Raw genomic sequence first — 67,334 nt, 5'->3', positions numbered from 1 at the left:
ATGTTCCTCCTTGAGAGCCACTGAGCCCACGACAAACGCAGGGACGGCGCCAGGCTCAAACCCCGGGTCTGAGCGGCCCGCGGACGGGGGCCCGGGAACGCTCCCAGGCGCTGCTTAAATGCGCTGGTGCCTGTGCTTAGCTGATTGGAGGAGCCACGGGCGATGCGTGGACAGTGCAGCGCCTCTGCCGTCCAGCTGATGGACTCAGTGTTCCGTGTTGTTTCTCCTTACTGGTGCAGCCCCCGTGAACAAAACTAATCATTCCATGTGTTAAAAGAGAACCTTAACCAGCATAACGCACAGCTCCACTCCAGGTGCGTGTGAGTTACATTCTCAAGCAATACCCTGACCTACGGGCCGTGATAACGGTGACAACTCCACCAGGAGCCAGTGATAACGGTGACAACCCCGCCAGGAGCCCGGCGAGCGCCTTGTGCTCCGCCGTTGCTAATGCGGGTGCTGTTTCACGGTGATTCGTGCATACACGTGTGCGTAAGTGTACATGCGTCTGCATATATGCAGAGTTTTTTCAACCCGACTCAGTATCTGGCCACTGACCCAACCCTAAAGAAAATGAATATTTTACTAAGTTGAACATTTCTTGGGCTGAGATAAAAATCTCGAGACAAGTCCTGGTTAAGGACCAGCAGGGAAGACCCGGGTGCTCACAGGAACCGCGTTCCTCAGCGGCAGGCATCCGGGAGAGGCGGCACTGGTTAACCAGGGCCTCTCGGATACCCCGGCCTCCTTGCCTCGTGTGCCCTTTGGCCGCGGTGTTCCCAGCAGGCCATGCTGTCAGGCAGTCTTTCTGGTTTGAGACAGAAATCATTCTCCCCCCCTGGTACTGAGTTGTCACCTGAGACCATCACTTTGAAACCAAGTCACCCAACGTGGCTGGGGTTCCACATCGCCAACCTCAGGAAGCAGCTTGCTCTCGTCTGCTTGGAAGGAGCGCTCGAGGCACGTGTTGGGTCCCGGGAGCCATAAACCAGGGTCTCCTGGAGCCACAGCCATTTAACATGCACATGCGTGTGGCCCCTCCTTCCCAGACCGGTGCCCCCTGGTCCTCTGTACCCCGGTGCTCCCGAGATTGCAGAACCTCTATTCTGACTCAAAGCTGTAAAGACACACGCCTTCGCGGCAACAGGAGTCGTAGGTCAGGGTATTGTGTAAAGGAATTCGAGCTTCAGAAGGCTCATTGGACAGAAGGGCCTGCTAAGGTTTCCCGGGAATCCTGTGTCTCCGGATCTAGAAGCAGCTTCGGCCTGAGCCTCCACGGCAGCGCCAGGCTTGTGGGAGCCATGGTGACCGAGGTTCGTTTTAAGTAACAACACGGAAACGTAGGCGATCTATTGAGGGGGCCTACGGGGTCAGCTGGACTGACGCCTGACCCGCTGGGAAGAATTCAGGAATCCATTACTGAAAGTCACAAGCACAGTGTGTGTTGCTTACACAAGGCTCTGCAGCTGTTCCCCCCCATGCAAGTCTTGCACCTGTTCATCGAGACCTGTGTCCCCAATATGGTGGCCACTCACACACGGGGCTCTTTAAATCTGAGCTAATTAGAATGAAATAAGATTGTAAAATTCAGTTCCACAGTTCACTGGCCACCCTCCACCAGCTCAGCAGCCACGTGCGGCTCCTGTGCGGGGCGGGGCGGGGCAGGGCGGACGCGGGCCATTCGCGGCACCGTAGGCAGTACTTTCAGCCTCCGCACAGCGCGAGGCTCATGCCGTCGGCGACCTCGCGTCAGCCACCTGCTGGCTCTCCTGCCCTCTGACGCAGTGGGTCCCACACGGTGTTTTGTTGAGGAACAAGACAGAGCAAACAGCGCAAACCTCACTTCTAGGTCACGTGCTGATTTGCTTTACGTAAACCTGGCCCGAGAACAAGCCGCTGAGCTCGCGGAAGCGATGGAATTGCGCAAATTGAAAAGCAGGGTTTCAGGTGTAATAGCAGGATGGTGTACGGCCGTGGTCGGCAAACTGCGGCTCGCGAGCCACATGCGGCTCTTTGGCCCCTTGAGTGTGGCCCTTCCACAAAATACCACGGCCTGGGCGAGTCCATTTTGAAGAAATGGTGTTAGAAGAAGTTTAAGTTTAAAAAATTTGGCTCTCCAAAGAAATTTCAATGGTTGTACTGTTGATATTTGGCTCTGTTGACTAATGAGTTTGCCGACCACTGGTGTACGGGAAGGAAAAACAGCCGGTCGATTTTCATACTGGAGATTAGTTTGCTTCACTTTAGTTTTAGAGGCGAATTGAATCCTTGGTTTGGCATTAGGGAAGAGTCACTTCCATTGTGGTCTTACATCTTATTACTCGCCCCCCCCCCACACGTACACACGCGCACACGTGTACACACGTGCACACACATGTACACACGTGCACAGACATGCACACACGGCTTTGAGAACGCTAGCCTTTGTGTGGCCCTGGTGCTGGACTGTTTGCTGAGTCACACACTTGCAGCCCGCGGCCTGGAAGTTTAGCACAAGCAGCCTAGGAACCCGGGACACAAGCCCCCGTGCAAGGCGCTTGGCAGACCCAGCTCGACTCGGGAGTGACATTGTCCAGGTCCCTTCTCTCCCACCCACTCCCCAAGCCGGCCTTGCCTTTGTGTGATTGGTTCCAAGGGAAAATCTCTTGTCTGAATCCCTTGGCTTAGCCCTGGTCACCGAATAAACTCTTTCTTTATGAGAATTGCCTAATGTAAGTGAAGGAACTTGATAACCATCACTGAGCGTCTAACAAGCGAGCGTATGTAAGGCTAGACGCTCGCTGTTGGTGTTTTCCACTTAAATCGCATGCGCAGAGGAAAGATAGCGGTTGTTTTTGAGAGGGAATCAAGCTATGAAAATGTGCTCAGATGGAGGAGAGCAGCTGAGGCCAGTTCCACACCCTGCAGGCGGCTGATTGCGAGGAATATCCTGAGGTTACCCTAATGATGGCCCGAAGCGTGTCCAGACCCCCAGAGGCAGAGGGCCAAGAGTGCATGGGGGGAGGGGAGGGTTTTGTGTTTTTGTTTTGTTTTGTTTTAAACCCTTTTCACCCACATTCTCTGAGGAACTCGCTGTCCATGTCACTTTTCGGGGATGGGGACTTTTGGCCTCGGCCTGGGTCTGGGGGAGAGATGGGAAGCAGTACTCAGACTCGGGGAGCAGTGCCTGCGACAGGCACTGTTTTCTATGAAGAAACCTGAACTTGAAACGGCCTTAAACGTCAGGGTGGCCACCGGCACTGAGACAGAGCGCAGGTTCCGTCTCAGACTTGTCTGGATTCTCCCCCGAGTCGGAGTGTTTCCTTCGCCCTCCCCTCCTGCAGCATCGCTCTTGCCTTTGGGAGTGGAGCTCGCAGCGGCTTGGGGACTGGTCTGCATGCGAGGATTCTGCCTCGGCTGGTGTCCTGGGAAACGGCTGGGTTTACTTCACCAACGTCCGCGCGCCCTGGTGTCTGGGGACCGGCCCCGCTGGCCGCCGCCCCGGCTGCGTTCAAGGAGGCCCACTGGCCCCTCCTGGCGTATTTCTGTTTGGTCTGCAGGGTGCGGCGCCGGAGGACTTCAGCAACCTCCCGCCCGAACAGAGAAGGAAAAAGCTCCAACAGAAGGTCGACGAGTTAAATAAAGAAATTCAGAAGGAGATGGATCAAAGGTAGAGTGGATCGATATGGGATATGGGTCATTAAGAAATCCGAGTTCAGTTTGGAAAGACGGGACGTCCCAGCCTGGATTTTAATAGAAGTGCTGGCTTCAGGCACTTGTTGCCCGGCCTAGGGCTGCTTTGTTACAAACTGGGGAATGCTTTTATCGTAGGTTTTATTCTGAGTTTGGGGAACAAGCTACGTAGGATTATCTCTTTCATCGTGAATGAGTGCATAGGTGAGCTTTTTTATACAAACGAGGATGAGAAGAGTGGCCTGACCCCACCCTCTCCCTGCCCCCACATCCTAGCTTTGGGTCCAAAATGTCCGTGTCTTCCTACTTCACGGTAAGTCACGGTTAGCCTTCGCATCTTTGCAGAGAGCGCACTGCCGGTGTCTGGAAGACAAATCACAGTGTGTCTTAGGCACACCCCAGCCCTAGGGGCGTCAGTGTGTCCTTGCTCTGGGGAGGCGCTGCTCCGGGCCCCCACTGTAGCGGCTCCCCATTTTCCGGTGGGAAGAAACAGACAGAAAGCAATAAGCATAATTATGTAATGTTGGGAAGGGCACGTGCTGTGAAGGAAAAGGAAGGAGAGCCGGTCAGGGGCTGGCGGTGCAGCGGGCCGAGGGCTCCAATGGGGATGGGGCCTGGGCGGGGGGCGGGGGTGGGGAGCAGGCGGTTCCGGAAGCCCATGGGGCCAGCAGGATACGGGCTGAGGTGCGAGGAAGCGGGCAGGGCGGTGGTGAGGGCCGTGGAAATGCTCTTCCTGCTAGTTCTGTATTTTCAGCTAAGCGGTTTCCCGTGGCTCAGAATAGTTTGGTTTGTTCATCTTGTATCATTGGCTTAGATTTCTCATTGCTCTAATCTTCTAAGCACTCAAGCCCCACTGAGAGCTCCCTAAGCCAGAGTCCACGTTCCCGAGCTCTTCTGTGCTGGACAGAGCCCGAGCCGAGCCGAGCATGCGCAGGCTGCAGTGTGGGGCTCCCAGACGCGGTCTCAGGAAGGTGTGGGGCCCATAGAATGCGGCTTCGAGGCCCTGTGACCCACCTGCCATGGATACCCACTGTGGGTTCCATTCATTCCTTTTTATTTTTTTATTTTTATTGATTTCAGAGACGAAGGGAGAGGGAGAGAGAGATAGAAACTCCATGATGAGAGAGAACCATCATGGATCAGCTGCCTCCTGCAGGCCCCACACTGGGGATCAAGCCCACAACCTGGGCATGTGCCCTGACCGGGAATCGAACCGTGACCGGACATTTTGGACCCAAAGCTAGGATGTGTCGACGCTCAGCCACTGAGCCATGCCGGCCGGGCTGGGTTCCATGTCTTAATAGTTGAAATAGTGTGTAATAACATTTCCAAAGCGGTTCGCTGGGCTTCTTGGTGATGTGAACATTTTGCAGCCCGCAGCACCCCAGAGGCCGGCGGCAGCTTCCGTTTGCAGGAGCATTCGCGGTGGAAATGTTTGGGTTTTGTTTGGATGGATTTATAGGTCTTACTCGCTGCAGACAAGGGGGGAGCCCGTCCCGAGAAGGCCGCTGGAGTGTTAATGTCGGTCTCTGGATGATACGGACCCGGGGAGCAGGGTTCCTAAGGAGAAGTTTCAGGAGTGCTGACCCCGATATTCCCTTCCCACCCACACTCCCAGCCCATCTCCCAGTCACGTGGTTTCCAGGGTGATGGGAGAACGTGACTGGCTGGTGGCATCAGCCTCCCCCTCCGTCTGCTCCCTTTTTCCAGAGAGGCCATCACCAAGATGAAAGACGTGTACCTGAAGAACCCGCAGATGGGAGACCCAGCCAGTTTGGACCACAAGTTAACAGAAGTCATCCAAAATATAGACAAGCTGCGGCTCGAGGCCCAGAAGTTTGAGGTATGAAGAAGCTGTTGGGAGGGTGGGTGGGAGGTAATCAACCAAAGACCTTGCATGCATATATGCATAACCCAGGGTCACAGACAATGGGGTGCTGAAGGCCTGGGGGGGGGGGGCTGGAGGGGCTCAATGGGGGGAAAGGGGACATCCGTAATACTTGCAACAATAAAGAATTATTAAAAAATAAGAAAGAAAGAAGGAAAGAAAGAAGGAAGGAAGGAAGGAAGGAAAGAAGAAAGAAAGAAAGAAAGAAAGAAAGGAAGAAAGAAAGAAAGAAAGAAAGAGAAAGACACCTTAAAAAAAAAAAAAAAAGACAGAAGAAGCTGTTGCCGGGAAAAGGGAAGCAGAAGGGATGGGTGTCGTGAGCTGCCTGCGGGTACAGATGCCAGCATTTCCTCGCGGGGACACGCCCCTGGGAATGCCGGGTGTCGTGAGCTGTGGCAAAGGGAATGCACTGCCCCCCCGCCCCCCTCCTCCCGCCGAGCGAGCGCTCTGCTTCCCAGCACTTCCCGTTACCCTGTGTCCCTTTACTGGCACATTGGAAGGAGAGTTGTTTGGATACTGTGTCGTTCTTCATGACGTGGTTTAGTTTGTTCTGCATCTCCCGCTGCCAGAGTCTCTGGGAATGGACCCGCCGTCGTCCCGGAAAATCAGGAGGACGATGGATTGAGATGCTGCTGTTCCTTCAGAGGACCCAGCACCCAAGGGTTCTAGACGTGAAAACCCGCGGGAAGTAGAAATGAGCAGGAAAAACTGGCCTCTGAAACATCGCAGTGCATGTCTTAGCGGGAGAGGAGCCCTCTCTGGGGACAAAGCCTTCTTTTTTTCCTCCCCCAAATTAAAGACCTCAGAGCATGGAAACATTAGAACGGATCCTTCCAATCGAATCGGTTCTGCCTGTCAGTGAGGGGTCAGATGTGGGTTTTTGTTGTTTCTAGAACCTGTCAATCAGCGGTGGGTGTTTGCGTGTTTAGAACCTGGAATTGTCCATTTCTGGCCATTTGTATTCTTTTGCCTCTTGAACGGGGAACTAGTTCAAACGTCGCTGAAGGTGACTGTCCACTCTGACGTCCTGTGGACACGCTTCTTCGCTGTGAAAAAAGGGCACTCCTGAAAAACAGCGGGAAAGGGAAGTGAGGCTTTCAAACTGAGTCAGTGCTCCAGCGTGGCAGTTCCTCATGTTTCCCAGTGTGACCTCAGGGTCACAGAGCTTTGGGAACAGAAGGAACTAGAAGTGACTTATCCCAAGTCACACAGCTGTTCACAGCCCCGGGCTTGGACAGGGTCCAGGCCCCCTGCCCCTCGGGGGCAGCTGCCTGAATGTGTTCTTTCCACTTCCGCTCCTTGGGAAGGGACGGAGCCGCGGCCTTCGCGTCCATTATGCAGGGGCCCTGCCCCCGTCCCTCTCCATCAGCCTCTGCCCAGAGCCGCCGAGCCGGACTTCCAGGCTCCGGGGTGGCCTCAGCCGGTCTCTCGTGGCTCTTGTTCCAGGCCTGGCTGGCGGAGGTGGAAGGCAGGCTCCCGGCCCGAGGCGAGCAGCGCAGGCAGAGCGGACTGTACGACGCCCAGCCCGCCCCGGCCGTCAACAACTGCGCGCAGGCCCGGGAGAGGTACAGTATCCGCGCCGCCCTGCCCTCGGGCGGGCGCAGCTTCGCTCCGGCTTCTCCATCCTGGACGGAGCCTCGGCGCAGATCCCAGCGCCTCTGTGATGAGGGCCTGTGTTCTCCCCCAAGGCCTCTGGCTCCCCGGGGGACCGTTTAAGATGGTCTCAGTTGCCAGCTCCGAGCCGCACCGCGGGCAGGCGGGCGGGTGGGCGGGCGGGCGGGCGGCGTCCTCCGGCTCGGTCGCTATAGTTGCTGTGTGCTTTCTTTCTTGAGCAGCCCCGATGGCAGTTACACGGAGGAGCAGAGCCAGGAGAGCGAGGTGAAGGTGCTGGCCACGGACTTCGACGACGAGTTTGACGACGAGGAGCCGCTGCCCGCCATCGGGACGTGTAAAGCGCTCTACACCTTCGACGGTAACACTCGCGGCCCGAGTTCCCCACTGCCCCCGAGCTGTCTGCACCTGCCCTGCCTGTGGCTGCCTTTCTGCTAAGCCCCAGCCCTTCCTCTCACTCCCTCTGTTCTGCGGAGAGTGTTGTCTCCCTCGGGTTGCTGGCTGTGTATTTTGCCTTTTGGTCCCTGTAACTGAGCAGCCTTCATGGCGCTTACCGTAATTGCAGCAGAGAGCAAGGAGTCATGTTTATCTCCTGCATCCGTCCAACATTTACAGAGCTCCTGTGCTGAGAAGACTCCCCAGGGGGTGGGATGCAGGCAGCGCGTGGTGGCGTCCACCCCGGAGAACAAAGCAGAGTTGTGTCTAGGAGGCAGCTTCAGCATCCGGGAGGGGCACAGACGGGGGAGGCACGGGGGACCAGGCCTGGGAGGGCAGCTTCAGCATCCGGGAGGGGCACAGATCGGGGAGGCACGGGGGACCAGGCCTGGGAGGGCAGCTTCAGCATCCAGGAGGGGCACAGATCGGGGAGGCACGGGGGACCAGGCCTGGGAGGCAGCTTCAGCATCCAGGAGGGGCACAGATCGGGGAGGCATGGGGGACCAGGCCTGGGAGGCAGCTTCAGCATCCGGGAGGGGCACAGATGGGAGGCACAGAGGACCAGGTCTAGGAGGGCAGCTTCAGCATCCGGGAGGGGCACAGACGGGGGACCAGGTCTAGGAGGCAGCTTCAGCATCCGGGAGGGGCACAGACGGGGGAGGCACGGCGGACCAGGCCTGGGAGGCAGCTTCAGCATCCGGGAGGGGCACAGATGGGAGGCACAGAGGACCAGGTCTAGGAGGGCAGCTTCAGCATCCGGGAGGGGCACAGACGGGGGACCAGGTCTAGGAGGCAGCTTCAGCATCCGGGAGGGGCACAGACGGGGGAGGCACGGCGGACCAGACCTGGGAGGGCAGCTTCAGCATCCGGGAGGGGCACAGACGGGGGACCAGGCCTGGGAGGGCAGCTTCAGCATCCGGGAAGGGCACAGATGGTGGGGTGCAGGAACGGGGGACCACGGCACTTCCTCACGGGAGTTTAGAGAACTCTGGGCTGCAGGGCATCAGGGGCGTGGGGGCCGTGTGGCTGAGCCCAGGTGTCAGGTGGTCAGAGAGGAATGTAAGACCAGAGGTAGGCAGTGCCCATGGGGTGGGGGAGAGCAAAGGACACATTTGGATTTTAGGCGGCAAACATTGAGGACGCATTGAGAGGATTTGGGTGAGACCTTGCCCGACCGAGCTGGACCTGGGACGTTTGTCACCACCGCATGGGGCAGGGCTGGGCATGTGTGGAGGGGCAATGAGAACAGGGTGGTGCCTGGAAAGGGGAGCCGGCTGTCGGGCACTGGGGAACGGGAACAGTGTCTGCAGACTGTGAGGAGGAGGCTCAGGAGGGCGGAGTGCAGCTAAGTCGGGGAAGCCCTGGCTAAGAGAATTTTCATTGTGACAAGACAAGAAAGCGAAGGACCAGGTTAGTTGTTCCCAGTTTCTCTTCGTGTCACCACCCCCCACACCCCTATTGACCGCCCTAAGCAAGGCGCCCTCCCGAGTGCTGGTGGCCGGTCGCGGATTAGCTCAGCGAGCGGCCTCGGGAGCCTCGATTGAGGAACGGACGCAGGGATGCCGCAGTTAACACGCTGCTCGGACTCCTGGCTGATGCAAGTGGGAGCCAAGGAGGAAATCAAAGATGAGGCATGAGGGACGAGGGAGGTGCGCTGAAGTCGGGGAGGGGGGGGGTCCGGGAAGAGGGAGCAGCCGTGAACCAGGTCCGCCCGTCGTGTTCGGATTTCAGGACACTAGGTGCAGATGTGCTGGGCCGAAGAGGGAGCCTTCGCTCAGGACAGCCGGACTGGGGAAGGGGGGGCCGGTGATGAAGCCCCGGGAGTACTCCCACCCGAGAGGGAGGGAGAGGACGGAAGGTTTCCCCTGGGAAAGTCCCTGCGGCCCTGGCTCTCCCCCCCTTGTTGGAAGGGGCAGGGCCAGGCATCGGCGGACCCGCCCCTGCCTTCACTGCACCTGTCTCCTGGCCGGTCTCCTGTTTGCCCAGAAGCCTCACATATTCTGATCTTGTTTTCAGGTCAGAATGAAGGAACCATTTCCGTAGTTGAAGGAGAAACGCTGTACGTCATAGAGGAAGACAAAGGGGACGGGTGGACCCGCATTCGGAGAAATGAAGACGAAGAGGGCTACGTCCCCACTTCATACGTCGAAGTCTATTTGGACAAAAATGCCAAAGGTGCTAAGACTTATATTTAATACAGCTTTTTAAAAACCGTTTAAAAGCAATTGGAGTTGTTTCTCCCCACAACGGCGACTGTTCCAGGCAGTTCTTCAAAGGCCTGGCCGAGAGCCCGCCCGCAGAGCCTGGCCCCGCCCGCAGGGCGTGGGGACCGCTCCGGATCCCTTGGCTAGTTTTGACTAGTATCGAGTTTCGCTTGCTGATGGCATTTTATGTGGAAAGCTGCCAACTGCCAGTTTACAGCTGTGTCATTGGAAGTCGGGTAAACACGTCTCCTTCCGGCAGCATCTGTAGATAACAACAAAAAAGTTGCCTTCTAGCTTCTAATCAATATTTCCCCCGTTTCAAAGGCCACCCCCCACCCCCCGGGGCGCAGCAGACTCAGCCGTCTCATTTGTATCTAGTGTCTGCCACCAATGGAACTACCGTAGAAGGCTACATTCTGTAACTTAGTAAATTGAACTATGCTAGTTTGGTACATTTTACAGCCATTCACATAAAAGCTCCGCCTTGAATAAAAAAGCAAATAGAAGATTCATTTATTGGTATCCAAAGTGTGTAATTTTACCTAAACCTGGCTAAGGTCACTGTTAGATCATCAAGATTATCCTATTATGTCCAAACAAGCAGTTGAAATCTGGAAAAGTCTGGTCAATTTACCCAGTTGTGTTTTGTTTATTTGTTAATCCTCACCTGAGGATATTTTTTTCCATTGCTTTTCAGAAAAAATGGAAGGGAGGGAGGGAGGGAGAGAGAGAGAGGGAGAGAGATGGACTGGTTGCACACACCCCAACCAGGGGTGGGGAGGGAACCTACAACCCAGGTACATGCCCTTGACCAGGAATCGAACCTGAGACCCTTCGGTGTGTGGGCCGACACTAACCAGCAAGCAACACCGGCCAGGGCCCCCGTTGATTTTTACACGCGACTGTCGATGTCCCCTCGGAAGTTGACAGAGCCGGTCAGCTTTGCGAGTGCCCTTTAGGGGAATTTCTGTAAAAACAGCACTTCGCTCTGCTCTGGCCTGTCGGAGGGGGTGTGGCGAGTGGAGCTGTTGGTCAGCTGACCCTCCCCTGGTGGGGCTGTGTCCACACAGACCCCAGCACCTCACTTTTCAAAGGGGGGATTAAAAGAGTTGTTTTAGGGTGGCTAGCTGGCCTCATCTCGTTAACTGTAGCCAGAATCAAATACAACGTTTCACCGTCTTCCAAGGAAACTGGGTCACATGGGGATTTGCATTTCGAAGTTGGCAGGACGGGTGGTGAGACTGTCACGTGCACAGGCGGTGCCAAGCCCCGAGTTCGCGCCCATTTCCAGGATCCACCCCGCGATCACGGAGGACAGCTGCCAAGTGGCTCAGAAAGAAGGTGTTAGTCCAGGTTCTCCTTTCGTGTGGCTTTGGAAATGATTCGTGTCCTTCCTACCTTTAAATGGGCAATGAGCTCCTTGCCTAGACACAGGGCTCCTTTAAAAAGCTCAAGTCAACTGGGAGCTGATTTTTAAAGCCACAGCAGCGCCCTGGGTGGGAGTCCAGGACCCGGCGGGAGGTGTGGGTGCTTGCTGCCGACTCCAGCAGAAAGGTCGCCGCCATTGCTCTCAAGGGCCACCAAGGTGGCATTTAGTAGCCTTTAGGTAATGACAGCCTGATTTTTAAAAATGCCTTTTATTCTTAAATACACAGTCCCGGGAGCTAGGGGGTCTCGTCACCCAGAGTCTCCCAGGGGTCACATGGGACACAATTGGAATACAGTCTCAAAGGCAGAAAACCGATGGGTCAGCCTGATTTTTTTAAACAGAATTTTGCGATTCAGATTTCTTCAGAATGATTATACCGATCACGGCACGCAGCCGGAGCCCAGCCCTCTCGGGGACTCGGTTCTCCTCCCTGTTAAGCAGGAAGCGAGAAAACCAGCCGCCCCTTAGACCAGGGCTGTGGCTCCAGGAGCAGCAGGAGGTCACAGCTGAGGGCCTGTACCCTCATTTCCAGCCGATGAGCTACTGGAGAAAGCAAACTCAACATTGAAAAAGTCTTAAACGGGGCAAGACCACATTAGCCTTCAGAAGCGGCCCTGGAAAGCATGGCATCCGTGAAGTTTTCCCTTTGTTTGTTTTGTTTTGTTAGTTTTTCCTTTAGTGGTATGCAAATCGGGTTCAGAAAACAGCCCCGTTGGTTTTCGGGAGGAGCCGTTTGGGTGCATAAATTACTGTTATTAAGTTGTACCCTCCGTCCCAGTAGCCCAGGAATGGATGTGATATCGACTCAATAGTGATCCTTTGTCATTTCAGTTCACTGAAACAGTTCCCACAGGATCAGGAATGTCCCTTTCCGCCCAGAGTTTACTTTGTTTTCTTCCCTGGTTATCTCTTCAAACACTAGCAGCCAAGTCTCGGCTTGTTTGATCACGCCTTCTCCGCTCCCCTTAGCCCTTCTGCTACCCACGTGTGTGCAGAAGCCATTCCCTCCCTGTTCACAGCCCCGGCCCGCCTCCCCCGGCACCGCCCGCCCCGGGGCCGCCCTTCTGTCTGCACGCTCGCCCTGTGCATGTGCGGCGTCTACGATGTGACCCTTTAAAAACTGCCAAAATATTTAGACGAGAGTAACTCCCGGTTGGCCCCTGGGCTGTGACCATCGGCTCTTACGGTTTTGTTTTCGAAACTGCTTTCTGTGAAGTACGTCCATGAGCCCGCCCCCAACACGTGTACACACGCAACTTAAAAACTGCGAGGATGACTCGAATGCATCGTGTTAACGTTTTGCTCTTTTAATCTGTTTGTTTTATTGGTGATTCCGCTGCCTACTGACCTTTTTGTTTTTGTAACCGCTGGGGAAGCCGGAGGACTTTGTCGGTAGCTAGGGCCCTGCCGGCTGCTCCGCTCTGGTTTATTGTAGACGCTGGGTTCTGAGTAAGTTCTGTTTGAATGTGGCCCACGTGACCGTTTCTCTCTCTCCTCGCCCTGAAAGAAAAGAACCTGTCTGGCTCCTCTCAGCTGTACCCCGTCCCGCCTCTCTAATAAACGGATTCTCCTCCGTGTTGCCCAGTGGTTTGTGCCTTTCTGAGACAATGACTGTGCATCGCCAGCCGTTAACGCCTCGTCCCCGGTCCTGGGGAATGTCCCAGCCAAATGCTTCCTAAACATTCTGCCCTTGGCCCCTTCCACCCTGCGTGCACCCGAGGGCTGAGTCTGTCTCTGGTTTCTCTGCTCCCCCTGGAGATGAAGAACTTTCACTGTTTATGATAAACATCCGAGATACGCCTCCTCTTCACCAGAAACAGTGCACTGGATGCTGAAGGCCGGGGCACCGCGGTCTGAGACCCGGGCCTCACTTCCTGGCTTCATTCTGGGAGGCCAGGCACCTTCCTCCTCTCAAAACTGAGCTTGTTGGAAAGATGAGCTGGGTGTGTGGGTGCCGCCACCCTCCGGGCGGGCTTCTCTGGAGGAAAGCGTGGAGACCAAACCGTGAAAGTTCCTTATCTGTGGTGTCGGGTGGTAACCAATCTCGCTCTAAGGTTGCCCTCCCCCGCCCCCCCCCCCCACGCCGGGCGGTGCAGCGTGCCCGCCCCTGACCTCGGGCCCCCCTCCAACAGCTTTTCTTTCTGTTTGTGTTGTAGATTCCTAAGGTGGCTGAGGAGCCAGAGCCAGAGCCTTCCCAGGAGAAACCCTTCGGGCCGCTTGTCTCCACAGGCCGGGCTGTGAGCGTGCGCTCGGCGGGGCCGCGGAGTGGCTGGTCTTCGGGCCAAAGGGACACCCACGCCTGCAGCTGCTTGCCTCTGCTTTCTTTTCTTTTCACAGCATGCTCCAGTGGCCCGCTCCGCCCAGGCCCGCCCGGCCACCTCTTAGGTCAGGGCTGTCCCCATCCCAGTCCCCACCCCAAGCAGGACCACGGAAAGCGGCTGGACACGGCTCCCTCCGCCCCCACTCCGACCCTGGCCTCAGTCCTCCCGGCTGCTCCGGCCCGTCCACGGTTCACACTGTGCCTTTTGTGAAAACCTTGCCACTGGTCTCCCAGGGAGACCGACAGAATCTGGACAAGAGGGTCGGACCCGCCAGGTGGACTGCGCGTCCGGTGTCCGTGACGTGGTCCCGCGTTCCCGTTAGACAAGACTCACCTTGGCCCAAGTCCATTGAGCATTCGGTGGGCCTTTTCTGGCGACAGGTCCTCGCCCCATGCTGAGCGTTGGCTCTTGCAACACTTCACAGCCCGAGAGTGACAGTGGCGGGCACTAGGGCATATACACACATACATACATGTATATGCATGTGTGTGCACATGCATGCACACATTTTTGTTTGGGGCCCTGCCTTCAGTGGGTCCACACTGGAAGTCGAATTCCAGTCCTTGGCCCCACCCTGCTGTCCTGCCTGTGTCCACCTTGGCGGGGGGCGGCTGTCTCCCCGAGAACTGCAGCTGTGGCACGTGGTGACCGAGGAGCGCCCCCCACACTCTGCATGAACTCGCTGCTAAGTGAAAGCTCCCCTTCTCTTGGATTCCAAGATCTTCGTCTCGAGGATCTTAGTGCTTCCGTCACCAGAGGCCCTGTGCGCTGTCCTTCGAGGGGCCCTGCGGCTCAGCTTGCGCGTCCGTCATGGGCTCTGGGCCACGCGGACACGGAGCTCCCTGCCTTTGCTTCCCGCTGCCTTCCTTCGGCGCCACTCAGCCCGGGGAGGCGGGGCTGCTCTGTCGGTGCAGCGCGGCCGGGAGCCCTGTGAAGCAGGGGTGGCGGCGGGTCCCTCCTGTTTGGCGCTGGGCAGTGCGGCGTCACCTCGCACATCCTCAGTTCTCAGCGTTGATGAGTCCAAGACAAGGAAGTCTCCTAGGAGCCGGAGGGCAGGGGTTGGGTGGGGGGGCAGGTCCGAAGGGGTGGGCCCACGGCCAGTAGGAAGATGGCTCCTCTCGGCAAACCCGGGGTGACCGCACACCACCCTCTCGGGGCAGCTCATCAACCCCGGTGACTAGAACTCTGAGCCAGCGAGTGCCGGGGGAGCAGGGGAAGAGGAGGTGGCTCCAGGTGTCGGGTGAGCGAGTGACCAGCCTGGGCCCTCGCTCTTTCTTCCTGGAAGTGGGGCTAGGCCCGGTCAAACCCCTGCCCGGACCCTGCAGAGGCAGCAGCCCAGTGCAGCAAAAGACAGCCCCGGAGGGGGCGGGCTCAGCAGGTGACGCTGAAGCCAGAGGTGAGAGGAGTTAGAACCCCCCGCATCCCTGCAAACCTACAGGTGCCTGGTTAACCGGGGCAGGCGGCCCAGGGCTGCTCCGGGACGGGTGACCTGGTCTCCAGGATCCGCAGAGTGTCACCAAGTCCGCGGGCCACTCTCCAGTGCTCACGGATGTGACGGCTCATAAAATCTGGTCCCAGAGCCTCTAGTGCATGTGCATCGCGTCTTCTAATGGGTCAGGACAGTCACTGTGCAGCCCCGGGGGAGGTGGAAGCCGCAGCAACCCGTCCTGCTCACGTCTGTGCCGCCCCGTATAGAACATGCTCGTGTCCCTGTGTCCCTGCCCCTCTCTCTCCCTTCCGCACCCCTGCACCCCACAGCGTGGACGAGCGCTTTCAGTGGTGACCCCGGTGCCTGCCCCTCGGCGCTCCGCTCTGCGTGCCCAGCCGGCTGTTCAGGAAGGAAGTGATCAGCCGCCAGCCCGGCGCTGTCATTTCCTCGGGCCTCCCCCCGTGTTACGAAGGAGCCCCCCACCTCGCGCAGGAGCTGGGCCTCCCCACGTGCTGCCGCCTTCCTCGGACCGCTGCCTGTCAGTCCACCAGCGTCAGAATATCGTGTTGTGAGCAGGGTGCATCGTTAAAGAGCCTGCCCCGGAAAGGGCTTGAAACAGAGGGACGTGTCCTTGCCCCGCTTTCCCTCGCAGGACGGGAACCACGGAGAGGCCGGCCCACGTGGGGGTTTCGTCTGGGCCTGGGAGCTCTTAGGCTGCCAGCGGCGACAGACGCCGGGCTGGTCTCGCCGGCGGAGCACGGAGGCCTTGCCTGCCTTTGGCAGCAGCTGTCCTCACAGGAAGTGTACCGAACAGAGAGCGGGACGTGGTCGATGCTAAGTGCTTTTCCAGAAACGTGGGGTGCGACTTCATGGCTCCGCCTCCTGTGCTTCTGCCATCAAAACCGTCTTTGTACAAAGTGACCCGAGGCTGTGTCACCCGACGGGGCGCACCTGGCCACGGCTGGTTTGTGCGGCGCTGACCCTGACCCTGACCGTGGAGGCACCGCGGCGTGGCCACGGCCATTGCCAAGGTTCTGGAGAGGGGATCACACCGAATAAAGCCCCACGGGAAGGCTCCCACGGACCTGCACCTCCCTGTTAACCCTCGGTGTTAAATAAACTCTCCTCGGCGCGGTGTTGGAGTGCTTTACTGCACGGTGGGGACGCGCCACCGAAGCAGGCAGAGTCCCTGGGGCTGGGGATGGTCCGCACCTCTCACCCCATCATTCACTGGGGACCCGGACCAGTCAGTCCCGTCCCCCCCCCCCCCCCCCCCCGGCTGTCTGCTGGGGGCGGGGCTTGTGGGCTAGCTCTCCCAGCCCCACCCGCCGGGAAGCTGTCCGACCGGACCGGGAGGTGGAATTCAGGTGGACTCAGTCCAGGGGTTTGGGGGAAGCGTGTGATGGCCAGGAAATGTTTCTTTGCAAATCCAGCTGCCGCACGTCGAGGGGTTCAGGGCCCTGTTGTGGGGGCCGGGGCGTTTCATCAGCGTCGGTGCACGAGCGCTCAAGCCCACCTCTGGGCAGCTTGGCCGGGATCCCCTGGTTTCCCTGAAGCGTGGGGCCTCCAGCCTGCCCCCCGTGGGCGCTGGGAGCCCTGCTTCCGTAGCCAGCATTGACCTCTCACCCCGGGCCCTTGGGAGAGACTGACCTCTATTTCCCAAGGTCCTTGGAGCAGCCGGTGGGAGCAGAGCCGTCTTGCTAAGTCAAGCTGGGCTCACGGCTGAGGGGCCTTGGCCTCCTCCCACAGGGGGTGTGACCCTCTAGAGCGAGAGCTTCCCCAGCCCCTCGGAGAAGGTGCTGCCATCGGGCCGGAGCCTCCCACGGCCCGGCCCGGCGTGGTTCCAGTGGGAGGGGCCCGGTGACGGTATCGCCGGAGGCCTGCTGTCTGCTTGTCCGCACAATGTCTCGGGAGAATGTGCCGGCGTTCCCTGGGGGCTTTGTCCTACGTGGGGAATAGTCCTCTCTGTCAGGTGAAGTGGGGAATAGTCCTCTCTGTCAGGTGAAGTGGGGAATAGTCCTCTCTGTCAGGTGAAGGGTCCCGTGGGGCCCTCCCACTCTCCGGGCCTCGGTTGTGGGTGAGGACACCACGGCCTTGGGAGCTGCCGTGGGAACAGGAGGCCGTCGGGAAAGCGGGCGGCCGGCTCGGCAGCAGCTGGCAAACAGTAGCTCTGATTTGGCGTCCGTGTCGCCGATACCACACACGGGTCTCTGGTCTGAAATGCTGTGCCTGCCCATCTTCTTTTTTGTGATTTTTTTTTTTTTTAACGAATTGATTTCAGAGAGGAAGGGAGAGGGAGGGAGAGATGGAAACGTCAATGCTGAGAGCGAATGATTGATCAGCTGCCTCCTGCACGCATGCCCCGCACCGGGGATGGGGCCCGCCACCCAGGCGTGTGTCCTGACTGGGAATCGAACCGTGACCTCTTGGCTCCTAGGACACTGAGCCACGCCGCCTGGGCTGCACGTGTCCATCTTTATGCCCCACTTGGTTCAAGCCTTTAGGGGTTGGCGCCTCTCCCTGCTTCTGGTGACTCACTCTGCCCGGCTGGGGTTGGACACAGGTGGGGCCGCGCGGAGCCAGAGCAGACGATTGGTTTCTGGTTGACGCAGAGGTTCCGGACCCGGCGGCGGGTCAGGCTCCTCAGGGAGGTCGGGAAGCTCCCCGCACCGGGCCACACCCGGCCCCTCCTTCCCCACCCGCCACACCGGCCCTGCTGCTGGGCACACGGGGGCGGGGGCGCCCTCTAGTGGGAGAGGAATCCGTGCCAGGAGAGAACTGGGTCCCCCACTGGGTGACAAGGAAGGACATGGAAGTGGGCAGAGGCAGAGGGTTCAAGGGGGTCCCCCCGTTTTGTGTTAGAGCAAAGGGGTCTCTGGAATTGTGAAATCCATGGACAGCCCGGAGACAGAAGGACGCGGAGAAGGGAACCAGGTGATCAGCTGCTGCAGAGACGGAGGTGCGGCCTGAGGGCGGGAGGGCAGGGGAGGTGGGGTGGCGTGAACGGCAGGCCTCGCTCTGGGGGTTCTCGTCCCACATATCCAGCCCTGCCTCCACCCGCCTTGCCTAGCGGGGGCCTCTCCTCCTCTCTGGCCGCGGCTCAACTTTCCTGAGACGGGGAGGCGGTGAGTCGTGCTGCCCAACCTCCGGCCCGGGGCTTCAGTGTCAGGCGCCGCCCTGCGGTTTCACCTGTCCCTGTGCCGCTGGTGCAGTGAGCGACTTCACCTCCAGGGCCTCCGCTGGGCACAAGAGGTCCTGAGAAGCAGGAACTGAGGAAGGCCCGTGTGCCTCTGTCCTCAGAGCCCAGGGGCCAAACGCCTGGGGAGGAAACTCGGATTTGCTCCTCCCCTCCTGCTCCTCTGTCCTCCCCCCTCCTTTCCCCCCCCCTCCTCGGGTGGCCCCCAGAAGCAGAGACGGGGGAGATTGTCTGGGTCCCGCAGCAGCTGCCCCCAGCGTGCCTGTCCTCGCCCCGCACAGGCCCAGTTCCGGCTCCAAACACCCTCATCTGGCAGGTGTCAAACCCTCACCGTCCCGGCCACTTTCCTGAACACACTGTGTGAAACGCTTCCGGCTCCTTCCCCACCGGCTTGTCTGGTCTCAGCACCACACAGCCCTCAGGGCTGGAGCCAGGGGCTCCTGGGGCTCCCGGGGCTCCGGGCGCAGCGGCGCCTGCAGGAGAACGTGTCTGCGGAACTCGAGCCGGAGGAGCGGGAAGGAGGAAGCAGGAAGGCCCGCGTGGGGCTGCACCCGGCAGGTGTATTTCTGGGCAGGTTTGTGAGCAGAAGCGCAGCAGGTGGAAAGGCAGGTACCGAGCAGCCAGCCAGGATCCCTGGCTGCAGGGGCACTGCTGAAGGGAGCCCCCCGCCACCCCCACCCCGCCCCAGGGGACAGGATGGAGGCACAGCGGTGGGAGAAGGACCGGAGGCACGGCCCGCGCTTCCTGTCCCGCGGTCAGTGTGCTGAGCAACCGCAGGCTCCGGTGTCCTGTCCGGGCTCCGGCCGCTGAGTCTGGCTGAGCCACTGGAGAGCGGGGTATTTTAAGCAAAAACAGTAGGTGACATTTTAAGGCCAGTTTGGTGCCTGGTTCTTCCTGTAGAATAAGCAAATGTCTCCAACCCCCAAAACCACTCAGGCCTCCAGACAAAACGTTTCCATTCTCATCCTCCACGTTCAGCAAGAAAAGCCGAACCCAACACACGCACGTGGATCCCACACGCACGCTCAGGTGTGGGCAGAGCACGTGGATCCCACACGCACGCTCAGGTGTGGGCAGAGCACGTGGATCCCACGCGCACGCTCAGGTGTGGGCAGAGCCGAAGATATGGCTCAGGCACCCACTGTGGGAAAACGAAGGCGAGCTGAGGGGTGAAGGGCGCGAGGCCAGGCGTGACCCGCGGCGGGAAGGCACCCGTGTGCTCCGAGGGCTGGCTTCTCAGGACCCGGCGGGGTGCATACCGGGCGGCACCGCCACCCATTTCATTCCTGGTGTGAGCGTTCTGCACATGCCCGACAGCATCTCAAGTTTAAAGGAACAGACAAGCACCCCAAGGCCTTCTCTTCCCCCGATCCCCCAAATACACCCACGGGGACTAGACTCAGCATTGCTCACTGTCCGGAGCTCCCCGTGCGGACGCCAGGCCAGGAAAGGTGCCCGGGCAGGGGGCCCTCCGGGGCCGGGAGGGGGTGGCACCCAGTCTGTGGCGTGGTGCCAGGAGGGGCCCAGCCTGCGGATGTGCTGGCCTGTCCCCGCCCTCGGCCCCGCGGGCCCACGCCTTGGAGCCAGGCTGGTTCCGGGAAAGACGGGCGCTGCCTTCTCGCTCCTGCAGCCTCTGCCATCAGCCAGACAAAACCCCTCCTGCGTCCCGTGTCCGTGTCCCGTGTCTGTCACGTCAGTCACCGGGGATGCCCGCCCCTCCCCACCCCCACAGCGGGCTTCAGGCTTCCCTCCCGTGATGGAGACGCAGCGAGGGCTGTGGGGAACACGGGTGATTTATTACGCATCTCACACACAGACTACACGGCACAGACGTGGGCCAGCTTCCAGCCCGCACCGCGGAAGCTCCGTGTCACGCACAGGGCAACACGAGCCGTGGCCCTGTGGGGGAGTCCCCGGGGTGCAGGAGCAGCAATCAGAACACTGGGGTAAACGCCCAGAAACCCAACGGGGGCTGCTCTGCGATCGCCGGGGGAAGGCCCCAGGTTCCGGGAGAACGAGGTCGCAGGCCTGAGCTGCAGGACTCTGCCCGCTGGGATTTCCGCCACATCTGCTGCTTCGGAGACTGAAGTCCACAGTATTCGGGGGCTCTGGTCCCAGGACCCGCCTCCCCCCACTTCACTTTGGCCCGACAAGGTGAGCATCGGGCCCAGCTGCTTCCTCCATGGAAGTGTGCTTGGAGGTGCGGGGCGCAGTGCCTCACTCAGCATCGGGGACGCTCCTGTGACAGCTGCCGGGGCCACACCTCCGGCCGGGCCTGCGCGCTGGGCGGGTGCGGGAGGGAGCTTTTCTCTCCCGGCCGCCCCCAGGGAGCTGCATGAGCAGCAAATGACAGCAGCAGCGAGAGCATCTGTTTCCCCACCGGTTCCTGGGGGCGAGTCCAGCCACTGCGGGCCGCTCACAGCACAGGGCGGGGGCCAGCGGCCTCGGACACACCCCCTCCTGAGTGAGTCCCCAACCAGAGAGCAGCCCAGCATTCAGGAGCCTCTCTGACGGCGGGGAGGTGCGGGGTGAGGCGGACATTCGGCTCCGCTCTGCCGCGGGCCTCGGGGGCTGGACCAGGCGCCCGTGGGAAATGCCCACGAAGCCACAGCCTCTCCGACCCTCTGTCCCAAAGCCACGCTGCTGAGAGCTCGGAACAAAAGCTGGGCCTCCGCTGGCGGAGGCGGGTTGGGGACCCAATGACAGGAACGTGTGGGCAGGTCCGGGACGAAGACCCGCTGACCGTGGTGTGGACCAGCCCGAGGGGGTGGACTCCCCATCCCAGCGTCTCACTGGGACCTAACAACTCTGCCTCTAACACACCTGGGCTCGGCAGCGCCGGCCTCTCCCCCAGGGCAAACTCGCCCTCCGCAGGGAGGAGGGCACAGGCAGGCCCCATCCAGGGTCCTCCAAGCGCCTCCTGGAAGGTGTGCTCAGGGGCCCAGGCTCAGGGACATGAGAGGGTCTCTGGAGGAGGAGGAGGGGCTCACAGAGCAGCCCGGAGGTCACAGGGCCCGGGTCTCGGCTTCGATCTTCTGCTCCCCGTGCAGGCTGTCCGGGTCCGGCAGCTGGGCCACGCTCTGCCGGATGGCGATCTCAGGGCCGCCGCCGTACAGGCTGTGCAGGTAGGCCCAGGTCTCCTCGGAGATCTGCCCGTAGTCGGCGCCTGCGGGGCCCAGGAGGCGCCTGTCAGCGCGGTCATGGAACCGCAGTCCCGGCAGTGGGGGCTCCGGGAGGGCCAGGGCCCCAGGGGCGGGAGGGCGACCACGGGCTTATGTGCAAAGCGGTCGAGTGGAAACCTCGGGGGTTTCTAGCACAACATCCGTTCTCGGCGGACCCGGGGCACCTGCCTGGCCGTGGCCCCGTCTCCAGGGGTGGGGCCCGCAGGAAGGGCAGGCAGGGAGGCCAGCAGAGGGCCATGGAGGTGGGGCGGGGCCTCGAGGACCCACAGGGAGGCTGGAGCCTCCGCCCATCTGCTGGCCCGGGCCTGGACTGGGGTGGCCGCCTGGCCTGATGCAGGTGCAGGGCTGGGGGAAGGATGGGCCTGATAGCCCGCGGGCAGCGGGGGAGCGGGGCTGCCGCCGAGACTCACCCGGCTTCAGCTGGATGTGGCCGCTGCCTTTCACCTGCGCGATCCTGCTGTTGTCAATGGGGCCGGGGGGCTCTGAGGAGACACGGCTCGGGCTCAGCGCCGCTGCCCAGCGGGAAGAACCCAGTGCCCACCTCCACCGTGACTCTCCCCAGACAGGTAAGAGCGAGCCTCAAGGTGTGCCTCCACCCCTGGGACCCCCAGAAGCCATCCTGGCCCGGGGTCCAGTGTGAGTCGTCACAGGTGAGGACTAGGGGCACCAGATGCTCACCCACAGGCGGCTGAGAGGCCCCGGCCCGCACAGGGACTTCCCGGGACTCTCGCACTAGCTCCTGACCCAGCATTATGTTAAGTGAATCATATGAAGCGAAGGGCCTTATAAATCTCCAATGGGCCCTTGGCAGAAAAGAGGCTCCCCACCCCTGATTTAGGGTAACAGAATCCCGAAAGGAAAGGGCGGGCAGGAGGGAGCAGCAGCCTCCTCGGGGCATCAGCCGGAGAGGCGGGAGGGAAGGGGCAGAGCAGGGCAGCTGGGGGGCAGGACAGCTGTGGGAGCCCCCGCCTTCTCTGCTCACTCGGGAGGGGAGGGGGCACCTAAGACCTGCCAGGCCAGCGCAGCCTAGGGGGCCCCCTCCGTCCCCGGGACACGCCCATCCCCGCAGGTCCGCAGCCCAGGCCCCGCCCGGCGGTGTGCGAGTCCTGCCGGACTCACCGTTGTCCTTCCCCTTGACGAAGGCCTCCCACTCGCGGAACCACTGCATGCTGATGCAGTAGATGACACCGGGCGACTCCTCGGCCTGGAACGCCTTGTTCAGCTGGGAGGGGAGGGCGCAGGGGCGGAGGGCGGTCAGCACGGACACCCCAACACCTGCCCAGCCCGCTGCACTCCCACACACACTAGATACTCGGGCGGGAGACGTAAACTCCCAGATGTCCGAGGGAAATGGACGTCCCCGCGACCCGCTGCTAACACCTGGTGAATCTCTCTGGTGAAGTGACGCTTTGGAGAACCTCAGTTACCACACGGCCCAGGCTGTTTGCCGCCGAACAGAACTGGCTCACTCGTGACCTATTCCGACCCTGTCCTGTTTCCATGGCCACAGGCAAGGAGTCCTGCCGTGTCTTTTGCCCAGCCCTCCACGGCTGCCTGACAGAGGTCCCCGAGCCCCCTGTTCTGACAGCCCCCGCAACAAAGACCCATCCAGCCCGGCCAACATGGCCTGGGGTTGAGCGTCAGCCTAGGAACCAGGAGGTCACAGTTCAATGCCCGGTCAGGGCACATGCCCGGGTTGTGGGCTCGATCCCCAGTAGGGGGCGTGTAGGAGGCAGTTGATCAATGATTCTCTCTCATCATTGATGCTTCTCTCTCTCTCCCTTCCTCTCTGAAATCAATAAACATATATTAAGAGAGAGAGAGAGGAAACCATCCAGCCCCAAACAGCAGCCCCTCGTTCCTTTACCAGCTGCTTCACAGTACACCAGGCAGATGGGCCTCAACTTACACCCAATGCCCCTGCCAGTAAGGCCCTCGGTGTGGGCCAGGCCTTGGCCACTATGATCCCCAACAGAGCACAGCCTCCACGCAGGGCCCCTGGCTTGTCCTCAAGTCCCCACATGACCCAGCGGAGGTGGAGGCCGGCTATCCCCCGCCCCCGCCCTGCCCCTGCATGCACCTTAATGAAGGTGTCGATCTCCATCCGCCTGCGCTTGGCCAGCGCCTCGATCTCCACCTGGCAGATGGAGCACACGTACAGGTGGTTCACCGCAGGCCCGCCCCCAAACCTGCGGGGAGGAGGGGGGGAGGGGCAGAGAGAAACACGCAACCCTGAGGGAGGTGTCTGGGGCGCACGCCTGGAGAGTGGGTACTGCTCTCCGCTGGCCAGCCCCCCTCGTCCCGGGAGGCCCCCTGGCACTGCTCCCTGGGCGCCCTGGCCCAGTCTGTTCACTCATGTGGCCAGCGTGCCCACAGTCCCCAGCAGGGCGCCTGCCCAGGCTGGTGCGTCACAAAGGACACACCGGTGTCCGCTTCCTCTCCTGGCCACTGGGCAGGGGCTGTGGGGGCTAAGCCTGCCCGGCTGGACCCTGAGGGGGGCTGCAGGTCCTTCTGCAGGTAGGAGCATGGATCCCGCAGGATTTGGGGCGCAGCTCCCTGTGGGTTCCGTCCCACCCACAAGGCAGGGTCTGCACCTGACTGCAAGTGGGTGGGGCACAGCCAGTCCAACAGGAGGCTGGGCAGCCAGGACCCTCGGCCTTGCCTTCCACACCCTCTGACCCTCTCTCCAGGCCGTGGCACGTCCTGCCTGCCCGGCTGCAGGGGGATCTGGGCCTGGGCAGGTCCTCAAAGGGACACAGGCTCTTGGTCTTGATGAACTTGAACCCGGAAGGCCCGGGCAGCACGAGCCCTGGGCCACCTGAGCCGGGCACGGGTGGGGGAGGGACCGGCCAGCTGCCCTGCAGCGGCGCCCACAGGACTACCTGTGAGAGGGCCAAGGTGCTCCTTCTGTGGAGCCAGTTTGGTGCCCACCAGTGGGCCTTTCTCGGTGCAGACTCAGCTGCCAGGGGAGCCCTGCAGGCTCCATGCGGGCGGTGTGGGGGCATGGGCAGCCCTGCCCGCCCCCCTCTCCTGCCCAGCTGCCTGCGGGCCCACACGGGGCGCTGCCCGGAAGAGGCGGCCTCAGCTCCCTACCGGCTGTACAGGTGCTCCCACACGTTCTGCGGCAGGATCACCACCAGGTCGTCGATGTAGTGGTACTTGTTGGGCGGGATGCCTGCGGAGAGAGGCACAGGGAGGGAGAGGTGGGGGCTCGGCCCGCCCGCCCCGCACACCGACCACCGAGAAGGCGCCCTCACCTCCGTGGGAGCAGAGGAAGGTGTGGTTGGTGATGGGCCCCGGCTCGGCGAAGGTGTTGAACTTGTTGAGCCATTCCCGCGACACGTAGAAGCGCAGCAGGCTGGGCTCCCGCATGGCGGCCAGGGACACCACCTGCTGCCGCTCCCGCACGGCCTCCTCGCTGCTCTTCCTGGGCAGTGGGGAGACAGGAGCCGCTGCGCCTGGGGTCCCCTCCGCGGGGCACAGCCACGCCTGTCCAGGGCCGTTCAGAGGCAGCCTGCCTCCCGGATCCAGCCTCCTGACTCTAACGGCCCGAACCCCTCGGCGATCTGTCCGCATCTCAGCCGCCCACCACCCCTGCCAGAGTCCTGGCCACCATCACCTCCACGGGGACCACACAGAGACCCAAACCCACCGTCGCCGGCTTCCCACATGCCCGCAGCCAGGGGGCTCTTTCTCAAAAACGTGAGTTCTTACCCCTGGGCCTTAAAAATCCTTCAAGCTTCACTACCACCATGTTCCCAGTCAAGCCCTGGGGAGCAGGGCACGAGGTCCAGGCCCCCAGCCCCCCCAGCGCCCGCCCAGGCGCACACCTGTAGAAGAGGACGTAGGCCTCAGCGCTCTGCACCACCGTCTCGTGGACCTCGGTGACGTACTGGTCATCGAACTCGTACCACTGCCCGTTGATGACGTTCTGGCAGTAGGCGATGTAGTGGCCGCCTGCGGGAGAGGCCGGCAGGTTACAGGTGCCCTGGGGAACGGGGCGGGGCCGGCACCGGGAGATGCCCTAGGGCCGTGGTCAGCAAACTGCAGCTCCCAAGCCACATGCGGCTCTTTGGCCCCTTGAGTGTGGCTCTTCCACAAAATCCCACGGCCTGGGCGAGTCTATTTTAAGGAAGTGGCATTAGAAGAAGTTTAAGTTTAAAAAATCTGGCTCTTAAAAGAAATGTCAATTGTTGTACTGTTGATATTTGGCTCTGTGGACTAATGAGTTTGCCGACCACTGCCCTAGGGAATGGGGCGGGGCTGGGCACCAGGAGATGCCCTAGGGAACGGGGTGGGGCGGGCACCAGGAGATGCCCTAGGGAATGGGGTGGGGCTGGGCACCAGGAGATGCCCTGGGGAACGAGGCGGGGCGGGCACCGGGAGATGCCCTGGGGAACGGGGCGGGGCGGGCACCGGGAGATGCCCTGGGGAACGGGGCAGGGCGGGCACCGGGAGATGCCCTGGGGAACGGGTGGGGACGGGCACCGGGAGATGCCCTGGGGAACGGGTGGGGACGGGCACCGGGAGATGCCCTGGGGAACGGGTGGGGACGGGCACCAGGAGATGCCCTGGGGAACGGGGCGGGGCGGGCACCAGGAGATGCCCTGGGGAACGGGGCGGGGCGGGCACCGGGAGATGCCCTGGGGAACGGGGCGGGGAGGGCACCGGGAGATGCCCTGGGGAACGGGTGGGGCCGGGCCGGATGGGTGCTGGACTCACTGCCCGCCGTGCCGTGGTGGCAGATGACCGAGAGGAGGTCGTAGGTGGTGATCTGGGACGTGCACTCCTTGGCCAGGAAGGGGCGCAGGTCGAGCCCCTCGAGGGGGAAGGAGACGTGGCTGCTGATTTTGAATGAGTACATCACCTCGTGCCGGAAGCGTTTCAGGTGGATGCACAGGATCTGGGGGAGCCGGAGTGTTGGTCATTCCAGGGCCGACCAGGGCCCGTCACCCTGGTACCCTGACAGGGGCCCGCTGTTGCCCGCTCAGGTCCTGCCATCCAAGCAGAAACAGGAGAGCCGGCGGCGAGAGCCTCCGAGGCCCCGGCGCGGGCACTGCCCACTGACGATGGGAGGCCCCTGTGTGGAGCCAGCGGGGCCCGCGCCCCAGGAAGGCGGTGTGCCGCGGGCTCCGCGCACTCAGAGGGCCGGCCGCCCGCAGGAGCTGTCCCTGGCAGCTGACCTCACCGTCCCCGACTCTGACCACCAGTTCCACGGGCACCGCTGGGGCAGGCTTCTCCGGAGGCTCCCGGACCCCTCGGCGCCGCCCGGACCGTGCGTGGCCGCACTCCTCTGCCCCGGGCGCCCGGGCCTCCCTTGGTTCGGCTCTGCCCGCTCCTGCCTCAGGGCTTTGCCCCTGTCCCTGCCCCACGCTCCCTCCCCGAGGCCGACACCCCGCCTCCTCGGGGCTCATGCAGACAGGCCTTCCCGGACCCCCGCCGGCCAGGTCCCCGCCCTGCACAGCTGCCTGCTCAGTGGTGCCCTCGGCGCCCCTACACCTGCCTCGTGGTGACGAAGGAGTGAGGCCACCCAGAGGGTGCCGAGTGACACAGTGAGGGTGAGCCCTGCCCATCTGCCAGGCCCCCAGGAGGCCCCTCAGCCAGGCGCCCCAGCCCACGGCCTCCTCCACACACAGCCTCTGCCCAGCCGCCACCACCGGTCAGCGGAGAGGCCGGCGGGCATAGCGGGCGGGGAGGGCGGGCATGGCGGGCGGGGAGCGCGGGGAGGGCGGGGAGGGCGCGAGGGGCAGGCAGGCATGGAGGGCGGGCGGAGAGGGCGGGCAGGGCGCGCGGGGAGGGCGGGGAGGCGGGCATGGCGGGCGGGGAGGGCAGGCGGGCATGGAGGGCGGGGAGGGCGGGCGGGGAGGGCGGGCATGGCGGGCAGAGAGGGCGGGTGGGCATGGCGGACGGGGAGGGCGTGGCGGGCGGGCATGGCGGGCTGCCCCTCTCACCTCGGGCAGCCGCAGCACCTTGCAGTACTTGACCCCGTTGCGCAGCCTGGAGGAGAGCAGGCGACAGGTGGTGACGGCCCTGAGGGGCGGTTGAGGGCCCGAACGAGCACCCCCCGCCCCCACCCCGTCACTCTGCGAGGTCAGGATGGAACCTCCTGGGGAGCCCGGGGATGTGTGCGGAGCGGGTGCCGACCACGGAGGGTGGAGACAGGGAACGGGAGGAGCCCCCGGTGCACACACTCACTTTTTACACCGTTCGCAGCTGTACATGTTGTCACCTAGGACGGGAGAACGCCGGCACGGGCCGGCAGGGGTGGGAATGAGAGGAGGAAGCGCACCAGGCGACGCCCTACCCTCACGGGATGGAGGGAAAAACCTCGGGTCCTCAGGGGGCACAGAAACACCACCTGACAAGTGCCAATGCCCATCTTTTCACGATAACGGATTCCAACAACTGGGCGCGGAAGGAACACAACCTCAACGCAGAAAGGCCACATGTGACAAGCCCACCGCTAACACCAGACTCCACGGGGAAAGCTGGAAGCTTCCTCTACCGTCAGGGCCGAGACAGGGTGCCCACTCTCAGCTCCTGTTCAACAGGGGCCTGGAAGGCCAGGCCGGGCTCAACCGAAAAATGGGAAAAGGACAGAAACGGGAAATCCTAACAGCCGAGATACTTGCGAAAACCACGTTCACACTCAGCAACAGTCAAGGAAATGCAGGATGAAAGCGCGGCATCGCCTTCACCCACCAGATCGGTGAGGAGAGGAAACAGGTGGCCCCTAGGAGCCCCCACGTGGTGGACTGAGGACGTGCAGCCCCAGGCCCAGCCCGGCGGGCAGGGGTGGGATGCTGACAGGTGAGACCCAGAAACCTCGAACTGGATGGAGAGGGTGAGACCCAGCAACCCCGCCCACGCCAGCCCGCTCACTCACCCTTCAGCTCATCGGCAGCAAAGAAGGCAGCGAGGCAGTCTTCCAGGGTGATGACCGGCCCCCAAAACCAGCTGGGGGTACAGGACACCACAAACCTATGGGGACAGAAAAGGGGTGGCGGGGTGCTCCCAGGGCCTGAGCAAGGGTAAGCGCTGGGGACCTTTGGGCTGAGGCATCTCGGCCCAGTGGGTGGAGCCAGCCAGCAGCTCAGGGTCCTGGGAGAGTGGCCTCATCGCGCCCTGAGCCTCGCTTCCCTCATCTGGGAGGGGCCCTGACCACGCTGGCCGTCCTTGGTCACTCCTGTCCTTACCTGCCTTCCAATCCAAGGGCCATCCCAGCGCGGACAGGGACACCCCCCACTTAGCTGACTCCCACACATCCTTCGCCTCCAGCTCCCTCTGGACTCTGCCCTCATCCCTACAAACACCCGGGCTTTGCCGTTTAAGGTCTGAGGCCTCCCAGGCTGGGACCAAGAAGGCGGGGCCGGGGCGGCCTCCCGTCCCCGGAGAGCGGCGTGGGCTTACCGTCGGATGTACTCCATGATGAAGGCGAGCCAGCCCTGGGCAGCGTAGCCGTCCCCGCAGGAGCCAGGCTTGGCCGGCACATTCTGGTAGATGGCCGAGTGCAGCTTGGCCAGGTCCTCCTTGCCCGGGATGGGCAGGGACAGGTCCTGGAATGTCTCCACCGTAGTGGACACCTGTGGAGTCAAAGGTCAGCCTGCTCTCCACCTTCCAGAATCCCGCCCTGCTCAGACCAAGCAGCGTCTGCCCCCGAGGCCCAGCCACAGGCGGGCAGGTGGGAGGCAGAGGGCCTGCTCCCCAACCCCTGGGCCCGGGCGCCCTGCCCCCAGGGCCCTGCCCCTCGAGAAAGGCAGAGGCCTCAGGCGGACAACACGCTCCCCACCCAGCCCCAGCGAGGACCACTGAGGCTGCTGAAGGCGGGGCGCCCCTCCCAGCGCAGGGCACTCACCCGGTCACAGGTGAGACACTGCACGAGGCTGAGGATGGAGCCGTCGAAGATGTCGGAGATGACGCTGCGGTAGCGCTGCTCCTTCCGCCGCCGGCTGCCCGTGCTCGGCCCCTGGGCTGCGGGCACAGAGGGAGCTAGGTCCAGCCCTCGGGCCTGCCTGGGGCCAGGACTGGCTCAGGCTTGCTTGGCCGGGACGTGGGGTCAAATCTCTGCATCACATGACTAGGTCTGCACTCCACTCCTGGCGCCTGGTCATGGTCTGTACGATGGGGCTCCCCACTCCGGTCCCAGTGGGGGGGAGGGGGTTCAGAGTCGCAGCCTAGCCCAGCCCAGCAAGGAAGGCTCGAACCCGGCGGCCACAGGCAGGACTCCCACTCCCAGCCCCGCTGCCCGCCCTCCCGCCAGCCCTCCACACCTTTCTTGAGCACGTAGGCCGGTCCCATCCTCACGGGGCTCGCGCGAGGCGGGCTGCTGGCCAGCTTGGTGTGGCCCTCGTGGTGGTGGACGGGGCTGCAGGGCCGGGACGCGCTGCGCATGTGGGCCTCGTTGTCGGGCTCTGTGGACAGAGAGGGGACTGTGCTGGGCCAGGGCAGCCAGCACCTCCTAAAAGGACTGAGGCCTGAACCGCCGTGGGTCCCCCGTCTGTGCCCACCCCAGTCTGTGCCCACCCCAGTCTGTGCCCACCCAAGGGCAGGGCTCTGAATTCCACGCCAGCTTTATCAGCTAAATGAGTCTGGACCTATTATTTAGCCCATTTCTCACCCAGAAGTTGGATCTTGTGGTAGAAAACCCCCCAGGGGTTTTCCCAGGCCAATGCTCTGACACCGAGCGTGGCAGTGCTTGGTGCACATGTAGATGCTTGGCACACAGTAGGTGCTTGGCGCACAGTAGGTGCTTGGCGCACAGTAGGTGCTGGACAAACAGCATGGTTCCCTGAGCGGCCCGCTGGTACCTGGTGTCCGGCAGGGGCTGGCGGACCGTGGTGATGGGGGCTGAGCCGCTGGGGGCCGGGGGTCCAGGGCGGTGTCCACATCCGCGTCCTCGTCCACCTGCTCGGAGCTTGTGCGCTGCTGGCCCCAGGAGAGCTTGCGGTCCTTCATCCGCTCCTTCTCCGAGATGGCGCGGCCCGTCTCCTCGCCCATCAGCAGCTCCGCCTCCGCCGAGCCGCCCTCACCGCGGCCCTGACCACCGCCCTCGCCCCTGTCGCTGCTGGAGTCGCAGGACAGGAACTCGTCTTCTGACGGGCTCCGGTCGCCCTCCCTCTTCTCGTCGGAGTCACTCAGGTCCGAGTCCCGGGCCTCCGTCAGGGCCGCGGCCACCGCCACCACCGGCTCCTTGAGCTCCTCGTGCAGCTGGTCCATCAGGCAGCGCAGGAACTCCTGGGTGTCCTGGAACCAGGGGCTGCATCACCAGGGCTCTCCCGGGTGGGGGACCTGCCCCAGCGCCTGCTGCTTCTGACGAGGCCGCCAGGCGCCTCCTCTGGCCCGTTCCTGCTGCGCCCTGGGCAGGCGCGCGGATGGCCCCTCACAGTGGCGTCAGTAGCACCGTCCTAACCCCCTTCTGCTGAGTACACAGAGGCTCGGAGCAGCTGGGCCTCCCCGTCGAGCAGCTGTCAGGTGGCAGAGCCCAGATCCATCTGGCTCCCAGCTGGGGCTCTTCACCTGTTGTTCTGCTTCCCACTCATCTGGGGAGCACAGGTGTCACGTTTAGCCAGTGGGGGTCACCTTGCTCCTTAAAGGAGGGGACACTGGGGCAGGCGGGGCGCCCATGAAAGAAGGACGGTGACAGGGACACAGGAGGGCTCAGCTGAGTTCCGCAGGGAGCACCACCACCTGCAGGCCAGGCCTCTGGTGTCCCTGCGCTCCCAGTCCTGCCCCGGCCCCGCCTTCCCTGCGAGGCCCCGCCTTCCCTGCGAGGCCCCGCCTTCCCTGCGAGGCCCCGCCTTCCCTGCTCTCCCAGTCCTGCCCCGGCCCCGCCTTCCCTGCGAGGCCCCGCCTTCCCTGCGCTCCCAGTCCTGCCCAGGCCCCACCTTCCCTGCTCTCCCAGTCCTGCCCCGGCCCCACCTTCCCTGCGAGGCCCCGTCTTCCCTGCTCTCCCAGTCCTGCCCCGGCCCCGCCTTCCCTGCTCTCCCAGTCCTGCCCAGGCCCCACCTTCCCTGCGCTCCCAGTCCTGCCCCGGCCCCACCTTCCCTGCGAGGCCCCGCCTTCCCTGCGCTCCCAGTCCTACCCAGGCCCCGCCTTCCCTGCGAGGCCCCGCCTTCCCTGCTCTCCCAGTCCTGCCCCGGCCCCACCTTCCCTGCGAGGCCCCGCCTTCCCTGCTCTCCCAGTCCTGCCCAGGCCCCGCCTTCCCTGCGAGGCCCCGCCTTCCCTGCTCTCCCAGTCCTGCCCCGGCCCCACCTTCCCTGCGAGGCCCCGCCTTCCCTGCGGCAGGACAGGATGTACCTCCCACAGACCCAGGCAAGACTGGGACTAAGCTCTCACTTCAGATCTCCAATGACAGTATTCACGCTTCTATCCTCTCGCCAGCCCAGCGGGAAGCCAGGGCAGCCCTGAGCCCTGAGCCCTGCCGAGCAGCGTGCACACAGGAGGTGCTTTAATAGGTCTCAAAGCAGGTGGGGGAGGGCGCACTTGGTGCCATGCTGGGCTCCTGGGTTCAAAGTCCAGTTCTGTCCCTCGCAGTCCCTGACCCGGTGTCAGAGTAGCCCCCCCCCGCCCCCGCCCCCCGCTCCCTGTCCTCTCCTTCCCAACTCCTGAGCACACGAGGCAGGCACCACACAGTGGCCAGACCCAGCCAGGCACCCAAAGCCTCACGGGGGACCTGGGAGGGGCCTCATTCTCTGGGCTCCAGCAGGGAAGGGAGGGCCGGACGAAGATTTCCTTGGTCAAAATGCCGAACTCAAAGATCAGAGAAGTGAACACCACCTGTCTCGCATTCGGGAGGGAGGAGACGTGTCCTCTGTCGGGGCACTGGGAGGTTAAGAAGCAGGCCCTCCACACACCATCTACTGCCCTTCCTTTTAACAAAAGTGCTCGGTGCCAAAATCTCAAGCCACGGGAGAGCGTGGCAGCACCCCGGCCTCGAGAGCCCTCCGTGCGTCTACGCTTCAGACTCAGAACTGTCCCGGCGCCGGTGGATGCCAGGCAGCAGCCGAGTGGCCTGCTCCACCGGGTCCTCGCGGAGAGCCCGAGGGCCAGGCCGCGCCTGTACAGCAGGAGGGTGCCCCGAGGGATGGGACGGCTCAGCGAGGCCTGATCCCACCCCTGCCACCAGGTGCTGTGTGACCTGGACGCCCTGCAGAACCTCCCTGAGCCTCGGCGCCTTACTACTCCATGGGGTGAGGCAGGGCCCCTGTCAGAGAGCGCTGGGGAGACGCGGGGCTGTACCTGTGGTGACCACTTAACAAATGCCTCAGTCCCCTTAGGAGGTGCTGGCTGCCCTGGCCCCGCACGGTCCCCCCTCTGCCCACAGAGCCCAACGAGGCCCACATGCGCAGCGCGTCCCGGCCCTGCAGCCCCGTCCACCAGGGTGCCCTGCAGCCCCGTCCACTAGGGTGCTGGGTTTTGATCGCTGTGTGGACATCATCACTCTCCAGAAAGGGTGGTGTTCAGGCAGCACGGGCTTCCCAGTCAGGAGCCTGGCGTTCGAACAGCTGAGGGTGTGAGGGGAGGAAGGCCCAGCAGCCCTCACCCTGGGAGGGGATGAGCGGCAGGGCGGGCGGGCGGTCTGAAGGCACCCCTCACTTGACCGCTGCTGTTTCTGGCCACCCCCCCACCCCCGCCACGTTCGGGCAGCAGGAACAGCAGCCAGGCAAGCCCAGCGGTGAAAGCTCAGCTGTGGGGCCGGGACCTGGACCCCCGCCGGCTCAGGGCTGAGGTATGTATGTGGCTGCATTCTGCTTTGTCATTTTTAAAAATCTATGTTTTTATTGATTTCAGAGAGGAAGAGAGAGAGATGGAAACACCAATGATGAACCCCAGCTGGTTTGGCTCAGTGGATAGAGTGCCGGACTGGGGACTGAAGAGTCCCGGGTTCAATTACAGTCAAGGGCACATGTCCTGGTTGTGGGTTCAATCCCCAGTAGGGGACATGCAGGAGGCAGCTGATCAATGATTCTCTCTCATCATTGATGTTTCTCTCTCTCCTTCTCTGAAATGAATAAAAACGTATATTTTTTAAAAATCATATTTAAAAATAAATAAATAAAAGAAACATCAATGATGAGCCCGGCTGGCCTGGCTCAGTGATTGAGCATCGACCTATAAACCAGGAGGTCAGAGTTCGATTCCTGGTCAAACACGTGCCTGGGTTGTAGGCTCAATCCCCAGTGGGGGGTCTGCAGGAGGCAGCCAACCAATGATTCTCTCTCATCATTGATGTTCCTCCTTCTCTCTCCCTCTCCCTTCTTCTCTGAAATCAACTTTAAAAAAATTAAAAAACAAAAAGGATACATCAAACCCTGAAGCGAACCCGGGATCCTTCCCAGGCCAATGCTCTGTCCCCCGAGCCAAACCAGCGAGGGCCATTGTGCTTCATCGCGGCCCCGTGATTTATGCCACAGAAGATACCGGTTTCAGAGGGGTTCTTTAGGTTTACAAAACGTGGAATCAGCTGTTTACTTTAATAAACACGGACCTTGCCCGAGGTTCGGGAAAGGAGCAGCCACGTGCTGCCTGAACGCAGGGCTGAGGCGGACTCTGCAGCTAGACCGCCTGCGCCCAGGTTCCCTCCACACGTACCAGCCGTGGAACCCGGGCAGGGGTGCGGCCCTGAGCCCCAGTCTCCCCAGCGGCCATGTGGGGAGGACAGCAGCAGGCTGCTGGGAGGGCTCGGCGGTGAGGGGGCCCACCCACAGCGCTCGGCCTCTGCCGCGCTCCCCACGCTGGTCTTGGCTTCAAAGCCAGGCCTGGTAGATAATGGCCCTGGGTGTCCCCGGGCCGCTCAGATGCCTACCTGCTGGGCGTAGCCTCGGAACATCGGGTTGACCAACTTGATCCCGTGGGACAGGCTGGTGGGAACCACGTAGCTTGGGCTGTAGGAAAACCAGACCCATTAGTGCCAGTGGCCCGCCTGGGATCCCCATCCCCTAAAGGGTGACAGGCGGCCAGCAGTGGGGGGCCAGACTCAGGGAGGGGTTTACCACGCCTTTGGGGGGTGGTGACCCGCCAGGAGCCCCAGCAGGCTCACACATCTCCACGGTCAAGAAGCAAAAGGTCACCCTAACTGGTGTGGCTCAGTGGATAGAGCATCGGCCTGCGGATTGAAGGGTCCCAGGTTCGATTCCAGTCAAGGGCATGTACCTTGGTTGCGGGCACATCCCCAGTGGGGAGTGTGCAGGAGGCAGCTGGTCAATGTTTCTCTCTCATCGATGTTTCTAACTCTCTATCCCTCTACCTTCCTCTCTGTAAAAAATTAATAAAATATATTAAAAAAAAAAAAAAGGCCCTAGCTGGTTTGGCTCACTGGATAGAGCGTCGGCCTGGGGACTGAAGGGTCCCAGGTTCGATTCCAGTCAAGGGCATGTACCTTGGTTGCAGGCACACCCCCTGTGCAGGAGGCGGCTGATCGATGCTTCTCTCTCGTCGATGTTTCTATCTCTCTCTCCCTTCCTCTCTGTAAAAAATCAATAAAAAATATTAAAAAAAGAAGAAGGAAAATATCAAGTCATAGCTACACCAGGCGAGGGCTCCTGCCTGGAAGGCGCCGAGGCCCGCTAGTCCATGACAAGCCTACTTTAAAGCTGTTTCATCTCAGAGGTAACACACGTGCGTTACTGGAGACTCGGGGACGGCACAGGGATACAGTCAGTCAGTACTAAGTAGCTGCGGTGCCGGGCGGGCTGGAGACGTCAGGGGATCACCCTGAGTCATGTAAGGGCCTGAGCACTACGTGTACACCTGACGCTAATGTAACACAATGTGGGCTGTAACGGAAAAGTAACACAAACAAAGAGAAAAATCTAAAACTTCAGCAACGCCTAACCAGGAAACATGACCCCCCCGGGACAGCTACATTAAGGTTTCTAGATTTTCCCATGAAAATAGATACATACATTCGATGTATATACTTAAGCAAACCTGGCTTCTTACAACATTGGAGTTGTATTGCATCCTACTGCTTTGTGTTTTTTTCTGTTTTATATGTATTTTTTACTTTTGCATCATATTGCTTTGTCATCCGCTTCTACACTTAATATATTTCTATGCTCTCATTTTAAATTATTTCCAGTTTTGACTTTTTCTGGAGAAACGGGTCTAATCCAAGCTTCTGGCCTGTAAGTTCATTTCCCGGAGTGAAAGCGCCCGCTGCCACCTATGAGGTTCCTTCCCACGTGCGGTCGTGGCTGAGACCTAGGCGGTCACGATGGGTGTCTGGGCCTCGGCACACACGTGTGAAAGTGGCTGCCGGCTGGATCGGCACCAGGTTCAAATTCCAGCTCCATCTCTCGTAGCTGTGACCTTGAGCAAGCTATTTCGACCTCTCCGAACCTCGGCTTCCCCCGTGTGTAAAATAGCTGGCGATGATTTCCGCCTCGCGGGGCGGCCTTAAGCGTTGCCGGGGGTAGAGGTGGCAAGCGCCAGGAGGGCCGGGTGCATAGGAAGCGCTCGATGCGGCGGCGGAGAGGCTATCCGGCCCCCACACGGCTGCCCAAGTCCAGGCTGTCACTCACCGTTTCCGGTGCCAGACCTCGGACACCAGCTTCTGGTAACTCTTGCACAGGGCGGGCTTCTTGTCCGTGCGCACCAGGCCGCCACACTCCAGGAAGAACTGGGTCAGCGGAGGGCTGGGGACGGGGCGTGGGCCAGGTCAGGGGAGAGAAGCAGGGGAGCAGGGGAGCGGGGCAACGGTGAGAAAGCTGGGAGGAGAGGCCAGGGCCTCCCGGGCAGACGATGAGAAGGATCCCGCCGGGTGTGGGCTGGATCGGTCCCCCCAGATTTCTGTGCTGGAGTCCTAACCCCCGCGCCTCAGAAAGTGACTGTATTTGGAAGGCCTTTACAAAGGTGGTTCCGTGAAACCAGGGTCATCGGGGTGGGCCTGGCCCGCGGTGACTGGCTCCCTCCTGAGAAGCGGGGATTGGAGGCAGCAGCACTGGGGGGGAGCCGTCTCGGGAGGTCAGGCAGAGGCCTCGGAGGGCCAGCCCTGCCCACGCCTTGGTTGGACGGGCAGCCCCGGCGCTGAGGGGGAACGGCGTGCCGTTGTCTAAGCCCCGGGCCGTGGCGCTTCGCTCTGCGGCCCTGGCGGACTCATGCAGCCCTTTCCTCTCCCAGGGGAGGGGAGCCCCCATGTTAGGGCTGGTTGTGTGAGTGAGAGAGCAGCGGCACCTGCCCCTCCCGGCACCCGCTCGACTCATGCAGCCCTTTCCTCTCCCAGGGGAGGGGAGCCCCCACGTTAGTGCTGGTTGTGTGAGTGAGAGAGCAGCGGCACCTGCCCCTCCCGTCCCCCGCTCTCTGGAAACTTCCTGAGCCTGAAGACATCTCCCCTACCCGCCTTTTCCTTATGCTTTTAAAACTGATTTCATTCCACAGAAGCAGACATTCCCCGAAGAAAAACTAGAAAACACGGATCAGCAAACAATGATCATCGACCTGAACCCTCTCACGTGAGGATAGCTGCTCCAAAGACGGGGGCACATCCTCCCAGACTCCCCGGACCTTTAAGTTGTTCCCCGTAAACCACAGGGTGAGGCGCGTCCTGCCCACACCCCTCCCTCCACACCTGCGATCTCCTTTCCCTGCATTCGGTAGCGGGATCACTGGGTCACAGTGCATGCGTGCTTTTAGGGGTGTCTGTTTGTTTGTTTGTTTTTAGGGGTTTTGATGTGTATCCATATACAGGCGCCCGTGGGCATATGCAGCACAGCTTGGGGGTGCTGCTGCTACCTCCGGGGTCCCGGGCACAGCTCCGGCCCCCTCGCAGGGGAGGTGACAACCTACCAGTTGGACAGGGCCTGCAGGGCGGCGTTCATGTAGCAGGAGTTCCCCAGGTTCTTCATGCCCGTGAGGCCTGGAATCAACGTGCCGGGGAGGGAGGTGAGCGCCTGCCCCGCCAGGGACCCTCACTCACACGGAGATGAGCCGCCGGGACGCCAGGGGAGGATACGGGGCTGGTGTTCCCCCCAGAGTCCGCCAAGTAAGGTAATGTGGTTCCTGCTCACCGGCTATGATGACCTGAGTGCATCGCACGGGACAACTGTGCCCCCACCCGCCCACCCACCGCCCGCACAGTCCAGCCACGGGCCGTGCAGAGGGGCCGCCTTCCCGGGGCCACACGGGGAGACGGGGCAGGAGGGCCGGGCCTCTGGGACTTGGCCGGTGGCTGCACGCCAAGGGAAGCCAGCACACTGTGTGGCATCCGGCACTCGGCCCGTGCCCGGTGCGCGCCCTGCCCAGAGCGGCGGCCCGGCCCGGCCCACAAGCACCCCTGATCGGGGCCGTTACCTCGAGGTTTCAGGTCATCGTCCTCTGACTCGGACTCCCCTTCGTCGGCCACGGCAATGGGGACGGCTTTCAGAGGGTGGGAGGGCAGCGGAGAGTCCTGAGTTCAAGACCCAGAAAGAGAGAAAGAGGGGTGAGGGGGCCGAGGGGTGAGTGGGAGGCTCATGTGCCGCCGGAGAAAGAAGTCCAGCGGCCCAGCCTCCAGCAGGGTCACACTGCCACGCCCTCAACACGTGCAACCACCCAAAGGGACCCCACAGCACCCCTCACCTGCTCGAAGAGTCGGGGTGAGGCGGCCGGCAGGGGAGCGGCCAGCCGCTGCTCCGGGAACACCTCCTTCTCGCAGGCGTAACACCACACCCGGAACGTGGTCAGGTTCACGGTCAGGTTGTGCTTCTGTGCCTGGAGGCAAGATCCAAAATCAGGCCCAGGAGGCACTGGCCCGGGGGAGCCAGTCCCGCATGGGGGCCGCCTGGCTCTCAGCTCTCAGCTCAGCTCTCAGCACAGGCCCGTGGGGACAGCGGCCTGGAGCGGGTCTGCTCACCCTCCAGCAGGATGTGGGGCTGCCCGAGGCAGCATGAGCGGGCACCACATTAGTTCCTGCGTCTTTGCTATGATCGTTCCCATTTTACAGACACAGCCTCGGAGGCCCAGGGGGAGCTGGGAGGCGGCTGGGCTGGGCTGGGAGCTCTGGGCCGTCTGACCGCCAGCCCCTGCCTCTGCCCCGGCCGCCACTCACCTGCGCATGGATGGTGCTGTGGTCGGCGAAGGATTCTCCGCAGCCAACGTAGGGGCAGGCCACCTGGGAGAGGGGAGGAGAGTGGGTGGGGGCTGGCCAAGAGGGTGCACCAGCCGTGTCCCCCACCTCCGCCCAACAGGGAGGCCCTGCCTGCAGGAACACGGGGACACCCTCAAGCTCCCCGAATGGCCTTGTGTCTGAGTGAGGCAGGCAGGGCGCCTGGGCTACTGCGCTCCCGCAAAAAGCCCCGCAGGGCCACCGCTAGTCCTGGGCACAGACCCTCTCTGCCTCCACGTGCCCCTTGTCCATCCCGTTCCTGAGGGGCCGGTGACTGGGACCCACATTTCTGGGGGGGATGCTGGATGGCGGAGGCGGTGGGGCCGGTGTGTCCCAGGTACCCGCCATGTGGCCAGCATGGCCCCGATGACCCGGCCTTTGGTCATGCCCTCTCCTCCCCCAAATCTCTCCATCCACCTCGGCCCAGCCCGAGCGCCTCTCCACACCCAGCGGAGGCAGCTTCCCCACCGGAGCGCCTGGGGGTGTCCCCGGGGTCAGCCCTACACAGGCTGGGGACTTCCAGATGAGGTTCTGTACCTGTCTCTTTGGGGGACTGGGGCTCCAAGGAGGTAGGACTGTGTCTCGCACTTCCTGCTGCGCCCCCCCTCCCGCCCCCCACCGCCGCCCTGGCGCCCAGACCAGGCCCCAAAATCTACTTTATGCTGAGTGGCTGCAGTTCCGCGGGGACCCTGTCTTCTGGGAAGGCTTGAGCTGTTCTCAGCCCTCAAGTTGCCTTTTTCTCCTACTTGTATTTATTTTAAAGAAATTTTAAGTAATAGTCATTTTAGTATGATTTTAAAACACATATGTGTAAAAATTTTGAAAAATACTATAAAATTAGAGAAAAAGTTAAAAGTACCCATAATTCTACCACCCACTGAAACTGTTAAGTCTTTTTTTGTTTTGTTTTTTATTTAAATCTTTTTTGTTGGAAGTATTACTTATGTCCCCCTTTTTCCCCATTGACCCCCTCCAGCCCGCCCCCATCCCCCCTGCCCCAGGCCTTCAGCACCCCACTGTCCATGGCCACGGGCCATGCATCCATGCACACAAGCTCCTCGGTTGATTACCTCCCACCCACCCACCCTCCCCCCCTTCCCTCCGAGATTCCCCACTCCGCTCCCTGCGTCCATGTCCCTGGATCCACTCCGTTCATCAGTTTATTTTGTTACTTAGATTCCACGTATGAGTGAGATCATGTGATTCTTGTCTTTCTCTGACTGACTTATTTCACTCAGCGTGATACTCTCCAGGTCCCTCCAGGCTGTCTCAGGGGTAAGAGATCCTTCTTTTTTACTGCTGCATAGCATTCCCTGGTGTAAACGCACCACGGCTTCTTATCCACTTGTCTACTAATGGGCACTTGGGCTGTTAACAGATCTTAACTACTGTAAATAACGCTGCTATGAACACAGGGGTGTATATATGTTCTTTCTGACTCGTATTTGGTGTTTCTTGGGGTACATCCCTAGAAGTGGGGGCACGGGGCAAATGGCAGTTCCCTATTTAATTTTTTGAGGAAACTTGATACCATTTTCCATAATGAAAACTGTTAGTCTCTTTAATAAACAATAATAATCAAACACGACCAGGTTTTACTGGATATTGTCTATGGCCACACACCCTGCTAAGCCAAATTCTACCCCAACACCATGAGGTGGACAGTCATCGGTGTCGTGGGCCCCACTGTATGCGACGGGCTGCTACTAAAAGTGCCAGGGCCCTGAGCCAGATGCCCACACAAGGCTCACGGGCACCTGCACGAGAGAATCCTGCCTCTCATGTACACTGGACTGTCTGGTCCAGAATCTTCTCCCACCTGCTTTTCCCTCTTATCATTTTTTTTCTTACTTTCATTTTTTTAATCCTCACCCGAGGATATTTTTCCATTGATTTTTAGAGAGAGTGGAAGAGAGGGGAAGACAAAAAGAACTATCGATGTGAGAAACACATCGATTGGTTGCCTCCTGCACGTGCCCGACCAGGGCCTGGGCCGGGGAGGAGCCTGCCACGGAGGTATGTGCCCTTGACCGGAATTGAACCCGGGACCCTTTGGTCCACAGGCTGATGCTCTATCCACTGAGCCACACCGGCCAGGGCCCCTCATGTCATTTTTAATGGCTGCCAAGGCAGCCAGCCAGGGGCTCGCTGCCTCTGGGGCCCTCTTAGCTTGGGACCCGCCCCTGAGACATCCATGCCCTTTGTCACCACCCAAGGACCCGCATGGGGGACGGATGTTCACGCCCCGGCACCCGCAAGGAGCCCTTACCTGGAGACAGGCCCACAGGTTCGGCCCAGAAACACCGCACGACTGACAGGTTCCCTGCGCGGGATGAAGGAGAAGCAGCAGAGGTGACGGGCCGTGGAGACCCCCCGGAGCCCGGCCCACTCCAGCTGGGGGAGCACACACCGGCCTCTGCTGACTCCCGAGCCCCACGTGCCTCGGCTCGAAGGCCCTGTTTGCCTCGCGAGGGCCCTCGGCAGCCCCCTAGTCTAGATCCAGTTCCCATTTCACACCTCAGTGTTTGAACTGTGTTTTACGATGTGCCTGCAGACACGTTCAATGATATCATTTGAACCTTTGACCCCTGACTCTGCAATCCCATCACACCTCTACTCTTCCCTGGCTCCCATCTAGGCTCCGGGCTCCATGAAAAGGGGTGGTCTGGGCTGTGCACGCCTGTGACTTCGCAGAGTCTGGAACAAATGAGGAGACCAATGCCTTTGTTGAGCCCAGAAGACACCAGGTGGCTGGTGGTCCGGGTGATGGAGCCTTCTCCCTGTCTACCTGTGTCTCCCCTTCTGGCCCGAGTAACAGATGCATGGATCGGGGCTGAGCGCTCAGCCAGCCAGCTGCAGGCTTTCTCACCCCCACTCCCACCCCCGTGATCATGGGGCTCAGTCCAAATTAATGGGATGCCAGCAAAGTGACATGTGCTCGGCAGCAAATGGACAGAGCGTCCGTGCTCCCAGATGGACTGGGAGAGGGGCGGCTGCTGGCTGCTGGGACTTGGCGCTTGGAAGGCCTCCAAGCAGACGCCAGCCTTGCCTCTTAGATAGAAGACGGGCGAGGCTGGTGGGAAGGCAGCTCTGCTGCTGCTTCAGGCACGCTTGTCCCCGGAAATCCAGAGGCCCTGAGCGTGGGCCTTGGCCCCACCATGTCTGAGCCTTTACCTTAGATTTGAGCAGCAAGTCGTCTTTGGTCACCTCCCCTAAGGAGTCCAGGTGAGGGCAAAGGTCCCTGGCGTCCCCCATGCTGGCCTGGTCTCACCTGCAGGAACACAGAGTCCCAGGTTAGACACGGCAGCCACTGCCAAAGGGAGGCGGGGAGGCCAGTGGGGAAGGGCAGGACCTTGGCCTTGAGTCCCAGCTCAGCCACCCCATCAGCCGGTGAGCGAGGGGAGCTAGTTAACTTCTCCGAGCCTCACTCTCCTTGCTGGGAAGCGGGGTGAGGAGAACACCTCCCCCGGGGCTGCCGGGGCATTCCCAATGGCTGTGTGAGGATCTGAGAGCCCCGTCAGCCCTGCGGGTTGCGCCGATGCCACCTTCCTGGCTGTGCTACTGAGCTACAGACACACCAAGATGTGGTCCACTGAGGGGGCTGGGTACTGGTCTCATGAAAGGCAGGGGCCCTGTGTCCACTGGAGGGAGGTGGACCCCAGGCCCCTCCCAAATGGTCAGCCCGGCGTCTCAGACTCCCAGCCCGAACAGGAGCTGCTGGTGCGGATTAGATGCCAGGTACCAGACTAAGAGCTTCGCACGCATCATTTCCTCAAAAACTTCCCCAGCGCCCGGCTGGGGTCGCTCAGTGCTTGAGTTATCAACCTATGAACCAGGAGGTCATGGTTCGATTCCCGGTCAGGTCAGGGCACATGCCCGGGTTGTGGGCTCGATCCCCAGTAGCGGGGGTGCAGGAGGCAGCCGATCAATGATTCTCTCTCCTCACTGATGTTTCTATCCTTCTCTCCCTCTTTCTCTCTCTGAAATCAATAAAAAATAAAAAGTAATTTTTTTAACCCAAAACCTTCCCCAGCGGTCTCTGAGGCAGCGGTGGTCAGCCCAGTTTCACAGGCTGGGAAGGGGCTCCTTCTTGTCCGGGCCTCACGGGCAGGAGGGCTAGAACCCAAGTCCGTCGGACTCTTAGCCCCTACTCTCATTCCCTCTAACTTACTGGAAATGCAAACCCGGGCGGAAATCGACAGAACTAGCGCGCAATGCACTCCCACGGGCCCACCACCCAGCTCCAACAATTAGTTCATGGCCGGCTTTCTCTGCTTCCTCTCAACCTCAGATATCACATCATTTCATTCGTGTTTGTTTTTCTAAATGAGGACTTCAAAAAAGAAAAAAAGAAAAAAAGAAAAAAAAGAAAAACATAAACACAATTCCATTATTCACCGAAAAAGAAAAATCCATCTCCCTCCTTGACCTGTGCCTAAGGGCCACACCTGAGTGGGGAGCCTGCGGCCTACCTCTGCGGACAGCGACACCCCCAAGAAGCAGCCGATCTCCACATTCTCTGTCCACAGCCGCCCGTGGTGGGCTGGAGCGCGAGGCCTCTGGCAGGGAACCTGGGGGACAAACGGGTACTTCAGGTAGTTCCGTTGTTTTAAAGTCACTCAGCACCGACCCCCGGGCCAGGGCCCTTCACCAGTCACTGCTGGCCATGGCCTTTGTGATTCTGAGCGGAGACACCTTCAAGGATCTGCAGGAGAGGGCCAGGGGCCTCTCCAACTGCTGCTCCCTGTGGCTGCCAGGACGAGAGGCTCAGTCCCTCTGCACAAGCCTCTGGGACCCTCCGATCATCCTTTGAGCCTCCCAACGAGACCCTGTGCTGCTCAGAACTCCTGACCCCCAAGTCTTGAGCAACTACAGCAAGCATGTCAAACTCAAAGGATAACACGGGCCAAATAAACGAGGCACGCGGCCGAGGGCTGCGCATTTGACATGCTTGACCCACAGGCTCCAGGCACACGTCACCACTGCTGCCTTCCTGGCTGGGCCACAGTCTTCCAGATGCAGGCACTTCAAAGAGGGAGACAGAGAGGACAGGGACAGAGACGGCCAGCCCTGCTTTTGGGTCCTTGCTCTCATCGCTTGCAAGCTGTGTGTCTCTAGAGAAGTCACTCAATCCTCAGTGTCCTCGTCCATGAAGTGGGACAAAGACAGCCATAGGAGGGCGGGGAGACGATGCACAAGAAGGGCAATGACTTCTGATCCCATGGAGGTTCAGGGTGGCTCTGAGTTTGCATTTATCTGCACAGCAAGATGCTCAAAAAAGCCCGGCCAGCGTGGCTCAGTGGCTGAGCATCGACCTAGCAACCAGGAGGTCACGGTTCAATTCCCGGTCAGGGCACCGGGCTCGATCCCCAATGTGGGGCCTGCAGGAGGCAGCCGATCAATGATTCTCTCACCACTGATGTTTCTTTCTCTCTCTCTCCTTCTCTCTTCCTCTCTGAAATCAATTAAAAAAAACAAAAAACCAAAAGAATGCTCAAAAAACATTCAGCACTGTAACTTGTGTTACTGATCATGCTTTAGAAATCAGGAACCAGGTTGGTCGGACTGTAAGTCACGTGCCAAGGGGCACCTTTCATCAGCTGTTCACTGGGGGCTCCATTGCCCAGGGCACCCAGGCCGACCAGCCCAGCCAAGAAACGTACGACGTCGACCAAGTGTGACACCCAGCAGGTGACTGGTGCATGGCGGGTCTGATTCTCCCGGCTGCTTTCTAAGATCCAAGCTCACCTCCTAGAGCTTCTGACATCAAAGTAAAGCCAGGAAGCAGAACCCCAGGGAATGAAGCCAACAGCTGTCTGTCCTGTCCCTAGGCAGCCAGCACGTCTGCTTCCGACAACCTGATTCCCTTTCTCAGCGCAGGCTGAGACACTGTTCCAGATAAGGCACCAGAGACAGGACTAAATTGGGACCTGGGTTAATGAGGTAAAGGGTATTAGTGGGGCAACTGACGGATTGGGTTAGATACTAGATGACAGTGTTTGCTGTGGATTGAATTGTACCCCAAAAATTTACATATTAAAGCTCTAATCCCCGGCACCTCAGAATGTAATCTTATCTGGAGACAGGGTCCTTAAAGAGGCAATTAGGTTCAAATGAGGTCTAGAGTGCCTGAATCCAGTCTGACTGGTATCCTTCTAAGAGAAGGAAATTTGGACACTTAAGGAGGCACCGAGAAAGGAAAGACCCTGTGAGAACACAGCAAGCAGGTGGCCGACAACAAGCCCAGGAAAGAGGCCTCAGAAGAAACCAAATCTCTCTTTAAAAAAAATAAAAAATAAAAAATAAAAAATAAATAAATAAATATATATATATATATATATATATATATATATATATTGATTGATTGATTTATTTCAGAGAGGAAGGGAGAGGAAAAGAGAGATAGAAGCATCAATGACAAGAAAGAATCATTGATTGGCTGCCTCCTGCATGCCCCACACTGGGGATTGAGCCTGCAACCTGGGCATGTGTCCTGACCAGGAATCAAACAGTGACCTCCTGGTTCATAGGTCGACACTCAGCCACTGAGCCATGCTGGCCAGGCACCAAATCTCTTGACACCTTGATCTTGAACTTCCAGACCCCAGAACTGTGAGAAAATACATTTCTGTTGTTTAGGTCACCCCGTCTGTGGTACTTTATGACAGCCCTAACAGACTAATATGGTATTATATGAACATTAAAGTTCCAGAAGATAGAAACAGTTTTCCGGTTATATGTTATAATGTCCTTGGTTGAAGATAATTGCCCCTGAAATATTTAGGGGTAAAGAGTCATGATACCTGCAACTTACTCTTAAATGAATCAGCAATAATAATGATGATGATGATAATGAGTATATGACATATATAGAGTAAATAGGGCTAAAATATTAATAATTGGTGAATCCTAGATGAAGGGTATGAAAGGGATTTCATTCTATTATTTTTGTAACTTTTCTGTAGGTTTAATCTTTTTCTCAAAATAGAGGCTTTTAAAAGATTCCTTTTCTCTCACTTAAGGTGGAGCAGGGAGGGGTCTTTTAGAAAAGGTAACCCTAACTGAACAGCAGGAGCGCCAGGACCCAGCACCTGCTCTGGGCCAGGCGCGATGCACACCTACATGCTCTCAGGTAACGACGGAGGGAGGCTCTGAGATGGAAAGCACTTGCCCAAGGCCACACAGCAAGGAAGTGACAGAGCTGGCAGTGAGCCAGGCCTGTCTGCCTCCAGGCTTTCCCACCCCGCCCTCTGTGCACATAAATGGAGTGCACACAGTAGGCATTTAATAAAGACCGAAAGGGAAAGAAACCGGCACTGCTGAGAGAATGGAGCCTGGGAACAGGCCCTCTTGTTATTTTTAATGTAAAGTGACAGTGTGAAGTCTTTTTTAATATTTTATATATATATATATTTATTGATTTCAGAGAGAAAGAAAGAGGGAGAGAGAGATAGAAACATCAATGATGAGCCCTATCCGGTTTGGCTCAGTGGATAGAGCATCGGCCTGCGGACTCAAGGGTCCCGGGTTCGATTCCGGTCAAGGGCATGTACCTTGGTTGCGGGCACAACCCCAGTATGAGGTGTGCAGGAGGCAGCTGATTGATGTTTCTCTCTCATCGATGTTTCTAATCTCTATCCCTCTCTCTCCTCTCTGTAAAAAAATCAATAAAATATATTAAAAAAAAAAGAAACATCAATGATGAGAGAGAATCATTGATCAGCTGCCTCCTACGCCCCCTACTGGGGATTGAGTCCACAACCCAGGCATGCGCCCTTGTCTGGAATCGAACCCAGGACCCTTCAGTCCACAGGCCGATGCTCTATCCACTGAGCCAAACCAGCCAGGGTGGAAACAGGCCCTCTTGAGAACAGCTGTCGGCTGTGCTGCTGGGAGTCAGTGAAGTGCCTGCCCCAGAGCTGGTGCCCAAAATGCCAGCCAGAGGGGTGGTACCTTCACCACAGCGACCCCAGAGCACCTCTCCCTCCTGACCCACCAGACCTGCCTGCCTCTCCTCTTGGGGATGAGAGAGCGGGAGGAAAGGAGGCAGGCTGGTAAGTCTGCAAAGAGCCCATCCATTCAGGGCCGGGCGAGCCTTCCAAGACGCTTAGTCCTGAATGAGGGCAGGCACTTCTTCCCCCTGGGGCCTGCACTGAGTGACAGGGAAGTGCCTCCCCAGGGACGCAGGCTGGCAGGCGGTACATCCGGGTCTGGCACCAGCTGCCGAGGCCAGGCCTCAGGTGCCCATTACTCATCATTTTCCTGGAGGTTCTGGCTACATCCTCCTCCCAGCCAGGAGCCAAGTTCCTCAGGACGGGAAAGGTGACGCTGCCAAGCCCCCCACCAACACAAGGACACCCCCTAACCTGGTCCTCACCCCATTAGCCATCCCTCACCCCACACACCTGCACCCCTCTGTCCCTCAGAACAAGTACCCTTTTTCTCCCTCCTGCCCTCTTTTCTCCAGTACACTTCCAAGCAACCCCATTTTCCCTAAATCCCCAATATGTTCCTTCCTTTAACCCAGTCTTAATTCGCTGAGAGGCCACCATACTTCTGGCTCTCAAAGCAGAACTGTCAGCCTCCTCCTGCCTTGGGCAAGTCCTGATTCCCACACACATGCAGCGACATTCATGGGTCTTACCCACCCAGCCCCTCCTGCACCTTGCCCCTGCCCGAATGGCCCCGTGTACTGAACTGATACTAACAGACCTCACTAAATCCTCATAACCACCCTGGGGGTGGGCAATATGGGAAGTTAAATCCATCTCCATCTCCATCACTAAAGGAAGAATGACTGAGGCTCAGAGAGGTAAAGTAACTGGCTGGAGGCCACACAGCTACTAAACAGCTTTTGATCAAAGCCAAAAGGCTGTTCTGAGAAGTCCTGAGTGCATCTGTCTCAGTCCAGGGAAGAGAACAACAATCTTAGAGGAGGCTGTTCCAGAAAAAGTAAGGCATTCCAGAAATGCTGCCCAGCTTCAGAATGGCCTTCCAGAAGGGGAAACCAAAACAGCCTCCATCAGCACCTCCCCCCAGCCAATGGGTGGCAACCACAGCGGTTGCAGCAAACATTCACTGAAGCGCTCCTGTGCACAACCTGCAGAGGTGGGCCTACGGCTGACCCCTGCTCCACCTTCCGGCTGTGTCACCTGAGGCACGCATTGCCTCCCTGAACCCTAGATTCTCATTTGCAAAATGAAAAATTACTGAATCTACTTCATAGGCCTGTTGGGAGAGTTCAATGAGATAATACTTAGCCCAGTACCTGCCACATAGTTAGCGCTTACTAAGAGGTCGCGATTTCAAAGGGAAGTGCCGGCCTATAATGAGAAAAGGAAAACTACTATTTAAAGGGTTCCTAAAGCCTTCTAAGCCACTACTTATGCATTTAGTTATTTCCTATGGGCGTTAGTTGATGCCCATATTTGAAATAAACTTAATTCTCACAGCATCTTGGGGTAGAAGGGGCCAAGGGCAGAGCGACAGTCCTAGTGACAAAGGATGAAAACAAGGCCCCTTAAGGTCAAGGGCTGGCAAACACCGGAGGAGCCCTAAGCCTAAAACACACACACACACACACACACACACACACACACACACAAACACAAAAAAAACATCAGTGGGTTCAAAGCATCAGACGTACGTCTCCTCAGGAAGAAATGGCGGGGGGTCATTTTTAGCGGGGCAATCGGCGTGGGACTTTAATTCACCACCACTAATAATAAGTGGTCATCTTTTGTCCCTAAAGGAAAAAATATGTCAGGCCCCAGACCCAGGGGAAATAAAAGTCAGCGCCCCGAGACGCCACACGCATGCTTTCAACGCTGGATCAGGCCCTGGCAGAATAAAAGAGATGGCGTCCCCTGTCCTGGAGAAGCAACGAGTCCCCTGGGGCTCGATGTGGGCCGACGGGACCCCAGAGGACCCCCAGGGCACCGGCCGGAGGAGGGGAGAGGGTGACGGCGGCCGGGGGTTCCTGGGCTCCGATCACCTGGCCGCGGTGTTTAGCGCATTTGGCAGGGCCAGGCCCCCGCCGGCCAGGAGCAGGGCTGGGGTCGCCCCAGCTCCGAGAGGCCCGGCCCCCTGCACCAGCGGACAGCAGCCAGAAACTCACCTGCCTTCGCAACCGCGCCACCGCAGCCTGTCAGTCAAACAGGCTAAGCTGTGCAGGGTCGCGGGGCCTGGCCGGCTTCGCCCCGCCTCCTCCCCCTCGGCTCGCCAATCGGGAGATGGCTACGCTACCGATGGGGCGTGGTCATTTGGGCTGTGCGAGACCGGTGGAACCAGGAGGGCTCGGGGCGGGGCCCGGCGGGGAGGGCGCTCTGACGACACTGCTGCGCGCCGGAAGCGGGCCGGTCCTCGGCGTAGCGGGGCAGCGGTGGGACCGCGGGGCCGGCGCGACCATGCCGGTCACCGGGAAGACTTTCCGCCGGCGCCGGGCTGACTCGGAGTCGGAGGAAGATGAGCAGGGCTCAGAAGAGGTTCGGTGCGTTTGGAACGGGCTTTCCACTGGGCAGAAAACGAGAAGCTGGTTCGGGGTCTCACCACCGGCCCGGCGCCTTGTTGACAACATTGACAACCGTGAGCCGATGGTGGTGTCCCCTTTGGCGGACAAATTGAGGGTTCTAGGGCTGAGGCCGCATAGTTGGAGGAGCTGTCCCCGGGATGGGCAGTGGATCGGAGTCCCGGTGGGTCCAGGCGCAGGTTCGCCTTCTGGACCCTGTGCTGGCAGCTCAGCAGCCGGCTAGATGCCGGCGAAGCTGCTGTTAGACTCTGAGTTCCGCGGAGGGTCTCTCAACCTGCACATTGCCTTTTATTCAGATTAAAACTGGAGGAGACCCGAGAGGTGCAGAACTTGAGGAAGAGGCCCAACGGAGTGAGGTGGGTACCATGGGGGGCCCGGAGGAGGAGGGGATGACTGACACGCCCCCGGCGGGTCGCTGTCACAGAATATCTCCTCAGACATAGCCTTTTTTCTTTTATTTACTTATTTTTATTTCTTTTTTAATTTTTAAATTGTTATTATTTTGTTGTTAATCCTCACCGAGGATATTTTTTCCGTTGATTTTTAGACAGGATGGAAGGGGGAGACACACAGAAAGAGAAACATTGATGTGAGAACGACACATCCATTAGTTGCCTCCTGCACATGCCCTGACCTAGTCAAGGGATCAAGCCTGCAACCCGGGTACCTTGACTGGAATCGAACCCGGGACCCTTCAGTCTGCAGGCTGATGCTCAAACCCACTGAGCCAAATGGCTAGGGATTTAGCCCCTTTTCTTGACACACTGTACACCTTCCAATGTACAACCCGAAGGGGGCACAGTGTTGGTTGAAACGTTTAATCAGGAGATGGCCTGGGCCATGTGGTCTTAAGGTTTGCCCCAGAGGTACAGAAACGAGTCACTAACTCTTGTTTTTATTGCGTCCAACTACTTGTGAAAGCACATCGATTGTTGAGAATTTGGAAAATTTAGAAAAGTATAATCAACAAAATAAACAGCACCCGTAATTCCTCCATCCAGAGGTCACCAATGTTAACATTTAATGTCCTTTCCAATGTGTATTCTTTTGCCCTTTTGTAAAGACTAGTGAGAACTTTTGTTCTATGCTATTTTCAGTTCATTAGGACATTGTGGTCGTTCACTCACTTTGCAGATGATTTTTCCAAAGCCCTTTTTAATGGCTACATAATACTCCCCCACAAGGATGTACCACAATGTAACTTAATACCCTGTTTGAGGACCTGGAGGTCCTTTTGTAAACTTTCATCAGATCAGGCTGCAATTGTGTTTTCCTACACTTGTCTTCAGCTTCGTGTTCCCTGAAGGCAAACAATCTTAGAAGTGAGGTTTCCGAGGCAAGGTGATGCCAGGTGGCTTTATAGAAAGGTTTGCCTCTTCACCCCCTCCACCCCTAGCTCCCCCCCCCCCCCCCCCAGCGTCTACAGTGCTTGTTGAGTCCTGTCTTAGTCTCACAGGCTTTTCCAGCCGGCTCTGGTGCCCACCCCTCAAATCCCACCCTGCCACTAATGTTGCAATCGACAAACTTCCCAAACATTCTTTCTCATCTCTGCAATGTGCCATTCTTCCCGCCCTCCTTTTCCTTTTTGGTTTTACTCAGCGCTGTGGCCCTGCTGGTGGGAGAGAAGGTACAAGAAGAGACCACTCTAGTGGTAAGTTGTGGGGTCCTCCCTGGGCAGTGGGACGATGCGGGTGCTCTTCAGTGGATGATTGTGTTTCCTTAGAAAAGAAAATTCGCTGCCAGTTACGAAGATGTTTCTTCTCCGCTGTCTTTGCTTTCTGCAGGATGATCCCTTTCAGATGAAGACCGGAGGCATGGTGGACATGAAGAAACTGAAGGAAAGGGGCAAGGACAAGTAAGTGCAGGACACGCTGGTGCGGATGCTCTGGTGGCCCCGCCGGGGTCCCCGCCGGGGTCCGTGTGCCCCGGAGAGCTGGGCCTGCAGCAGTGGCTTTAGAGCAGGGGTGGGCAAACTTTTTGACTCGAGGGCCACAATGGGTTCTTAAACTGGACCGGAGGGCCGGAACAAAAGCATGGATGGAGTGTTTGTGTGAACTAATATAAATTCAAAGTAAAGGAGCGGAGGGGAGAGCAAGAGAACCGGGTAGAACAGCCGGATCCGGCCCGCGGGCCGTAGTTTGCCCACGGCTGCTTTAGAGGGACATCTTCAAGTATCCTCTGTGCTTTGTAAACTACACATGGTTTAAAAACAGGAAAACTAAAGCTCTTTAAAAGTTAGCTTAGAGAGATGTGGGTATGGTCCGTTTTGTAAAGGTGCACTGTTTATTGTCTTTCAAACCCATGTGGAAGTTGCCTTTTTCTTTTTAAAGAAAACAAAGACACAATTATAAAAATAATGCATTGAAACAATACAAAAGTGAAAAATAAAAGTATCTGCCAATTCCCCGGAGGAATCTCCAAAGGCCAGCAGTTTGCTTGCTTACCTGTATTTTATTTGTATCTCATTTATTTCCCCCACTGTAAGGAGGACCTGACGCTTTTGTGTTGTGTGCTTGTGTTGTCAATGTCACGTAAAACTCGGCCTCCGTGAGTGTGACTTCAAGGCCCTGCTTCACTCTTCCTCTCTCCTTTCAGGATCAGTGAAGAGGAAGATCTCCACCTGGGGACATCATTCTCCGCGGAAACCAACCGGAGGGACGAGGACGCCGACATGTAGGTGTCAGCCTGGCTGTGAGCGATCGGGGTGGGCGCCAGCCAGAAACAGTCCGAGCTGGTCAGCCACAGATGACATTTCTAGAGTCAACCAAAGACATCAGTGCTGGTCCCTCTTGGCCCCCCTCCCAGGCTTGAGAACTTTGAAAAGTTCTTTAAAAGTGGTTCTTGAGATTGTGGATTCCTTGCCTAATAATATTTCCCCCAAAAATTGCAGGGCTAAACACCAGACTGCCTACTTTTTATTTTGGCCAATAAGACTGTTGACCAAACAACTACCATCTCCCATCATCCTTCTGTCTTCAAAGAGCCTTACATAGAATAACGCCAATAGATTGGTGGCACGTAATCGCATCATATAGGTTGGTGCTTTAGGTGGTAAATTTTAACTTGAAGAACAAATTCAAGTTATTTTTGTTTTTCTCACCTCTCCGTGGGCTGATGAAAACTTCCTCACGGACCGTCACTGCTTGTGGTCCTGTGTTGGGGCCCCTCACTTCAAAGGTGCCTGTTGTGAGCTTCCTGCCCCTCCCTGAGACCTTGTTTCTGGTTTCAGGATGAAGTATATTGAGACAGAGCTGAAGAAGAGGAAAGGGATCGTGGAACACGAAGAACAGAAAGTAAAGCCCAAGAATGCAGAGGACTGTCTCTACGAACTTCCAGAAAACATCCGCGTCTCCTCAGCAAAGAAGACTGAGGAGATGCTTTCCAACCAGATGCTGAGCGGCATCCCCGAGGTGGACCTAGGCATTGAGTACGTCCCAGACCCTCGCCTCGCCTCTCTCCTGCCCCGAGGCTGCAGGGGGACCGCTCTGCTTTCCAGTTAGAAGTTCGGGGGACTATTTCTCACCTGTCTCCTTGGAAACCCACAAACCTATGTTCTCTCTGGTGGGCTGAGGTGGTTGCCTCCAGTTCTTCTGAAGAGTTGGGCAGAGTAGTTAAAGACACTTAAGGACCCTGACTGCTGGAAGCCAAAGTGTGTTTTGATTTAGCCTTTGTTCACAGCTCTTCAGCTGTTCCAGTCAGGCCCTGGGTTCTTCTGTTGTTGTTCTTTTTTTCTTTTTTTTTAATATGTTTTATTGATTTTTTTACAGAGAGGAAATAGAGAGTTCGAAACATCAATGAGAGAGAAACGTCAGTCAGCTGCCTCCTGCACACCCCCTCCTGAGGATGTGCCCACAACCAAGGTACATGCCCTTGACCGGAATTGAACCCGGGACCCTTGAGTCCGCAGGCCAATGCTCTATCCACTGAGCCAAACCGGTTAGGGCTGTTGTTGTTCTTAATATGTTTTTATTCATTTCAGAAAGGATTGGGAGAGGGAGAGAGAGATAGAAACATTAATGATGAGAGGGGATCATCGATCGGCTGCCTCCTGCACACCCCGTACTGGGGATCGAGCCCACAACTTGGGCATGTGCCCTGACGGGGACTTGAACTGTGGCCTCCTGGTTCATAGGTCCATGCTCAACGCTGAGTCACACTGCCGGGCTGTTGTTCTGTTTTATCGGAGTAGGAGCATTGTTAAAGGCTTAGCCACCCCACGATCCTCCCCTCATTCTTACTACAGCACATCTGCTCTGGAAGGGGACCGTCATGGAGGAACTACAGTGGTCAGAACCCTCTGTGGCTGAGTAGAAGGTTGGGAGACCTCCGGGTCTCACCCCTTTCCTGGCTTTCCAGCTCTGAGCCTCAGGCAGTTCTCTGTCCCTCTCGGAGGCGCAGTTTCCTCTTGATCAGAAGAGAATAAGTCCCGTGTCTCCGTGCTGTGGGAGTGCCATGGGGTGTGGCTGCCAGGGAGCTGGTAAACTGCAGAGCTGGGCCCCAGGAACGAGGACTTCCTTCTGCAGGGCTGGGCCGCCAGCCTCACCAGGCACTCCTGACGGCCAGGGGTGGCAATCTAATGCGTGGCATGGCTCCTCTCTCCCCTCAGTGCTAAAATAAAGAATATCATCTCCACGGAGGATGCCAAGGCCCGTCTGCTGGCAGAGCAGCAGAACAAGAAGAAAGACAGCGAGACATCCTTTGTGCCCACCAACATGGCGGTGAATTACGTGCAGCACAACCGATGTAAGCCTCTGGGGAGGCAGCCCCCCTCTCACCCCTGCCCCACGGGTCTGAGGTCCCTGGGTTCCCGAGTTTTGCCTGACATGTCCCTGGTCTCTTGGTCCAGTTTATCATGAGGAGCTCAACGCCCCCATTCGGAGGAACAAAGAAGAGCCCAAAGCCCGTCCCTTGCGAGTGGGCGACACCGAGAAGCCGGAGCCCGACCGTGAGTACAGCGTGGCCGGAGGCGGCTGGAGGGGTCCCATCACTTGGGGCCACGGAAGCGGGGAGCACGGGCTGCGGGGCCAGGGCATCTGAGTTTTAGCCCGTGTTCTGGACCACGGCCTTGTCCCTTCCCCTTTGCAAGCCTCAGTTTCCTCATCTACCAAATGGGAGTGGGAATAAAACCTACCACCTGGGGCTGCTCTGAGGATTCATGGGCTGTCAAATATAGACTCAAAAATTAGAAAATGTCAATAAACCAAAATAAATGAAAAGTTACTCATAGTTTCACCACCCAGAGACAACCACTGTTAACATTTTTATGTACAATCTTTCAGGCTTTTTAAAATACTCACATGCCGAAACCGGTTTGGCTCAGTGGATAGAGCGTCGGCCTGCGGACTGAAGGGTCCCGGGTTCGATTCCGGTCAAGGGCATGTACCTTGGTTGTGGGCACATCCCCAGTGGGGGGCGTGCAGGAGGTGGCTGATTGATGTTTCTCTCTCATCAATGTTTCTAGCTCTCTATCCCTCTCCCTTCCTCTCTGTAAAATATCAATAAAATATATTAAAAAAAAATAAAATAAAATACTCATATATAGGAAACATTGTACGTACCTAGAAGGATCTCCCGGCGTTTTACTCAGCGGTCCGCCCTGCCTGTCTCCCCATGTCAGTGAACACGTTTTCTTGTTCAAAGGCCGTAGCATGTTCCACTGGAAAGACGGGTGGCGTCTCACCATTTCCCTCCGGCTGGCCACTTAGCTTGTTTCCCATTTTCCCTCTTTAAACGCTGTTCTGATGCTCATTCTAGACTGCGTCGTGCCTTTAGGCGACCTTTAGAGAAGTCACCAAGGGATCCTCCAGAGGCTGGTGCTCATGTCCTCCCCAGCAGCCGGCAGTGACCCTTCCCGCACGCTTGCCTGCACCTGGGGGAGCCATCCTCTCGTCAACAATGGGATGTTTCCAAGGAAATGCGAAATTTGCTGAGGCTTCCGAGAAGCCTCTCCTTTCTTACTTGGGAAACTATTTTCTTTCTTTTTTTAAAATATATTTTATTGATATTTTACAGAGAGGAAGGGAGAGGGACAGAGAGCTAGAAACACCGATGAGAGAGAAACATCGATCAGCTGCCTCCTGCACACCTCCCACTGGGGATGTGCCCGCAACCAAGGTACATGCCCTTGACCGGAATCGAACCCGGGACCCTTCAGTCCGCAGGCCGACGCTCTATCCACTGAGCCAAACCGGTTTTGGCGGGAAACTATTTTCTTAACGTCTTGGTTTTGTAGTCTTGGCTTTCCAAAGAGGTTTGTGTTAGACACATGGTTAGTGAGGATTTTGGAGTCACCAGACTTGGATGCAACTCTCAGCCTACCTTATCTGAGTCACCTAACGTCTCTGAGCAAAGATGGTAAAGTGCCCCTGCTAGGCTTGCTGAGGGTAAAAGGAAGCCGTGGCTAAAGGACTTGGCACCCTGTCTGGTAGTGTCAGACTCAATGACGTGTGGCTGCTACTATTCACTTAGTGGAATGCTGAGGTCAGCATAGCTTGGCTGGCACCAACTCCGAATGTCTGTTTTCACTCAATAACAAGTGTTTGCTGCGGCCCTACTATGTTTCTGTTCACCAGGGTAGCACCGGGGCTCCTGTGGAGACGTCCTTGCCCATGGGGAAGTCGCCTGTCAATGACTTCCTGCATGGCAAACAGCTTTTCCGCTTTTCCTTCACAGGGTCCCCCCCAAACCGCAAGCGTCCTGCTAATGAGAAGGCCACTGATGACTATCATTATGAGAAGTTCAAGAAGATGAACAGACGGTATTGAGGGCGGCCAGAGGGGAGAAGTGCAGAACGGGATGTAAACAGCACTGTCCCTCGCCCCATGATAAAGCCTTCCTGGACAGAACCCTGGTCATTGGCTAGCAGACAGTTCCAGAAACAGACTACTAGCCTGGCTGCTTACCTGCTGGATTTTTCAGGCTCTAAGTTTGTATCCTTTTGAAACAAAACAATATGTGGTTTTCTTATTTGGGGGCAAACTGTTCTTGTGAGCGTTATTAAATCTTGTTTGTAAATAATGTTGACTTTTTCTTAATATTTTTCCTGGCTCAGGAGAAAAGAGCTGTGTGTTCAGGGTGAGATAATACCCTTTAAATTGTGCTTTTATTATTATATGTGTGATCATGTCTTCTACTTCCAATGATCTGGAATGGGGTTCAGAAATGCATCCTTCCCTGTTTCCAGTGGACAGTAGAAAACTCTAGAATGGGATCAAAGGGACACTGGTATTCTCTGACTTTTACAAAGTTACCTATTTCTTTTCATTAAGAAGGAAAAATTACCTGTCTCTATCACTTCCGCACTTCGGTATTAAATATGAGATGAATCTAGCCTTCTTGTTCATTTTGCGTCTCCTCACACCGATACTAGGCAATGTGTTCAGAGCCTGGGGGGTGGGCAGCTCAAAAGAACTGCTCATTTAGTTCAAGAGACAGACAGGCTCCAACCTGTTAGCTGTCAAGTTCAGTGCCACTTGTGCTGTCATTTTTCCTGAAGCATTTGAACAGCTTGGAATGAGGAAATAACAGGTCGGGTGACTTCTGGGCTGATTGAGAACATGTATTGTGCAAGGTGAAGGTGAATGCAGGAATCGTGTGTCTAACCTGGGACATAGGCAACCCTCCCAACTGAATGAATGAGTGTGAGCACCTTTATAATAGAGGAATCTGACAACCGGAACCTCAGCCAGGTGATAAAGGTCAACAACAGGAGTCACAAATCATGCTGATCGTCTGTACCCTTGATATAATGGTACAAAAGTAGCACTTTACCTCTTTACTGTAAAGAACATTCATTCCCAAAACCCATAACCCCAGTCTAAACGTGGGACAAATTCCAATAGTGGGGCACCCTACAAGAGATTTGACCAGTACTCCCCCAAACTCAAGGTCATCAAAACCAAGGTAAATCAGAAACACCCACAATCAAGAGGAGACTAAGTATAATGTGGTACCTTGGATGGGATCCTGGATCAGAAATAGGACAACAGGTAAAAACTAAGGAAGTATCTGAACAAACTTTAGTATCAATATAGGTTCATATGTAACATAAAGATGTTAAAAATAGGGGAAACTATGTGCCAGGTGGGGGAGGCATATGTGCCCTCAATTTTTCTGTAAAACTTTTTTTTAAAACTTGAAAATAAAAAGTGGCCCCCATCAGCTTTCGGCGCCCACCTCCCGGAAGCAGGAAAGGGCGGTGCCCCTCACAAAGATGGCGTCGCCGGCGTCGCGGAGAGGCCCGCCCCAGGCAAAGATGGCGGCGGCGAGGGGGAGGAACCGGAAGCGCGGTCCGGCGGGTCCGCGGAAGGCTCGAGGACGCGCTGGGCGGCGGGGGTCCGGGCATGAAGCTGGGCCGGGCTGCCCTGGGCCTGCTGCTGCTGGCGCCGTTGGTGCGCGCGGTGGAGCCCATCAGCCTGGGGCTGGCCCTGGCCGGCGTCCTCACCAGCTACATCTCCTACCCGCGCCTCTACTGCCTCTTCGCCGAGTGCTGCAACCAGAAGCGGAGCCTCAGCCGGGAAGGTGGGACGGGCGGCGGTCCGAGGCGGGGGTCGGGGCCTGGCGGAGGGCGAGGCGCCCCGGCGAACTGAGGCCGGCGGGGCCGGGACCCGGAACCCGGAGCCCGAGCGGCCGGAGGTGCGGGTGGGGCCTGGCGCTGGGCCACCCGCCAGAGGCGGCCCGGACTTTGGTCGGGCACGGGAGGCGAGCTGCAGGTTGGGGTGCTTCACGCAGAAACGGGGGCGGGGGCCGTGTGGACGGTTGTAAACTTACTCCAAAGAGATGTGCGCCTTCGCGGCCGGAGACAGGAAGGATGGCGGGGGCTCTTCCGGCGCGGGCCCCGGTGGCCAAACCGCGGCCCTTGGCCTGCGCGTCGTGGGGCGGGAGGAGCAGGTCTGGGGTCGGGTGCACGCCGCCGGCGGGGGGGGCGCGGAGCCGCGGAGCTTTTAGGGGAGCAGCCCGGCTCGGGCCCGGCTGTGGATGGGCCGCGGCAGCAGAGGGAGGGCCCCGGGCCCACCCGCCAGCCCTGGCTCAGGTGCTTCCACGCCTCCGCGCTGCCCGAGGGCCGTGCTGGCTTGCCCGGGAGCCTGCGACTGGAAACGGCTGAGTTCTGCCCGCCCCGCACCCTCCCTGACGGGCTCTGCTCTTCCCAGTGCTGCAGAAGGATCTGGACCGCAAGCTCTTCGGGCAGCATCTCGCCAAGAAAGTCATCTTAAACGCCTTGACCGGCTTCATAAGCAACCCGAAGCCCAAGAAACCTCTCACCCTCTCCCTGCACGGGTGGACCGGCACCGGCAAGAACTTTGCCAGCAAGATCATCGCGGAGAACATTTACGAGGGCGGTCTCAACAGCCACTATGTGCACCTGTTTGTGGCCACACTGCACTTCCCGCACGCCTCCAACCTCACCCTGTACAAGGCAAGCGCGGGCGCTGGGAATCCTTCCTGGGGGGCGCTGCGCTTGGGGTTTCTCGGGTGTGGGATGGGATTTGGGAATTGCTTGTTAAAACGAGTGAGCCCTGAAAATGGCCACGTGTGGCAGCCACAGAGGGTTTCAGATGCACCGAGCAGCTGCACTGCAAACCTTGTGGTTTCCGAAGTCAGCCCCAGTGCGATGCTGGATTTAGTAAGTGGGGTCAGGGGGTTTAGAAACGGACACGGCCAAATCCGACTTAAAGATCATCATCAGATCTAACTCATTTTGTAGAAGAGGAAACCTTTCTAGAGAGGCCTAAGTTTGCCTAACTGCCGTGTGGCAAACTGCTTTTATTTTCTGTCACTGGTTACCGGCCTGGGCTTTGGCGGCAGACACACCTGGATTTGGGTCCTGACTCTCCCACTACCAGCTGTGTGACCTTGGGAAGGTTGCCTGACCTCTCGGAGACTCAGCTCTTCATCTATAAAATGGGGGCGATGAGAATTCAATGAGCTCTTGCCTGTCACGTATGTGTCCTGGTAGCTGGCACATGAGCGTGTTCAAATAAGCCTTAACGATCACCTTTCGTAATCTGTGTAAGGAACCTGCCAGGTGGCAAGACACAGCCATTTAGCCCTCACCCTTGAAAAGCACATTTTCCCCTTCTGCTTGGGTGACCCGCTGTCCAGGGTTCCTGGGATGTGGGATTTTCAATGCCAAACCTGGGCAAGTTTGAGGCAAGTTGGTCCTCCTTGTTAGTTCCAGAGAAATTGCGACAAGTTGGTCCTCCTAGTTAGCATTCAGGCTCCATTACTTGATAGCCGTGTGATTGGGGGCAAGCTGCTTCACCTCTCTGTGCCTTCATTTCCTCCAGCTGTGAAATAGGGCATGCAGTAGTGCTCTGCTGTGCACACATTCGATGGTTTGGGGAGATCACAATAAAACGTGATGGGAACAGTGCGCAGAGAGTGGCTGACGGGTAGTGAGGGCTCAGTACATGTTCTCTGTTATTGCCCAAAGTCGCGGAGGCAGAGGGGGAGAACTAGCAGATCTGAGCGAGTCCTTGTTTCAACAGTGACTTGTTTTGGGGCCACGCGCTCCCCTGAGGTTCCTCTGTGAATAGAGACTAGTCCTCCTGTAGAGCAGAATTACTACGTAGGTTAGATATGTACAACGGAACATTGTAACCCGCGTCCCCTGGTCGAGGTAGCCAAGCAAACACCAAAATCATAAGAAGGCAAGACCTCCAGAAAACAGCGAATTTCTCCTCTTCACCTCGTGGGGGGAATTTAGAAAAGCACCGTAGCTCAAATTTCTGATTAAAAAGGTCTTTTCTCCTTAACTTAATTGCTTAGTTTTTTTTTAAATATTGATTTTTTACTGAGAGGAAGGCAGAGGGATAGAGAGTTAGAAATATCGATCAGCTGCCTCCTGTACACCCCATACTGGGGATGTGCCTGCAATCAAGGTACATGCCCTTGACCGGAATCGAGCCTGGGACCCTTCAGACTGCAGGCTGACGCTCTATCCACTGAGCCAAACCAGCTAGGGCAGTGGTTGGCAAACTGCGGCTCGCGAGCCACATGTGGCTCTTTGGCACCTTGAATGTGGCTCTTCCACAAAATACCACGTGCGGGCGCACATGTACAGTGCGATTGAAACTTCGTGGCCCATGCGCAGAAGTCGGTTTTCGGCTCTCAAAAGAAATTTCAGTCGTTGTACTGTTGATACTTGGCTCTGTTGACTAATGAGTTTGCTGACCACTGAGCTAGGGCAATTGCTTAGTTTTCTAAGAAGTACCTGAATATGTTCTTGGGGAATGTTTCTGTTTAAGCACAGCCCCCGGACATTGTTCCAGAAACTCAGGGGTGTTAGCTGGCCACACTCATGCTAAGGCGCGTGCTGTCGAGTCCAGGTGCCTCACTTAAAGGAGCCTGCACGCCTTACTTTCCCCATCAGGAAGGCTCGGAGCGCCTTCCCAAGGCTGTGCTAAGGACTGAATGGCAGAATGGTCTCTCGTTCTCTCCCTTCTTTCTAGAAGGCTGGTGTGCACAGGAAGTGTGCTAACATGGCCAGCAATTCAGTGCCTCAGCGTTGGGGTGACATCTCAGCACAGGAATTATAATCCAAGTGTGGGGCTTTGGAATCAGGCAGGGTGGGGTTCAGGTCCCAGTCATTTTATAATCTTGGGCAAGTTGATTAAGCTCTGCCTCTGTTTCCTCATCTGTAAAATGGGGATGATAACACCCACTCGGTGGGGCTGTGGAGAGGAACAAAGGAGCTGGTGTGTGTAAAGTTCTCAGCACGGAGCCGAGGCTGCAGCAAATGCAGCCTTTCGGAAGCAGCTGGGGTGCTAACGGTGCCCGGGCTGGGTGTTGGAGCTGCACTTGCTGAGAACTTGGTGTTGCTTCCCCCTGCGATTCAGGATCAGTTACAGCTGTGGATCCGCGGCAACGTGAGTGCGTGCCCGAGGTCCATCTTCATATTTGATGAAATGGATAAGATGCACGCCGGCCTCATAGATGCCATCAAGCCTTTCCTGGACTATTATGACCACGTGGATGGGGTCTCCTATCAGAAAGCCATCTTCATCTTTCTCAGGTACGTTCCGGGCTGGGACACGATGGAAGAGCTCGGAGCCCGAGCCTGCGGGCTTCGGGGAAAGCCCCGCTCTCATTCCCTGCCCTCGCTTTGCAGCAACGCCGGAGCGGAAAGGATCACGGACGTGGCTTTAGACTTCTGGAGAAGTGGGAGGCAGAGGGAGGAAATCAAGCTCGGAGACATGGAGCACGCCCTGTCGGTGTCGGCCTTCAATAACAAGAACAGTGAGTTCATGAGCCCGCGCCCGAAGTTTACATCCCGCATCCCCTCCCCTGTGCTGGTCAGGAACGCAGCTCAGAGCCTCTGCAGGCCTTTGAGCGGGATCTGTTGGAAAGGGGAAATGGTTCGTGGAGGAGCTCTTGAAATGAGTTCCTGTTTTCCTCGGTGCAATTGTTTCCTTTGTCGCAGAAGAGCAGATGGTTGAGCAAGGACGGCTGCTGTGGGCGCCTCGGAAGGAGGAGCTCAGGTTCTGTGCCTGAGGCTCACAGCCAGGGCGGGGCCCTTGTTCTGTCCTGGGCACTGTGCGGAACCCTCTACCTGCATCTTTCCTGTAATCCTCACGGTCACCTCAGGGGGGAGCAGCTATTCACTGCCGTCCCCATTTTACAGATGAGGAAACTGAGGCGCAGAATGCCGTAGCAGCTTGCCCACATCCACACAGCCTGTTACGTGACCCTGGTTCCAGAGCCTGAGCTTTAACTGCCCAGCTCATTGCTCTTCCATGAATCTCACAGCGTAGACCAGGCGTCCTCAAACTACGGCCCGTGGGCCACATGCGGCCTGCCAAGGACATTGATCCGGCCCGCCGGTGCCGCTGCCTGTCCTGCTTAGCAGCCGACTCGTCCCGGGCCCGCAGTGCGCATAGGAATTTGTTCATAGTTTATTTTTTTAAACTATAGTCCGGCCCTCCAACGGTCTGAGGGACAGTGAACTGGCCCCCTGTTTAAAAAGTTGGAGGACCCCTGGCGTAGACCTTGAGCCCTTGGAGGTGGAAAGCCACCGCGATGGAGACTGGCCTGGTGGTAGAACCTGTGAGCCGTGCAGTTGGCAGTGACCGTTCAGGTCTCCGCTCTGCTTGGGTTTGTTCTCGCGATGACAGAGCACAAGGTTCCCTTCGAAACAGACTTCCAAGAAATTCACACTCTGTCGAGTCTGGGATATTTTATGTCCGTTTGTGCAACTGGAATGTCACTGATGAGAGACAGAGTGTCCTGTAACATGTTCACTAGTTTCTTGGCGTGCCAAAAGGTGGACACGTGCAATGGAAGCTTCGCCTAAATTCTGCAGCAGGTGAGGCCAGGTGCCTAGAACCCACGTTCTAGGAGGTTACGAAGGGGATGCCAGGGCACGAGCTGAGCTTTGGAATCGGGCAGACCTGGCCAGCTGCTTGCTGATGGCCTTGGGCAGATGGCTGAACTCTCCCTCACTCATTTGACAAATACTTATTGTGCAACGACCAGGAGGCAGGCACTGGTGTGAGAACGGCCCCCGGCAGTGAGCAGAAACACCGACGTCCCTAACGATAATGAATGATAAGGAAATGTGTCGGATGATGGGCGATATCTGTATCTAATAGAGGTAGAAATGTATCTCCCTCGACCCTCCCCCCAAGAGGCAGAAAGCAATTAAGAAAAGGTTTGGGATGCTGGGACGAGGATGGGCTGTGGTTTTAAATAGAGAGGTCAGAGAAGGCTCTCTGAGTCTGGCACTGAGCTGGCCCGAGGAGTGAGGGGCGGGCCATGTGGACACCGGAGGGGACAGCATGTACAGGAGCCCCGAGGTGGGAGTGCGCCTGGGTCACTGGAGCTGGCCCAGGATGAGCAGAGAACAGTTAGGGTAGAGGGGAGACGGCCGGGGATGCAGAGCTCAGACGGCCTGGGGGCCACGGTGAGGCCTTGGGTTTGACTCCATGTAGAGAGGGAGCCCCTGCAGGCTTTCTAGCAGACAGTGACATGGTCTGACTTGGTCTTAACGGGACTGCGCTGGCTGCTGGGTGGAGAACAGCCTGCAGGTGGCAGGGGTAGGGGGACCACCCAGAAGCCGCTGCAGCCCAGGGGAGAGATGCTGGGGGCCTGGAGCAGCGGGGTGGCAGCGCGGATGGGGACATTGTCGGATTAGGGTGCATTTTGAAGGTAGAAACAGTAAGATTTCCTAAAGGGTTGTGTGTAGGAATGAGAGACAAATCTAGGGTCTGCTTTAGCACTCCGAGGGGTGGCACTGCCACGTAGGGGCACAGACTGCGGAGCCGCAGGTTTGTGGGGAAGGTGGGAGGTGAAGACGGACGTGCTCAGGGAGTGGTGACCGTGGGTGGCGTCCGGGCAGAGATGAGGAGCTGACGGCTGGTTGTTCTGGGCAATTTCCGGGGGCGTCAGACCGAGGATACAAATGGGGGAGGCGGATGGTTTCTGAAGCCACGAGACAGGTGCCCCAGCACACTCCTCCTGGTCTTGGTGTGGTGGTTCCTTGTTCAGGCTCTGCCTGGAGCGCACCTCCTCTGCCAGGCCTTGCCTGACCGCGTGGCTGACGACCCTGCTGCGTTGCGCCCCCTCATCCACAGCCGCCCGCACTCCGAACCGCCTGTGTCCTGGCTGGCTGGGGGCTTGCGCTTGTGACCCGAGTGAGTGAGGGCAGCGTCCTCGTCTGCCTGGCCCTGGGCTTTACTCCCAGCCCCGGGCGTGCCTGGCACAAGGGAGGCCTGCAGGAGGAGCGGTCCCATTGCTGCCCGGGGTCAGTTTCACTTTTCCCACGGCCTCAGACTCCCCTCGGTCCTGGCGCAGAGCTCCTAAAACCCCGGAATTTCCTACGTCATAAGACCATGAGGTACATTCATAATAAATGCTTTCAGCCCAACCTGAGCTTGTGCTAGGTAATGAGCTGATTTTGGGGAAGCACCTCAGGACCAGGGCTGGTTTCCCGGGCAACCAACCCTGTGATGAGAGGAGGGGAGAGGAGGTTGACTCGGTGGTGCCTGTGTCATGAAGCCCACATAAAAACGACACAGGACGGGGTTCCAGGAGCTTCCGGGTCGGGGCGCACTCGGAGAGGGCCTGGCAGCTGTGTCCTGTCCCCAGGCCTCGCCCTCCGAGTCTTCTCATTACATTTGACGTTCAGTGTTACTCTGCATCAGTGTCGGGTGTACGGCTTCGTGGTTAGATGGTCATGTGCTTTGCAGAGTGCTCCCCTGGCACTCGGGGGCGAGAGGCCGTGCGGGTCTCCCAGTATGGCTGACTGGGTGAGCCTCACGTGGCTCTTCCCGAGCTCCGTCGTCTTGTAACGGACTGGCAAGCTGGTGGGGTGCCTCTCCAGGCCTGTGCGCTGCTAGCAAATCAGTTGAACCCGAGGAGGGGGTCACGGGAGCCTCCCTAGCTGGTCGGTCAGAGCGCAGGTGACACCTGAACTCGCAGTTGGCAGAAGTGGGGGTGCCGAGCCCTCACCCGTGGGCTGATGCTGTCTCCGGGTGGACAGTGTCAGAATGGACTTGAACTGTAGGACCCCAGCTGGTGTGGGCGGATCGCCTCACGTGGGAGTTGGGGTCAGGCTCGGAGAGGGTGAAGGCCCGGGAGGAAAGCAGAGCAAAGGGAGACGCTGGAGATGCTGGTGGGGTCCAGTGGGTGATGCATCGTCCTGGATGGAGCTGCCCAGGGTGGGGTGACTGGGTGGGTGCAGAGCCTCCTGCAGCCTGGGGGCTTCACACATTCTTACTCGAGGGGCCTGGTTTTTGGTTCCCCAGATGCTCTGTCCGGACATGCTGGCAGCGGCAGTGGGTTTCTACCCTGTTGCTCATCCAGCTGCTGAAACTCCAGTGAGTGGAGTTTTCAGAATAAATGGGTGTCCGGTCGCTCGCCAGGACTCCTGGCCTTTCCTCGAATCTGAATCGCTCCCTTCCCCCTCTGCCTCTGCCGGGCCACAGGCACCCAGGGTGGTGGGCCTCCGACCCACCTCAGATCTTGTCACACCTTGAGGTCTCCTGGAGCCCAGTGTCGCAAAAGTGTCCCTCCCCCTCCCCCTGTGGCTTTCACAGAAGCATCCCAGCTGGCAGGTCATACCTCCTGCCTCACTAGATTGGTGCTCCGAGGGCAGGTGCGAGTCCACCTGCAGCCTGGCACCATCAGCAGCAGAAGAGACGTGCTGGGTGGGGGGTGGGCGGAGGGCGGAGGGCAGAGGATGAACCCCACCCTTTCTCTCCCCAGGTGGCTTCTGGCACAGCAGTTTAATTGACCGAAATCTCATTGACTACTTCGTCCCCTTCCTCCCCCTGGAGTATAAACACCTGAAAATGTGCATCCGCGTGGAAATGCAGGTCCGAGGCTATGACGTGGATGAGGACATTGTAACCAGAGTGGCCGACGAGATGACCTTTTTCCCCAAGGAGGAGAGGGTTTTCTCTGACAAAGGCTGCAAAACTGTGTTCACCAAGTTGGATTATTACTACGATGACTGACAGCCCAGGAGTCGTTGCCACGCTGGAGAACTCCGTGCTCGGACCTTCCACACACCTCCCAGCCCGCCGGGCAGGAGTCCAGTGCGTTTCTCCTGTTGGACGCGACGGCCTTTCCTGGCGCCGTGTGCACCCAGCGGACCTGCAGGCCGTGTCCTCACTGCTGGCGGCCTCGCAGCAGCCGGAGCCTTAAGGAGGAAGTGGCCGCTCCCAGTGCACTCGGATCAGGCTCATGATTTTTTAAAAATCATGTTTTAATGTCAGATGTTTCTGTTTCAAGGAAGGACGAAAAAGTTTTACTGAAAATGGGGTAATTTTATTTAAAATGGTTTTTAACATTCTGAGAAGCTTTTCAGACTCTCGGTGTTGGCTTTGAGTGGTTTTTCAAGTTCCCGTCACACTGTGATGTGATGTCTCGACTGCAGAAAGCCCCAGTCCTGCGCCGGGTGGGGACTGAGGCTGAGCGGTGGCCAGCTCTGTCACGGGCACCCGTGGCTAAGGGCAGTGCAGTCTTTAGGTAAAAGGACACGGATGGAAGAGGGCACAGGCATGTCACAGAGAAGCCTGGTCCCTCCGGGGGCTTCCATCTCAGTAGCACTGTGAACGCCTGTTAGAGAATTTCCCAGAGCCCGCGGCGTGGCTCTGGTTGAGCTTCGACCCAGGAACTGAGAGGTCACTGGTTCGACTCCTATCAGGGCACGTGCTCAGGTTGCAGGCTCAATTCCCAGTGGGGGGCGTACAGGAGGCAGCCGTTCGATGATGTTTCTCTCTCTCTCTCCCTCTCCCTTCCTCTCTCTAAAAACCAATAAAAACATTTAAAACAGAAAGTTTCCCAGAAAGGAAAGTACTTCCAGCTCGTCACTTGCCAGCCAGTGAGCTGCTGAGGAAGGTCTCTGCCTCCCATTCCCCAGGGAACCGCCGCTCTCCGGCAGCTCTGCCATGTTTTTTAAAGCCTTCCTCGTTACTACTCCTTTCTGTGTTTGATTAGAACTCCCAGGATCTCACAGGAAAGCTTAGCTGCCCCCATCCTTGAGGATGCTGAGAACAGTGCTTTTATTTTTAATATAATTTTTAAAAGTTTTTGATTATTTTTAGAGGACGGGAGAGAGAGAGAGAAACACTGATAGGCTGCTTCCTGCACACCCCCGACTGGGGATGGAGCCCGCAACCTGGGCATGTGTCCTTGCCCCCAATCAATCATGTGACCGCTTGGAAAACGGTGTTTCTATTAATGCTAGGAGCTATCATACTATCTAATAAAGAGGGAATATGCTAATTGACCATCACACCCTCACAAAGATGGTGGCACCAACAGCCAATAAGGAGGGAATATGCTAATTGTCACACCCTCAAAGACAGTGGCGCCCACAGCCACAAGATGGCAGCACCCAGTCCCATCAGCCCTACCGGGGCACCTGCCTCCCAAGTTCCCCGGTCCCCTCAGCCCCCCAGCTGCTCAGGGCTGGCCCAAGGTGCAGGCAAGCCTCGGATGGCAGCTGCCCCACCACCCAGGGCCGGCCCAAAGCACAGGCAAGCCTCAGATGGCGGCTGCCCAGCTGCCCAGGGCAGGCCCAAGGCACAGGCAAGCCTTGGATGGAGGCTTCCCAGCCGCCCAGGGCTGCCCGAGGCTCAGGTACCAGGGCTTGTGCTGCCAGCAGTGGCAGCAGCAGAGGTGTGATGGGGGCGTCACCTTCCCCTGATCGCTGGGTTGCCTCCCGCCCCTGAGGGCTCCCGGACAGTGAGAGGGGGCAGGCCGGGCTGAGGTACTCTCCCACCTCCAGTGCATAAATTTTCATGCACCGGACCTCCTGTTTCACAATAAAACACTCATTTCTGGACAGATTTTGTGTTTTTTTTTTTTAATTTATTTTTTACAGAGAGGAAGGGAGAGGGATAGAGAGCTAG

General features: G+C 58.3%; 4 protein-coding genes across 18 annotated transcripts in view; 3 read left to right on the top strand and 1 right to left on the bottom strand.

Moving 5' to 3' along the window:
• The window catches only part of FNBP1 (formin binding protein 1), a 110,161-nt gene extending 94,035 nt beyond the window's left edge, over window positions 1-16,126 (top strand). For 5 of the 12 annotated variants that reach the window (XM_080670209.1, XM_080670207.1, XM_080670216.1 and 2 more), the window contains 5 exons: window positions 3,540-3,649; window positions 5,383-5,515; window positions 7,007-7,125; window positions 7,396-7,532; window positions 9,623-10,322. In XM_080670209.1, coding sequence (XP_080526335.1) covers window positions 3,540-3,649; window positions 5,383-5,515; window positions 7,007-7,125; window positions 7,396-7,532; window positions 9,623-9,801 — 678 coding nt within the window. In that variant the 3' untranslated portion in view covers window positions 9,802-10,322. Of the gene's footprint in view, window positions 1-3,539; window positions 3,650-5,382; window positions 5,516-7,006; window positions 7,126-7,392; window positions 7,533-9,622; window positions 10,323-13,395 lie in introns of those variants that run through there. The other 7 variants (XM_080670208.1, XM_080670217.1, XM_080670215.1 and 4 more) reach the window with 3 other exon arrangements.
• A 3,834-nt stretch (window positions 16,127-19,960) lies between these two features.
• On the bottom strand, window positions 19,961-48,662 carry USP20 (ubiquitin specific peptidase 20). Of its 2 annotated transcripts, XM_080670060.1 has the most exons (25): window positions 48,568-48,662; window positions 42,923-43,021; window positions 41,625-41,721; window positions 40,720-40,773; window positions 38,394-38,456; window positions 37,925-38,056; window positions 37,658-37,754; window positions 37,154-37,223; window positions 35,890-36,003; window positions 34,173-34,251; window positions 30,175-30,610; window positions 29,638-29,778; window positions 29,223-29,338; window positions 28,778-28,950; window positions 28,254-28,348; window positions 27,563-27,596; window positions 27,319-27,364; window positions 26,090-26,270; window positions 25,198-25,324; window positions 24,625-24,794; window positions 24,461-24,542; window positions 23,448-23,556; window positions 22,487-22,589; window positions 21,778-21,849; window positions 19,961-21,351 (listed from the first exon to the last, which is right to left on the bottom strand). In XM_080670060.1, the coding sequence occupies exons 3-25, from the start codon at window positions 41,703-41,705 to the stop codon at window positions 21,191-21,193; spliced, it is 2,736 nt and encodes a 911-aa protein (XP_080526186.1). In that variant the 5' UTR covers window positions 41,706-41,721; window positions 42,923-43,021; window positions 48,568-48,662; the 3' UTR covers window positions 19,961-21,190. The 2 variants fall into 2 exon arrangements, with proteins under 2 accessions (XP_080526186.1, XP_080526187.1); XM_080670061.1 differs by lacking the exons at window positions 42,923-43,021; window positions 48,568-48,662 and adding an exon at window positions 42,622-42,723.
• Window positions 48,663-48,789: 127 nt separating this feature from the next.
• On the top strand, window positions 48,790-56,306 carry LOC308249159 (splicing factor C9orf78). Of its 3 annotated transcripts, none has more exons than XM_080670003.1 (10): window positions 48,794-48,939; window positions 49,275-49,334; window positions 50,268-50,345; window positions 50,578-50,629; window positions 50,763-50,833; window positions 51,574-51,651; window positions 52,208-52,405; window positions 53,585-53,721; window positions 53,825-53,923; window positions 55,651-56,306. In XM_080670003.1, exons 3-10 carry the CDS (start codon window positions 50,323-50,325, stop codon window positions 55,740-55,742), a joined length of 750 nt encoding a protein of 249 aa, XP_080526129.1. In that variant the 5' UTR covers window positions 48,794-48,939; window positions 49,275-49,334; window positions 50,268-50,322; the 3' UTR covers window positions 55,743-56,306. The 3 variants fall into 3 exon arrangements, with proteins under 3 accessions (XP_080526128.1, XP_080526129.1, XP_080526130.1); XM_080670004.1 differs by having other exon boundaries at window positions 48,794-49,034; XM_080670002.1 differs by lacking the exon at window positions 50,268-50,345 and having other exon boundaries at window positions 48,790-48,939.
• Window positions 56,307-57,254: 948 nt separating this feature from the next.
• TOR1A (torsin family 1 member A) lies at window positions 57,255-65,770 on the top strand. The gene is made up of 5 exons (XM_080670001.1): window positions 57,255-57,498; window positions 58,128-58,393; window positions 60,816-60,991; window positions 61,088-61,215; window positions 65,182-65,770. Exons 1-5 carry the CDS (start codon window positions 57,321-57,323, stop codon window positions 65,430-65,432), a joined length of 999 nt encoding a protein of 332 aa, XP_080526127.1. The 5' UTR covers window positions 57,255-57,320; the 3' UTR covers window positions 65,433-65,770.
• Window positions 65,771-67,334: the final 1,564 nt, after the last annotated feature.

Source organism: Plecotus auritus, assembly GCF_963455305.1.
Source record: "Plecotus auritus genome assembly, chromosome: 5".
NCBI lineage: Eukaryota > Metazoa > Chordata > Mammalia > Chiroptera > Vespertilionidae > Plecotus > Plecotus auritus.
Note: the sequence above shows the minus strand (reverse complement) of the source record. Positions and strands in the feature narration are given on the sequence as shown.

Excerpts from the sequence above, each read along its gene's own strand:
- USP20 (XM_080670060.1), bottom strand. The coding sequence starts at position 41,705 with ATGGGGGACGCCAGGGACCTTTGCCCTCACCTGGACTCCTTAGGGGAG. Across the intron at positions 29,779-30,174 it reads CAGCCCCTGCCGGACACCAG|AGCCCGACAACGAGGCCCAC; the intron begins GTACCAGCGGGC and ends CTCTGTCCACAG. Across the intron at positions 22,590-23,447 it reads AGATCGACACCTTCATTAAG|CTGAACAAGGCGTTCCAGGC; the intron begins GTGCATGCAGGG and ends CTCCCCTCCCAG.
- TOR1A (XM_080670001.1), top strand. The coding sequence starts at position 57,321 with ATGAAGCTGGGCCGGGCTGCCCTGGGCCTGCTGCTGCTGGCGCCGTTG. Across the intron at positions 57,499-58,127 it reads GCGGAGCCTCAGCCGGGAAG|TGCTGCAGAAGGATCTGGAC; the intron begins GTGGGACGGGCG and ends TGCTCTTCCCAG. Across the intron at positions 58,394-60,815 it reads CCAACCTCACCCTGTACAAG|GATCAGTTACAGCTGTGGAT; the intron begins GCAAGCGCGGGC and ends CCTGCGATTCAG.
- LOC308249159 (XM_080670002.1), top strand. The coding sequence starts at position 48,857 with ATGCCGGTCACCGGGAAGACTTTCCGCCGGCGCCGGGCTGACTCGGAG. Across the intron at positions 49,335-50,577 it reads AAGAGGCCCAACGGAGTGAG|CGCTGTGGCCCTGCTGGTGG; the intron begins GTGGGTACCATG and ends GGTTTTACTCAG. Across the intron at positions 50,630-50,762 it reads AAGAAGAGACCACTCTAGTG|GATGATCCCTTTCAGATGAA; the intron begins GTAAGTTGTGGG and ends TGCTTTCTGCAG.